The sequence below is a fragment of the Mytilus californianus genome, unplaced genomic scaffold (assembly GCF_021869535.1).
Source record: "Mytilus californianus isolate M0D057914Y unplaced genomic scaffold, xbMytCali1.0.p SCAF_8, whole genome shotgun sequence".
NCBI lineage: Eukaryota > Metazoa > Mollusca > Bivalvia > Mytilida > Mytilidae > Mytilus > Mytilus californianus.
The window spans coordinates 48,420,672-48,492,760 of NW_026262734.1; the positions used below are offsets into that span (position 1 = coordinate 48,420,672).

Consider the following 72,089-nt stretch of genomic DNA (forward strand, 5'->3'; position numbering starts at 1 on the left):
AACAAAAAACGATTATGTATTAAAAAAGATTGCTAATTCAATTAATTCCAAAAAGAAGTGAACATTATATATAGAAAATATGAATTATCAATAGAAATATATAAATACAAATTATCAACCAATGATAAACGTAGATTATATTTATTAAAATGTCCCAAAAATTTTATAACAAATCAACTTTTAAGGATGTATTCTTCTAAAGTTACAGTATCGTTCAAATCTTGTTATGGAATGATTTCCAAAACAGGTGATACAGATGGAAAATATCAGTAAATTTACAAAAATATTATAATCAAACTTCACTCTGTGAAAAAATTGTGTATTTACAAAAAGTAGATTTTGAGTAATTACATTTTCAAATTTCATAACCAATCTAAAGAAAATGGGTGAGGGTACAAAAAATGATTTTACCAGTAACATGTACATCCCATATCATTTTTTTTCTTTCAAATTTCTAAGATATGTATTTGTTTCAATTATTCATAACAAAGAAGTTGAAATAATATGCTTTTTGTTCTAAAAAAAAAAGGAGAAAAATCTCAATTTTACAAAATTGACAGCTTGAAAAATTTAACAAGAAAAAGCAACATAATTTTATATAACTTTCTTATATTAACACCAACTATATTTTTTTAAACTTAACTTTTTTCGGATTGGTCCATTTCATCTTTTGTGAAAGTATGAAAAACAGTTTAATTGTGAAACCGTGATTGTTTTCATGATAACAGTCTAAAAATGGGAAAACATTAATGACAAAAGGGTAAATCTTCAAAATTAGGTACTTTCAAATGGCCGTAGCAAAAATAAGAAGTGCACTACAATATGATTTTCTCATGACCAATTAATTTTTTACAGTCATATAAACCCAAAAATCAGGTTACGAAAAAAGTTTTATTCTAGAAATGTTTGGCTCCTCAGAGGTGTACATCCTTAAATTGATTTTTTCAATGTGTATCTTTAGCTATATGACGTATATTGGATTTCACTTGGAAATATTTTGCATGAGTCTCAAGATTTCTCTTTTCATGCAAAACGTGGAGGACAACATATCTTAATTTTAATCAGATTGACATATTTCTTTTCACTCATGACATAAAATATAACTAACGCCTAAATATAAATTATCAAGAAGTTTTGAAAAATCTTCTTGTAACAAAAATGGTTTGTAAATTTGACAATTGAAGTATTGTATAGGTTGACACGATTAATGATCTTTGAAATTGTAATTTTAGGATATGAACGTCAAGTTTCCTTTATCATCATTAACAGCAGGTGAGTAGAGAAAACACGTAACCATAACAATATTCTTATGTACTGGTGCTACAACTGTAACTGTATTCTCTGACATGTTTGAATTTATATTGTAATGAAATACACGTTATCTACAAGTATTAAACTTCAGAAACAAGTATAATTATTTACAAATGTACTTAAACAATATTATTCATCCTGTGTTAATCAAAACTTTGAAGTATGTGCTGAATTGCTTTTATATTTAAATGTTAAAAACCGAAATAACACATTAACATTTACAAAATGTGGAACATTGAACTAAACGTATAATTTAATTTGAATCTTACAGGATAACTACACTTTCTTTTCAGTTTACACAGTCATAGCAGTGACAACAGTTTTTGGTAATTATTATTGAACAAACAAAGAGAAATCAGCCCAATGGCTTCCACTGGTTAGCAGGACAGCCACGAGTTTTGTACATAACTTTAAGCGCAAAAGATACCAAAGTGAAATTAAAACTCATAATATAAAAAAAAAAAAAATGACAATGCCATGACTCAAATGAAAAAAACCACCAGACAAACAACAGTACACAAAATCCAAAATAGAAATTAAAGACTAAGCTACACGAACCCCACTAAAAACTGAGTATGTTATCGTTCCGCTATATAGATGTTCTCTCACTAAATAATACAAAATTTGGTGACTATGTTGAACGAATCTATCCCATCGAACTAGAGATAAAGGATACTACAGATACAGTTAAGTCTGCCTCATATCTTGACTTACATCTAAAAATTGACAATGAAGGTCGGTTGAAAACAAAACTTTACGACAAGAGAGATGATTTCAGCTTCCCAATTGTGGACTTTCCATTTCTATATAGCAATATTCCAGCAGCGCCTGCATATGGAGAATATATCTCCCAATTGATACGATATTCCCGGGCTTGTGTTTCCTATCATGATTTCCTTGATAGAGGATTGCTGCTCACAAGGAAGCTATTAAACCAAGAGTTCCAAATGGTGAAGTTGAAGTCATCCCTTCGTAAATTTAACGAATAACCGTTTCACAGATGATATCGGATATGTTCCTTATGTCGTAACTACAATGCCCTCCCTTTTCACGAATGTGACTTACCGAATTAGACTATTTACCGGGTTTGTAATAATATAAGCAACACGACGGGTGCCACATGTGGAGCAGGATCTGCTTACCCTTCCGGAGCACCTGAGATCACCCCCAGTTTTTGGTGGGGTTCGTGTTGCTTAGTCTTTGGTTTTCTATGTTGTGTCATCTGTACTATTATTTGTCTGTTTGTCTTTTTATTTTTGGCCATGGCGTTGTCAGTTTGTTTTCGATCTATGAGTTTGACTGTCCCTCTGGTATATTTCGTCCCTCTTTTATCAGGTGCTCCGGAAGGATAATTATATATAACCGGAACCTGCTCCACATGTGGCATACGTCGTGTTGCTCATGTTAGTACACACCCGGTATTAAGTCTAAATCGGTATTGAATTATACGATTCAACTACTTAGCACATAGTTTTATAACGTTTTTAGTATAGATCACCTGCCAAAGTTTCTTGCAGTTTTCATTCACCGTAACAATACATTTGTACATTGACAATGATATAAACTATTGCCATACATGTACCTGATTTTATATAGGAAACGATTATTAAATCTCACAAATGTACATGTAGACATAGAAACTAAGTTATCTATGTGTTGCCATGTCAAACAACGACCTAATAGCGTCATCTGATATTGTTTACACAATAATAGTGTACAACAGAGATACGTTTAATATAAGAGGGCTTTGTAAATTAATCGAACCAAGGATTAACAACGAGATAAATGTACAAATTGTAGACTACATGAGAATGCATTAGTACGAAATTCCATGTTGTTATCCGGAAATACTAATGAACTCAATTCCCATATTGTATTGGTTTTTTCCATGTTACCATTGGCGTTGTAATACGTCTTTTACCTAAGTCTAGTTTATGATTGCAATACAAGCCATTCAGGATCTATGTTTCAGTTTTGTCGAAGATACTTTCACAGACAACAACTTTAAGTGATGAAGAAAAACAAAAGAATATATATGAACTTTTCTCTAAAAATTAATGTGGAAAATATTTTGCTAGAGTTGCTTTTATTGGAAAGGAGGGAGTTGGAAAAACAAGTTTAATGCGTAGATTACTGAGACAGAAAAGGAAAGAAGTGACTTTTGCTCCGGACAGTACGGATGGTATTGAAATTGAGAAATGTAATATCAATGTTAAAACTGGGAAGTGGAGGCCATGTGAAAGTAAGAAACATTGTTCTTCTTTTTAAAATTCATTCATGATAAGTAACACAATTCAACTTAACGTTGATCTCAAACTTATCAAGCTTATCAATAAAATAAATATGTGTCACCACCTTTCTCTTTTCTACAGTTAAAACAGTTGAAAGGTATTATGTTGCAATTTTATCTTGAACAATATTTCATTTCACTTACTGTAGTAAGAATAATTTGCTTTACCAGGAACGTAAAATTAAGCTTACGTCATTCTCAAGTCAAACTATTCAGTCATATAGTTATATATAATAAGAAGATGTGGTATATAGGTCACATTACGGCCTTCAACAATGAGCATAACCAATGCCGTAAAGTCAGCTATGAAAGGCCCAAAAAAAAAACAAATGTAAAACGAATCCAACGAGAAAACGCACGTTTTGGTAAAATAGATCTTCATCTTTTCAAGTATTAATACATCCTTGGCTTACATTTGGTTAAAATTATGTGTAAATTCCGTGTAAATCAAATAATAATGCAGGAAGCATGTTAGAATACCACAGGAAAAGGTACGATTTGGTGACAAATCAACCTTAAATCTAATATGTTTCAAATTATTTTAAGGAATAAATCATGTGTGTACGTTATTAATACAATGTCTTTTACATCAGTTTTAAAGCCATACTGTACTTTGTCTTTTATAAAGTGTTATGTTAATCTTAAGACATATGCATTGAAACATAGTACTCTGAATGAATATCAAATCTTATTTTATTGGAAAGTTTATACATGTTTGTATATGTCTTAGATATTAGTTTTTCAAGTTGTTTTTCAAGTTGTGGTAACGTTTTTATCTATTAAAGATCGACGTCAAATTTATGTTCCGCATTTGTAGGACAAAACTATTCACTGTCAAATCTTTAACTTAAACTATACCTAATCAAATTATTTCTAAATGCAATATTTACTGTAGAAAAGAATAGTAGTTAGAACTTCAGAATGATGTTTAGTCAAGCAGTCTGACGATTTGCTTATAAATCGTTCTATTTTAAGATTTAAAAGTTTTGGTGTCCATTTAACGTAGGAAGATTTTCATCATCCATGCTCCTGTTCATATCAAGCTCATATTTAGTAATGATGGATTTGTATTTTTTCTAATATCACATCTTTTATAAATGCTGTAGGTGTACACATGGTATTCTTGGATATGCCGTAAGTTCAATGTTCTTTGGTCAAGCATTCCGAATAATTGTAGCCCAGATGATTCGTGCATATTTCTAGAATTTATTATAGTGGATTTGATGATAAAAGTATGAAACTTTGCACAATTGTAGATACATATTTGATTATCAATATAAACTATGATTCCGACAATCCAATATGATGGCCATTTTCAAGATGACTTCCAATCATTTCAAGTTTCACATCAAAATCTTTTAAAAGCAAATCAAATGTAATCCAACGTTTCTAGAAAGTCATGTCGTTATATAAGACTTTTAATTTTTTTTTTCAAAATGGCGGTCAATTTCAAGACGGCTGCAAAAAGATGAAAATGAACTTAGCTGAGACAAGGCTTTTCAGACATTTATTTCTGATATCGACTTGCACTACGCAATGCATACGATATTCTAATGATTGCGTTTCCATGATACATGGAAGCTGCTTGGAAAACAATTAATTATAGGTCCCAAAATGGAAACATTCGAACGTATTCAGGACGCCATCAGGATTTGTTTGGCCATTAAATACTATCTAAGGTACAGAAGATTATGTTGCGGCCTATTATCTATTTCTCGCACGGAGATATATTTCTCTTATCACACTACTAAGAGTGTGATACGAAAAAAATATTTAAATTTGATTGGTTTATTCCGCATCAGGAGACATTTCCATTGGCTATTATTTAGGTCATTTATGCATTTTAAAGGTTAAGAAGAAGATAATTTTGCCTATGGCAACGGATTTCTTCAATAACATACAAAACACTCACAATTTTCATCTGAAAATCTTTTCTTTGTCAATTTTTATTACATTCTGAAGCGTGCAAATTTGTTTGAAATGTCTGATTTTTAAGTTTGATGCCGGAACAAAACACATAGCGTCATACTGGTAGACTATTTTCTTCTTGACAAAATTAATGTACGTTTCGGAATAAAGTTTATCGACAGAATGCAGGTATTCCTATGGGCACTAATTGTACATTTAGTAACAGACTTGTTTCTATACTGTTACGAATTACAGTTTATGACCAAACTCAGTAAAGAACCGTCTAAATTCCATTTGATTAATGATATGGAGCAGGATCTGCTTACCTTTCCGTAGAACCTGAGATCACCCCAGTTTTAAGTGAGGTTCAAGTTTGCAAAGTCCATTTTTAAAATTGATAAATTCAACAACACTAACCGTTATGTTGATGATATTTTTTGTTAAATAATCAAGAATTCTCTAGATATAACAGTATTAAAGTATAACATCAGGAAGTATACACAAAAAATACGACAAAAGGGATGGTTTTTCTTTCCTTTTTGATAATTTTCCCCTTTTAGACTGTGATGTTCCTTTGGCACCATCTTACAGTTTTTATATATCCCAACTTGTTCGCTATGCTCGTGTCTGTAGTGACGTTTTGTGTTTCTAATCTATGCATTACTAGTAAATTATAAAGTCAGGGATTTCGTTACCACAAATTACTTAAACCTTTACTGATTTTTTCGATAGATACAAATATTTTGATTTTAAGTTTGGCTGTACCTGTAGAAAACTTATTTCAAACGGATAAGCACATCCTAAATTTTGCGGTTGTTAATCGAGACTAGAAATTTAGATACGATCCGGGTAAACTAATCAATCATTTAAATTAACTTAGTATAACAGAGTACCAATTCAACACTGTCATTAAATCTTTGAATATTGTTTTTATTGGTATAAATATTGGTTTTGCTACAAGTAAATTTAAACCATACTAAATATTACACATTTGTACATTTGCAATACTACAGTCGATACCTATATTTTTGCATTGCATAAGGTCATGTTTTTTCTCGACTGTTTATTTTACAAACACTTCTTAAACATTTTTTTTTAAATCCATTTATCTAGATTTTACCTGTAATTTTATGTTTTAATCCCTGTTGTGCCTTATTATTCTTAATTATTATAATACCTAACAATTTATTACACCGGTTTGTCACTTAAGTGCTTATGACGTCATAAAAGGGCATACTAACTAGTTATTTGCTCCCGACAGGAAAATGACCAGGACAAATTTGCGGTTATTGCATATGCAAAATCCAATATTTTTGTAACAAATTTGAGATAAAACGATTAATATAGTGGAGTTTGTAGCAGTATTGATAAAGTAATAAGAGCGATAATACACCATAAACTGGTATTTTTTATGCAGGAAACACATTAATAATTGAATAAATATTACAGTGTTTATTTTTCTACGTAGAATCATAATATTCCATGCAAAACCATTCAAATATTATTATACAAGAACAGTCAATTCATGCACATTTGGAATTACCTCATAATACAGAGAAGGAACGAGGGAATAAAATGACTCACATTAAACATTATAAACACATGATTCGCATATTTTCTCAAAAAGATTCGTTTTGTTTTGTCTACAGAGATACACGATGATCTTGACAAATTAATCAGCCAAATGTATGCGAGGAAGAATAGGAAAGTAGAAAGCGTAACTGGACAACACATTAGAGAAAATGTCGTTGACGGAGAACATTCCAGCAGTTACACAGAAAAGTCTCAAAATGAATTAGAATTAGATTGTGAACAACAGGAAATAATTCCTTCTATAACTCAAATAGCAGAAGTGAGTAGTCTACCAAGTCATGATGAAAATAATGATATAGATCTTAAAGAAACAATTTATGAGGAAACAAACAACGAAAGTTCTGACTAGGAAGAGAAATCAAAAACTGAAACCACAAATGCAACAGTAAATCCGGCAAATCAAATACAACTAGATAACATTATATTTGAACATCCTAATACATATTCAATTGACTGTGAAATACACAAGATAAATGAAAATGAACATGACCATGGCTCTACAAATGAAGAGAACATAGAAGAAATGACTTCTGCCATAATTCAACCATTTATTTACCAAAAGGAATCTAAAATGCAGGATATGTTGGCCTCTTGCTGGTTATTGGATTTTGCCGGTCAAAAGGAGTTTTATGCTACACATCAAGTGTTTCTCTCAAGTGTTGCAGTTTTTGTACTAGTAACAGATAGTTTAGAGTGTATCACTGGTGAAACAACATGGAAAGGTTTCAAAGAATCAGCCTGTAAGTTTTGGAATAGCACCATTTTCCTCAAACTATGTGTGGCATGTTTGTCTTGCTTCTTTTTTCCTTAATCTATGTATCTTATTGTAAGATGACATCATAGTAATTTTCTATTATGTTGTGTTACATAAACAATGTTTTTGTCTTTATTTTATTGATATCATTTTATATTGAATGAGTTGTGATTAACACCACGTTTAGCACTATTGGATATTACCCGCTGATAAGTTTATTTGAAGGTGGAAGCCTGAGAGAATAACCGACCTGTGGAGGAAAATTGACAATCTAAATGTTTTCTATACCACGTTGGGCATTACAATTAGCTTTTGATTTTCCAACTTATCATCTAACATTCTTTCAGACATATTTTATGAAATAGCTTCACGTTGATCTCGTTTTATATTTGTTCATTATTTTTAACAAAGTGACTATTTGACTTCTAATTGGAAAATAGTGCCTCTATTTTGATGCATTTATTAGATGCTAGTTTTACCTTCGAATATTGTTTTTTTATAGCGTATGTAAGATTCTGGATTGATGTCATTCATTGTTACTGGTCAAGTAGAGAAACAGAAGGCCGATTAGACCCTCCAATTATAGTTGTATGTACAAATACAGATAAATATAAGGTAAACATGCATTCAAGCATATAACAAACTTGAGCAAAAGCATAAGTGGGACTAAAACCATACGATGCGAAATGACAGACACCAACTTTGCAAACACAAAAACGACTACACCCAGAAAAGTAAAAATTGAAACAAAAATTCCAACAAAGTATGATGCTATAAATACAGGTTGCAATTATGTAAATATAGACAATGCAATTTCCCATAGGAACTCCCTTTGCGGTTAAAACTGTGACACTTTTACTATGAAGTTTCGTGAAAAATAATATCCTAGAAAGGAAAGTTTATATGCACTACTATTTTATTCAAAGGTCAAAATATAGGGCTGTGCGGCATATTTTCAACATTTATATGCCCTGAACTTCTAAGAGTTTAAACTTATACTAAAATTCTATACTACCCTTACCTCCATTTTTGGACCTCCTAAGAATTAAAATTTAGGCGCTACCATGTTTTTCTATACTGGTTACATTCCCAAGTGATGTCTCTATGAAATGAAACACAGAGATCATAAATGGGAACCAGTACGTTAACAAATTAACATATCTATGAATATTATATATCTCCCCAAAAGAGGCGTGGTTTGAGAAACAGCTGTATTTACAAAGTGCAACCTATACAAACATTTATTCAAATAGAAAACTCTCTAAAAACACTTTTTCTCAAAACAATACTTATTTATCAGAATTATAGCCTTAAAGAAATCACTGCATATACTCTAAGTTTCCTTTTACAGTACATTTTATACCCCTACCCCTGTTTCAATTTTTTAAAGAATTTGAAAACAAGACTTTAATAATTGCCAGTTTACCCTATGTGCATGTTTTCTGACATTAACTGTCTAAAACCTGTTTGAAACTATTCTGATAACAAATTCAAAGCATTTTAAAATACTATAAATGTAATGTTTAGTAGTTAATCATTCCAACATTCAATATTATACAAAGTATCCAATCCTGCCTGTGTCTCCAGTCCACATCTTACTGTATGCCTATTTGTCAATGAAAGTTCACAATTTCTGCCTCAAATGGTCAGTTTAGAATTCATGTTACAACAGTATCATCCCTAACCATATATCTAACATAAGTTAGTTAATATATGAACTACAAGTGTTTAAACAAAGCCATATTTGCAAACGTTGTATTTATGAAGATATCAGTCTGGTACATAAATTCACTAAAAGTTTGATAGAAATGACTGCTTACATCTGATTTTTGCATAACTTCCTAGCACAGTAATTGTTTTCCTTACAAAAGACCTTTAAAATAATAAAAGCATAGCATTTAGAAGTTAACTTATCTGTTTTATGACCCAGGGGGAGGCATTTTTCTCTGTTTTTTGCCCCTGGGGCCTCACATTTCCTAATTTTTTCCCCTGTTTCTAGCAATGGGAATAATTGGTACATATTAGGATAGAACACACTATTGTAAGTTTTATTGAGGTCTTTTTGTAATTCTAGCTTGTATTTTATGCCGCAGTCACAAAAAAGCACATTTAGGTGTTACGGCTTACTTTTGGGTTATCGACAGGACAAAAACACCCCACCAAAAATATTTAAGAAGGATCAATGAGTTGCAATGACTGCGAAGAGTAAATATAAGCACTTCTAAACAATTTAAATTACAAATAGGCATATATCATGAATTTATTTTTTATTCAGGGCTTTAAGTAAACAATGCATACTGTAAACTGTGAATTTATGCTGACTCATCATAGTAAAGGCCCAGGATTTTTTCAATCTTCATGAAATATTTATAAAACTTCATATTTGAGTTAAATCCTTAAAAATCTCTGAGATAAACAAGATTTTGTGAAATTCTGTATGTTCTAATTTTTAACCCTATATAGGATGCAATTCAGTAAATATAGACAATGCAATTTCCCATAGGAACTCCCTTTGCGGCTAAAACTGTGACACTTTTACTATGAAGTTTCGTGAAAAATAATATCCTAGAAAGGAAAGTTTATATGCACTACTATTTTATTCAAAGGTCGAAATATAGGGCTGTGCGGCATATTTTCAACATTTATGTGCCCTGAACTTCTAAGAGTTTAAACTTATACTAAAATTCTATACTACCCTTACCTCCATTTTTGGACCTCCTAAGAATTAAAACTTAGGCGCTACCATGTTTTTCTATACTGGTTACATTCCCAAGTGATGTCTCAATGAAATGAAACACAGAGATCATAAATGGGAACCAGTACGTTAACAAATTAACATATCTACGAATAGTATATATCTCCCCAAAAGAGGCGTGGTTTGAGAAACAGCTGTATTTACAAAGTGCAACCTACAGGTGTTTCGGAAAAGACAGCAGTTAGTATTCAACTTGTGACAACAAGTGTGCAACGAATTTTTAGTCGAATCTGAAGTGAAGCACTAAAACATATCTCAATGGTAGATGTCTCGTGCTACCTATTTATCTATTCAATTACACACAGAATTAATTGCATGTCTTTAATCTTCATCTTTTGAACCCAATAGCATGAGTGAATACTGAATAAAAATTGTCCCAATGCTATGTATTCCTGTCACGTAGTGCTGTCATTTTAGTGAAATTTTTTAACATTACCACAGCGGGAGGTTTGACTATTTAATAAAACCAGGTTCATACCACCATGTTCTCTTAAAATGTTATAAACCAATTCAAGAACATTACAGCTGTTATAAAAAAATCCGTTTATATGTATGTTGGCGTTTGTTTTTGTTGCAATTCAGCGTTTCTGTTGTGTCGTAGTTTACCTCTTAAAGTTGATGTGTTTCGATCGGTTGTAGTTTGTAACTCGGATGTGTTTTCTCTCAATTGATTGATGACTTTTGAACAGCGGTACACTACTGTTGCCTTTATTTCTGGCAAGTGTAGAAACAGTATGCACAAACAATACCAAAATTAGGAAAAAAACCATATACTGATAGCTTTTATAATGACGTTTATACAAAGTCCTCAGAAATGGTCCTGATTATTTTTATCTGTAATTTGTTCCATGTTTGACTAGAGTACTGATTCTGGATTGTAGATATACTAAAGGTCCATTCATAATCTGTTGTAAAGTTGTACTTAATATTTAAGTGTCTGTTGTTTATACTGTACTTATTTCTCCTTTGGTCAGTGGATGTGTTTTTTGTAATAATGAAAAGTATATAACGTCTGAGTAAACATCCAGAAAAACAGTTACCTCCTTGCAAAAATCTTTTGACCTGACATTTAAAACCTGGCTGAGTAAGTCTAACTTGCTGAAATATGTACCCAATGAACAAAATCCTCAAAGTCACACATAATGAGTTCTTAAGACAATTAATTTAAGGAACATTTCAGTTATCCTGATTTGCTTCAGAACTCTCCTTTTGAACTCTTGATATGTAAAATTAAGCATTTAGTACTCATATAAACAATATAATCAACATAATTCAAAATCCTGCTCTATAAGTTTATAAATAAACTTCTGTGTTAATACATGTATTGCGTAGCAGTGCCAATTATATCCAGGTTTGACTGAAACATAAATCATAAATGAACTATAACTTTTATAATTTTATATTTATCACTTAATTTTGGCCCTTGGGGAATCTACTCATCTAAAATTAAAATGTTTGCTCCATGCCTAAGCAAAGAGCCTATGTGCGTACTGAAAAGTAGCAAAGAAAAGACCCCTGGCTTGACATCACACCATTCCAATTGGAACTATGGTTCCAAATAAATGCGTGAGGCTATCAGGAAGCATATGAGGCTATCAGAAAGCCTATGAGGCTATTTCTGAGGAAGCCTATGAGGCTATGAGGAAGACTATGAGGCTATGAGGAAGCCTATTATGATGCTATGAGGAAGCCTAGTCTGTGGCTATAAGGAAGCCAAGTAGTGTTGATGTTGAATTGGTGTTGGAATGAATTTGTATGAAATTTGACAGTTTATCCCCAGAAATTCTTGGGGGATGAGTGAAATTTTTGAAATAACCAGTGATAAAATTTCATAAATGTCCATAACACAAATGGTAACAGCTGAGTGTCCCCAAGGATTGTGATGTAAGGGAGGGGATACTTTCAATAAAGCCATGAGAAAAAAATTAATTAAAATACACACAAAACATAAAAGAAAAGCTAAGAATAATCACATAATGATAACACATAAAAAATAAACTTTTGTCACAGAACAATACTGAAACTACTTTGAAAACATTCATGCATATTTCTTCTTATTTTTATATATAGGAAGAACTTGAGAAATAACTTTTTCTTAAAGCTACCTAACCTACTTTGAAAATATTTTACAGATACTAGTGTTAATAAATACATCTACTGTAAATATCTGAAGACCAGCTTGATCTTCTATTTGTCTTTCCAGCTCTAGAAGCTGTCCCTATTCTAAAGCTATGATCTGAGTAACATATAAGTAAATATTGTCTTTCTAAAATTTCTTATCAATGGTTAAGAAAAGTGGGTCAGTTGGATGAATAGGAGTAAATTCCTACTTTACTGTATAAATTCTAATGAAATCTTATATGGGCAGATAAGTATTAATTTAATTAAGCCATAATTTATGTACCTGAATGCTTATGCCCTTTCTAAACAGAACAGTTTTTAATATTTTTGTAATTTAAAAACTACTAAGTCGGAGTAAAATGCACCATCTATAATGCATAGATTTACAGCTGGATCAAATGTATATGAGGCCTTGAAAATGTAAACTTGCCATATCTACATAAAAAAAAAAAAAAAAAAAAAAATCCATAAAAGCTACAAAGCATGCAGTTAGTAAACTTGAAAAAATACCTTTTTGCAGACAATACCATTTTCTCTACATCAATTTTTATTGTAATCTGATATCTCTTGATTTTTGCAGTATATTTACAGAATGTAAAACATGTTCAAGCCTATTTACGGTGTATTACTTTCTGACAGCAAAGGATAATTTTTATTACCTTGCAGATACCTTTACCTTATTCTACATAAATACAATTTAATGGTAGAGTATAGTCAACTCAGAATTTAAAGCAATATTATAAAATCCTCAGAAACAGCAGGTAAACTAGTAATTATAATCCATTCAATAACATAAAGGTCTCAAACTTCTGAACCCAGTCTCATAAACATTTCCTGTAGTATTAGCATGTTACTGTTCCAAAGATCACCAACTGCTGATTTAGGACCACATTAAATCTGAGCTGCATGGGCACTTCATTGAAAGTTGTGCTGCACTGGGTCTGGTTTGTGAGATCTGTCTATCCAGAGGTGCATGTTGAAATGAGGAGGCTCTAGTATCTAATGTTTGTATGGTTGAATATGGATAATGTATCCTGTTTAAAACATAGGAACATGAATTCATATGACTAGTTGCTGAACATTATGCATTTACTACAGATGAAGTTGAATCCACAACTATAAGTATTAGTTCCTTTGTTCCAAATTTAGTTAATCTAGTTTAATTAGTCCAGGTTTAAAACATCCCATTAAAAACAGTAAAACATCTAGAGCACTTAGATTTAACATTAAAGTCCCTTGGGTATGTACCATGGAGATCTGAACTGCTTGGTACTGAATTATCTGTCATTATTCAATAGTATTGAACAGTTTATTACATGATATGAATACCATCAATGTTCAAGTGTATAATGTATATATGACTGAGCAGCAATGATAAATATAAAGCTTAACAATTAAGTCGGTGAAGGTGTTGATCCAACTAGCATTAAATAATTTAGTCGAGCTGTTGCCACAGCTATGCAGAAAAAGAAGCATGTCAAACTGGTAGAGTCCAATGCTTGTGATTGTCCATCTGATGTTCTCAATGTGCATACAGGAGGTGCAATGTCTTGTTTCCCTCAGTGTATAAATATGCAAATAAAAGAAATGAAGAAAGGCGCCAGTTTTCACAATATATCAAATGCTGTTATAAAATATAAAATTGTTTGTTATATAAGTATCTATCTGTAAAGCTAGCATAGTAACGATTTAACCCATATCACAGTATTCTAGAATTATTAACATTTAGATAAAATGTTTATACTTATATGTTCCCAAGTTATTTGTTCTTAATTCATTTATCGCCGTGATATCACCTTTATGTGCTGAGGCGGCGTAAAGCAACCACAAATCAATCAATCAATCTAAATACTCCATTTACCAATTGTGTTTACCAAAAAAACACAATTTCGATTGACTTCAATTATGGAGATGCCATATAACTGTAACAACATAATCGTTTCTCTTTGTACATAATGCAAGGAAATATATGGTAAATAGATCATGAAATTAATTTGGCGGTAAGTGGAGTATCTGTTATAAAATATAGATATTATACTAAAGAAATAAATCAAAATTATCACATTCAGATGAAGAAATGAATGGAATATCTGACATATATATGCTATTGTCAATAACCAAGTTAGCTTATTTGAATACCAGTGCATAAATATTCAGTGTCTACTTCACAAATAATACAAGATGGTCTTGAGTTATAGCTTCCATAGGTACTGAAGTTGTGTTTCTTTTAATTACTTTACAGTTTTTCCTTTATCAGTCTTTGTGCTATTATGTTCCTTTGGTTGTATGACTCATGACGTGACTCAGTATTTTTTCATCAGCTATTTAGGTTTTTAGCGGTTCCTGTTGCAGGTGGGTCAAGAGGTGCAATTATGATGCAAAAGGTGTTTAAAGTGTTGTTTTCGCTTGTTACTGTTGTCTTTATATTTTACTTGATGTGTACTTTATTGAGAAAATGCAAACTATATGCTGTATGTACTATCAACTACAAAAACTTTTTGTTGCTGTCTTTGTCAAATTTACTAACAACTACAAAAAAAAGATCTTGTTGGCTACTATGTAGATTTATTTGTATGTAAATATTTGAGTTTTTAGTCAGATTTGTATGTTGGTGATGTATGTTTACACAGTTTTACTGCTGGATCCTAATGATTGTCACATTAACCTATTATGTCTGTTTTGGTTGCTCACCCAATTGTACATGTAGTAAAAAGATACTTGCCTAGAACATTTGTAGGTAAATCCAGTTCATCAACATGGATGGAAATATCTCTGCATGGTCACAACAAACATATGTATCTGATGCTGTTAAAATCGGCTATATCAAATATAATTCACTCTCTAATAAAGTCGCAGTTTATATTGGTCGTCCAAAATTCAGATAACATTAAAAATGTAAAATTATGCACAACACAAAAATCGCCAGCATTAAATACTCAGCTTTGTAGGGGTATTTCATAATCCAAAAGTTAAAAAGTTTAGAAGTAATATATACAAAATATGTTACTGCTTCATAATTATCCTATATAAAATTGCTTTAACACTAGTTTTGACATTTGATAAGATGTCCTAATTCCTTTTTTGTCTTTCAGCTTGTAATATTCCAGTTTAATGGATTACTATAGTCCAATGGTTCTCATAAGGAGAAATCCTTATTACTCCTCCTACACACACCTTTCCATTTGGCAGACATTTTGATATCAGTTGTTCCAAAATAAATGTGTATAGAGTCTGAATCAAAATTAAATAGTTCAAAAATCTGTATAACCTGCTTTGGTAAAGTATTAATCCGAATCACTGAAACATTAAGAAGGTTTAAGCTAAGCCACTTTTTGAGCAAAAATGATTCTTTTATCTGCTTAATCTGCATTGAAAAAACTGGACACTAAAGGCAGCATGTACTGGTTTTCAATATACAACTATTTAATGGGATATTCCTAAATGGGAGGAGCTAAACTACACCCAAGTTTATGTGCAAACAAACAAAGGATAAAGGAAAGCCAGATGCCACAAGTGGTCACTAATTAACAAAACATGTATATTTGTAATGGAACTGATGTAAATAAACCCCCTGCTAAGAACATCTGATAAACTCACATGTAGCTGATTAAGATATGATAATGAATCTGTTTCTTCTCAATAATAAAGAAAACAAAAAATCCTGGGAAAATCCTAAAATAATGACTACTGAGTGTAATGGAAATCAAACTTTGTATAAACATAACTTATATAACATATAAGTAACTATTTAAGAAAAGTCAAAAGTCTAATTCATCTTCACTAACTTACTAGAAGCATTACTTTTTTAATTGTGAAAAATTCCAAGAAGAACCTCATGCAAGTACAGCTAGAATATTCATAGATATAAACAATTTTCAATGGAAAAAAACAAAATAATACTTATTGTTGTGTAAGGTTGTAATGTTAACTGACTAGTAATGTCAGTTGATATATCATGTAAATATTACATGAAAAATATATAGCAGCTTGAATTTTTAGTGAAAAATATTTTGTTAACAATTCAAAATTTTGAGAAATTTTTTTTTTCAAATATAATAATAAATTGTAAAAGCATTCATTGGTAATTCATGTCAACACAGAAGTGCTGTTGGATGGTAATATTCCAATGGCGGAAATATCCAACAGCCGTGGCATCGACCAAATGGTTGTAAAAAAAACCAGCTATGAAACTAAGCTTATAACTTTATACGCCAGACACGCTTCCTTTTTTTTTAAGAACATTAAAGATTTACTCATTTTTCGTAACTCCATTTTCCCTTAACTTTATTAATATGAAGGTTTTCCAAATAATACAAAATGTGAAAATCCCATATTTTATTCAAATTGATAGATCGGTACAGTTAATGATAACAATTTTATCTTGAGGATGAAAACAGGTCAGGTTTATGATTTTTCGTCGGATATTCGGGCTTCCTGGGTCTTTTCTTCTCATAAATTACTTTAAAAGCTCATAAAAAGGTCATTACCGAAATTTAAAACTGCTTCTAAATTTTTTTGTGCGAATTAAGAGCGAAGAAATGCTAATGCTAAAAAAGGTATAATTCTGAGTCACCTTTTTCCTGCAATTTCACCTGGCTACATCCTTTACTCATTTAAAGAGTTGCAATTCTCTTGAATGGTTTTTTAAATTGATTACCACTTATGAAGACGACTTTTTTCTACCTAAAACTGGTGTTCTGCACATAATCCTAACTTATTGTTCCTAATAAATTCATATCGTTACTTATTAAAAAAAGGGCGTATGACATTTGCGCCAATTTTAAATTTTCGATCTTTCATTTGCGCCGATTTGATTTTTTCATTTGCGCCGATTTAGTACAGGTAAACCAAAGATGAATTTTATTTTTATTTATCATTATAAATCTCTTCCGTTCGCCAGTTGTACATATGTTATGAATGGTCAATTATAACACGTATATAACTGCTGTCCCCTGCAAGTAGATTTTTGACGTTTTCATCTGGTTCAGAACTGGTGGAGGGAAATCCAGTCTGTTACGTTAAGCACAGAGTATAGAGACAAACCAAGTGACACTGGCAAATGGTTATCGCAATTTTTCGAGCAACAATTCCTTTCCCAAAATGAAAACGAGGACTGCTTCACGTTTGTCATTATGTCTGACGCTCCTTCTGATTACAAATGTCATGCATTGTTAGACTACGTACTAAGTAAAATGTACTTATATAATAATGCTCAACTTCACGTTATGCACCTCATTTCTGGGCAGCTGCACCCATTGAAAAATAAGAGGACGAATAACGGTCTAGAATCATTACAATGATCAAATTATAACAACTGACCATATATGATACACATGTTCAAACTCTCTATTTATTTTTTAAATAGAGAGTTATATATCATTGTTCATCTTCATACTTGCCCGTTGGAAATTTTAACGTGCACTTTCTTCAAAGTGTTCACCTATGTTTATTTTCTAAAGGATATTGAATGACAATGAGACATTACTTTAATCGCTTAGACTGGCTTGTAAGGTAAGAACGTCCAGTTGGAAGTAAAATGAGCACCGTGAATTATTAAAATACAGTTCTGATTTGCGAGTCGTCATTCCTTCGTGTAGATTATACCTGTTATAATATCGCATTTACTGAAATACAACATTAAACTCAGACAACAATGCACTATATTCATGATATTTGAATTATATTAAAACAGTTTTATAATAAAATGCTCCGATGCATTTCTGGACTGAATTTCTGTCACAGATTGTATCCAAGCGAATAAAGACGTACACTGTCAATTGCTAATCATTCCTTTTCTGTACATTAAAACAATAATAACTGTGTTAACTTAGTTATTAGAATTAGGAATGAATACGGGGAAAGTATTAATGAGACTACTTTAGATAAAAATAGTTCCGTGGCCTATTTTAAAGCAAATATATGAACCTATTCCATTTATCCTCAGTTTTCTGTGGCAGTTCAAATGCCCGACCGGCTTCTATTACAAGACCTACAAAATAACGGTGTGAAACCATTTTCATAGTCTCCCGAAATAAACATTATAAGCTTGACTTATCCCGTAGGAACCCGTTTATCGTTGTATAAGAGTTCAACAAAAAGGAATCTTATATGCAGTAGCCAAGGATAATTAAGTATTACCAAACAGGAGTGAGAATAAACTGACACAACTGTTGATTCGATGACATTAATACATTCCTTCTAATTGTCATGCATGATGTTTATGCAAATCTATGTTTCTCTCAAAATATTCCATATCTCTAGATATAATGCATTTATTGCAGGATAAATCAGAACGACAAAAACAACAGAGACGTTTTATAGAATATTTGTGTGAAGTGCTGTTTAAACAAGACAAGAAAGATCATTTGAGAAAAGTGTATTTTGTTTCTAATACGGATGATGCTGATGATGTTTTTGAAACGATTAGAAAAGACATATCAAGTCAAGCTATAGGTATGCTGCATTGGGGTAGAGACTGTCCGTTGAAATGGCTTTTGTTTCAACAAGTGTTAGGAAAGCTGAAGGATAACGGTGTGCCAATTTCTACAACTGCCAAATTGTTAACAATTTCAATGCACGAGGATATTGGCATAACAACCGAAGAAGAATTCAAATCATGCCTTCAATACTGCCATGACAATGGAACAGTTGTCTACTTTGATGAGAAAACTTTGAATGATCATGTTATTTTGGAACCTAAATGGTTGATCGATGCATTTAGATGTCTAGTATCAGATAAAATGGAATTTGACAGCAGCCTAGCCGATGATTGGCATAAATTAAATGAATATGGAAAATTGACGGATTCACTTATATACCACCTGTTTAAGAAGGAACAAAAAATGAACTTTTTAAAGAACAAAATACATTTACTTGAAGTTATGAAAAAGTTTGATATCATTGTAAACTTAAAAAATTCTTCTGTTTTATACATGCCATGCATGATGAAGTCATGCTCTTTTGAAGACGTCAAGAAACAGTTAGTTGGTGACAGTCAATTTATTCATAAGACTAGCTGGTTATGTTTAGAGTTTGAGTTTCTTCCTCCAGCTTTTTTCAATCACATTCTTGTATGGTATATTAAACAGTTTTCTGTGACTGTTATATTAAAAAAAGAAAGTCGTTACGAAAGGTAAGCATTGTATCGCCAGATAGGTGTCTTTGATTTAGATTCGTCCAGATGTGAACAATTAGTAGTTTGTGAAGGATCAAATGTCATCGCCCTCCAAATATGGAGTTCAAGAATGCCCGATCGAACATATGGAGATTTCGGAATAAACTTACTTCAATTCATTGAAACACTACCTGACCGCTACAGACTGAAAATAGTCTATGAAACGCATTCAAGTGTAACGACGGAGACTTCACAATCCATAGGGTTAGAATGAATTATTTGCTATCTAAAGAATACCGTTGCTTGGAACATAAAATAAATCACACATCACACGAATTAGTAAATCCCTGGGGATTCAGTGTAGAATAACAGTAAGTAGAACTACGCATCTAATGACGTTTAAATTGCAGCTGTTTATGCAATAAATGCAATTAATGCAGAACAAAAACATAATATTTGGTATATTTTGCCTTATTTATAGTTCTGTCAGTTACATATATTTGGTTTTGCTTCCCGTCCTTTATGACAGCACCAGAATTCTTAACATAAATGACGTACGCGAACGATGTTTGATTTGTAAACTTTCAACATAATGAAAGAGTGATTATTTCGGACATTTGTTAATAATGCAAGCGTCTTTTCATTCTACCTGCTTAACGTCTTCCTCGTATTTATACAACGCACAAGTGTTGAACGACCAATTCTATTTTCAATCATAATGTGTTTCAACGCATTCGGAACCTTAATCAAATCGGAAAGTGTACCTGCATATTCTTTTTCACGTTTATCTGTTTACAAGGCTAAATACGACACTCCATTAGTATTTTAGAATGTTCTTCTTCTTCTTATTTATGAATTTATAGTCACGATATTGAAGCATTTGGTTAACAATTTTTGTTTCGAAATGTAGTTTAAAACGTTTAAGTCACAATGCGTATAGGAGCAAGACGGACTCTTTATTATTTAAAACTAGCACAATCCTATTCCCAAACTGTGGGGCAAAAGATCCTGAAGCAGATCATTTCGCTCCAAAGTGTCTCTGGACAGCAGTATGTGTCATATTTGAAAAAAAAAATCTGTGTCATAGACATATATCTTGGGTGTTTATAAGCACCATTATTTTTTTATATAATGTTTCTATAGAATATTTTGGAGCCTTAATGTTACATGGTTACTAAAGCTTGTACACAGATACACAAAGAGGTGAACTTTTGATTTGTTAACGTCCAGTGATGGTTATTACAACTAAGATGGGAAGCTGCACATTCACCTCTGACCTGGTGTGTACTCTCATTTATAAAAATGTTCATGCTATTTAAGTAAAATGTTACAAAAATGAAATATTCTGAATGGATAGAGTCTCATAAACACATTTTATGAGAAAATTGCTTTGAAATAGACAGTACCATGAATATTAATAGACATCCCAAGCCACATTAGGGAGCTTTTTCTGACTTTTTCTCCTTATTTCTTATATTTTGTTATAATAAAAACAAATATAAGTTCCTAAGTAATATTCAAATAAATATACAGTTAAAAGTAAATGAAATCATTTTGAAAGCATTTACAAAAAATTATTGACTATAAGGGAAGCGTTTTATGTCCTTCTGTGAAACGCGGCGTAAATTTATGTTTGACGAAAAGACTTATATAAACCTCCATGGAGCCAGTTAACTTTTATATGAATGGTTCATTCAGCTTGAATACTTCAATTACTCATTTATAATCAAATTGTTTTCATTAATGAGTGAAAGTTACCACAATTTTTCTTAATTATTGGTCTAAAAAATTAAGTAGAAAAAGAATAAAACTAACCTTAGAATAGAATCAATGATGACGCAATGTTAGCGTCTCAGTATGTGAAATGCATAAGTACTAATGAGAGGAATAATGGACCAAAAGTGACCTTATAATGAAGACAAACAGGTCCATTAGTGGTATTTATCATCATAGAGTCATATTTTGTAATATATTCAACAGTTTTTAGGCAGATAAGATGAATATTTGATATTTTATTGGTCCACACTTTATCCTATCATGATGCGGCTTGATTTTGTTTTTTTCGAAGAAATTTTGTTTGAATCGCTGTAGAATGATGTCGTCTTAAATTATTCTAGATTTTTCTCAAAATATTGAACTGATTATAATTCAGTAATTCTTGAAATAACCAATGATTATAACATGATTTGCATGTCTATAAATACTTGAATTGGATTGGTCAATTAGCATTTTTCCCTTGGTTTACACTTCGATAAATTACGTTTCCGAAACTATTTTCGTAATTTTAACTGTGATATATTCACGCACGATACACATGCATGCAGGGATCCCGGGATTTTCTGCAAATTGAGATTAAAAAACAAATATATAACAGTTTTTTTCTATTCTAATTCATGTAAAACAAAAAATAAATAATGTATTACCTCTTCGGATATGTATAAGATTAAATTTTAAATAATAGTCCGCAAAATTTCATGAATGGTTTAGCGAGTTGTTAATTACGTCAAGGCAAAGTATGACGTCATACGAATGAAAATATTTAAGTCCTGGGATATAACAAGAAATCTACCCTTGTTTGTTTTGTGGAAAATGCTTTTCTCCGTATGATTTTCTTAAGTCTTTTTTCCCTGCTTTCCTCTGAAATTCCAATAGTGACGCCACGAAAAAGCCGACCATGCCTGATGACGTCACATTAAAACAACGCATCGTTTTGCAGATCATTCGAAAAGAATGATTATGATTGTCTGCATATCGTCTAAAAATCATTAGAGAAACAGATTTCACCACAAAATTTCCTGCATAACGATATTTATCCACTCTCGACAGTAATAACAATAACGATATGTCAATTGATTGAATAAAAAGAAGAAAAGATGAGATCCTAATGTAAACAAAAAAGACTAAGCAAAAATGCAACAATTAAAAACAAATTATGTTGTCCTAAAAAAAGTAATATTTCCACTGCTATTCTATTTTTTTTTTCAAGTAGATAAAAGGTTTGTTCTATGTGTGGTTTCTCTATAATTATAAAAAAAACCTAAAGACGGTTATCGCCCTTTTATCATTAATTTATATAAGTGTTTGCCTCTGAGAGTCAATGATTGAACTGACAATTAGTTAAGTCATTCATTTAGGTGTGACATTCGGTTAAAGTTGTATATTCTTTTTAATATTCTTTAATGATAACATTTATATATTTTTGAATTTCTAAATCAGCTGTACATAAATCATGTATATGTACACAGATCTCAATATTTTTACCCAGCTTTATTTTTATTCAGGTTTCATAGTTTTTTTGTTTTTTTTTATAACTTATAGTGATTCTGCTTAAGACAAATAATCAGGGACACATTTATGCTATATTTCAATGATACGATTCAGTATTCAAGAGGGAATTATTTCTCCACAAAGCAGTATATATTTTAATCTTAAATTGATTATTAATAATAAAGATTAACAAACTAGCATAGTTTTGGCACTTTACAAAAACACATTATACATGAGATTAAAAAAGCAATAACAGTTGAAATAAAAGCTAATCAACAGCAAAAAAAAAAACCAAAATATTTACGTATGTTAGAGCAATGAATAGCGTTTCAAAAATCCTGTTAAAATTTTACATTCTAACAGTATGTTTTAACATGTAGATGGAGAAACATGGTTGGTACTTACAGGGTTTCAAGTATTATAAAATGTTTATTTTGTGAACAAGCTTTCAGAAAAAAAAGGAAAAAACAAAAAAGACTTCTGATTAAATTATTTTGTCCCTTGAGTTGGCAGACCACCAATTCAACAACTACGATTTAGAACGTACATGTAAGTAAAAGAATATTTAAATATATTGTTAGGTTTTGGTTATTTAAAGGCCGTACGATGATTTATAGTTGTTCTCTTCTAGGTAAGTTGGTCCTTGATGTATAAATATCACATTAGCAAGCATACCACATTTTCGCTGTTTTATAATGATATCATATATATAGTACGCACTCTCTTTAAGGTTCAGCATAATTTGATTGGACGTGCATAATGGATGTGTGGCAACACACATAATTATGTTTTATAACTATGAAACTCAACTCTTGTGTTTTTTTTTTGTCATTTATATATGAATCCACGTATATTTGTACAGCCAGGGATAAATGAATTAAGTGTAGATACCTTTAAAAAAGGCATTACCTACAAAGTGAAAAAATAAGATTTTGTTTGTTTAATACATTGTACATAAAAGCCTAATTATGAAATTAGATTTCGCTATTTGAAGTCAGTTTTGGTTTAATTTTGTCAAAATAAGCTTAAATACATCCATGATCTTTTATTGTTTATATAATCAATAATTCAAATAATTTGAATCTGTATTCAAACGAACTTTAATTGCAACCTTAATGGGGATGGGCTAAGCATGTCAAGAATGTCAACAGTGAAAAAATGCAGCCACAAGGACGACATTTGTTTTGACTGATTTTGTAATAAAACAAATTTCTTAAAACCGATAATTATTCAAATCTATAATATGAAATCAAACATACCTAAAAAATCGTGATTATATAATTGTACGTCATATATCAAAGAAATATTAACTTTATCTCATCTATTTATTATTTTTAACATGTCTGTTTTTAGTAACATGTGTAACTTCTATAATGAATCATACTGTAAATCAAGATATCATATTATATAATTTATTAATCGTGAAATATCATTTTTGTGATTAAACGCCGAAAAGAGATGAAAAATGAGTAGTGATTATTAACTTTAGACTTTTTTTGATGACATTAATAATGATTATGTAATTGACTTTAATAAACACCAATCGTGTCTGTAATACAAAACCAGTCAAATTTTCCACACATTACACTCCTCCAAACTTAGTTAACACGACTTTTCAATAATATATTGATAGAGCTATCTTTGTAATCTTCAATCCTAGAAAATATTGTTAAATTTAATCTAAATGAATATTGTGCAATTGAAATATATGATTTGTTTAAAGTAACGCAACTTTTCTATCAGCTTTACGCCCTTCCATTCGCATACACCAGCCTGCCTAGTCGCTACATAATTCATTGATGCTTTTAGACGGTATTATATGCAACAGTGATATCATTATGTCTGTGGAGAAATTATCAGTGACACCACACTGTCTGCGAAGACGTTATCGCACTTGCTTTCTCTACAAAGCAGTTTATATTTAAATCTAAACCTGATTAGTAAAAACAACATGTGGTGTCAAATATCTATCATTTTTCTTTTTATGATATAAGGTTTTTCTGTGTGTGTTGCATTGTCGTTAGGTTTTTTGTTGCACTTCAGTGTTTCTGTTGTTTCGTTGTTTTCCTCTTATAGTAGATGTGTTTCCCTCAGTATTAACTTGTAACCCGGATTTGTTTTCTTTCAATTCTCTCAATCGATTTATGACTAACGAACAGCTATATACAGTCCGTGTAACGTAAAAGTTAACAAAACGAACGATGCCCGAATCATGTACGGACGATGCCCGAACGATGTACGTACGCTACCCGAACGTTGTACGAATGCAAACGAAACGCTGACCGAACGTTGCACGGACGCTGAACGAATGATGTACGAACGAAACCATGTACCATAAACCATACCCTAAACGATAACATAAGCGCCCTTTTATCGTACATCGTATGGTTTAGCGTACATCGTATGGTTTAGCGTACTTCGTTTCGTTTAGCGTATACCGTATCGTTTAGCGTACATCGTTTCGTTTAGCGTATATCGTATGGTTAAGCGTACATCGTTTCTTAGCGTGCATAGTTTCGTTTAGCGTACATATTTTTTTTAAGTATAAAACTAGAATTGTGTTCTGTTAAATATTTTTATATAGGTGATAATAGGCTTAAAAATTTAGATTGGATGCATAATTCAGTTTTTAATCATTCATTAAATAAATTATAATTTATTCTGTCTCGATGTTGATCCAAAACTATTTACATAAAAAATTTGAAAAATAAACACTGAAATAGATTTAAACAAACTAAAAGATACGATTATGAATTTTGTTAGCCGTGGAAAAGGTGAATGTGCAAGTAAACTGCAGTCTGCAGGGTGTTTAGTCAACAGTTTTTAGATTATATATATATTTGTAATCATCTATCAAATCAGTCGAAAAAAACAAATATTCAAGAAATTTCAAATAGAAACAATATTCTGTTATGTGCCTCATCAACCCCAAACATAAATTACTACCAATGTACAAACGATTGTGTATTATTTTTACTACTAATGCACTTGACTTTTAACAATCATCAAAAAAGAGCGTGTCCGGCAAATGAAAAATATAAGAACTGTAAGTGAAATTATAATTTAGCGTTTTCATTTTTTTATTTTGTAACAACAACAAAAATCTAGACCATTTCCCTCTTTTCTTTAATAATCTAAGACCATTTTCCTCTATTCTTCATTTTGCCCGTTATACTCTATTCTTATTTTATATTTTTTTCTTTATTTTCCTGTATCTATATACCTCCTTTATTCGGAGTAACCCCACCCTAAATATACATATGCTACACAGGGTCTATATGTCATCGCTTGTGCCATGATACACATGTTTGCATAACAAAGGATGTCCTTGTTTATATTCATGACATTTTAAATGTCCTCCTAATAATACATCTAATAGTTGCCACTGGACGTTAAACAGCTAACTATAAATGCATCCGTCATATTCTTAGTTTTGTTATAATGTGTAAATCAAACAATATGATGAAACAATTGCAGATTTTCACTGCCGACATAATGGGAAATAATTGTAAACAAAACCACTCAGGCCCTATTTTCCAATTTCTATTGTAATGTGGTTTAATGCAAAAAAGGTAACTCCTGAATACTGATCTGTACCCATCAAGCATTTAGGATTAATAACAAATCTATGGTAGTCTCTTTTTCTTTACTCGCAAATTATTCGACTAAATCATGTTTTATTTATGAAAATAGCTTATTGCTGGCAATTGTTAAATATTGATCCCTAGATTTTCAATTGTTTAGTTGTTGGGTTACTGTCTGATCTAGCAAACTTGACATTTTATGGTCAGTATTGTTTGCATCTAATTGCACCAATTTATCAAAAAGATAATAATGCGACACCGTACGAGAGTCGTTACTTTACATAAACTACTAGGTTGTTTTCTATAACGAAATACAAAACCACTTCTCGTAATTCGCCTTGGAGTAATTGTGCTTCTCATTTGACAAAATATGGCCTTGTCTTAAAAACAAAAAAAAATACAATATAATACAGAGTAATATATAAAATTGGACTAGAGTGAAGAGTTTAAAAGTAGGAATTCTGAATTTTAATGGAATGTTCTAAATCTTTGTGTATTTTTTATATAAGATTGTACAGACTCAACAATTTCTTTGTTTTTGCTGTGCTGAAATGAAAGGTCACCAGCCAATAGTAGCAAAAAGGATATAGTTGATCTTTCAAATTTTGAAAATTATATTTCTCTTGCTTCAATGTGAAACGGGCACCAAAAAAAAAAATAGGTGAATACTATCCTCAACAGGATGGCCAAAGCTGCATGGGGGATTGTGTTTCATATTAACAAGGTTTAAATATGCATTTGAAGAACTTCACATATTTCTCAAACGTGTATCAATGATATTAAGATTTCTATCACCACAACTAAAATAGGAAGTGCGTACTGTGAATAAATACTCAGTTTAGTATTGTTTACAGCAATTTATCACATATAATACCATGTTAACAGTTAAGGTGACGGTATTTGACAGTCTGAAGGAGACAGCATCGAGGATTTAATAAGGCAAAGCTTCTGTTGTACTCAATCTTACTAAAGTTTTCTTTATTATATTAAATAGATATGTATTCGAGATACGATAATGTAGTTTCCTTTTTTATATTACACCTGATCATCTATGATGGGATAATGTCAAATGAGAGAATTTAACCATAGACTGAATAACGTAGAAATGACCAATTAAAGGTCACTGTACGGCCTTCAACAATGAGCAAACTCCATACAGCATGGTAAGATATACAAGGATCCGAAAGGACAAATGTAAATTACACTCAGCGTCTTCTCAGCGATTGCAAAGTACTTTTCCTAAATTAATTAAGTTTTGAATCAGGTTACACAGTCACAATAGTATACAGTAAATAGCCTTTCATGTTAAAATACATTGTCATACAACAAATGGAAGTTTTTAACGACCTTGACTGGCTATACAGCCCTTGCACGGTCACTACAAAGTCATAATACTATGACAATGTCATTTACACTGTTCAAACATCACCGCACGTCGTCAAACTTTGTACAACAGAAAAAAAGCTGATTGGACATTCGTGAAAATGTGTCACGCCCTCATCAATTGGCGTACATCCTATCAAGTACCATCAGAAAGCTTCAATTAAAATAATTTTACATACAAGTAATTGTGTATTTTATTTTCTAAACAAAACAAAATGTGCAATGAAGCCACGGATTCGTAATCTTCAAAAATAGTTCACAAACGGTTGATAAAATGTGGAAAGTCTAAATAGAAATATAACAATTATGTCCAGTGTGCGTTTATAAAACCGGCTCTGTTTGGACATTTTGAGATACTATAAGTACTAGTCTAATGTGTATAGAATTTTAGACGTCAATACGACTTTTGATCAGTTGGATTTTCAATTTCAATATAAAAAAAATATGTTTTGGGTTTTCTTCTTTTCTTTAAATTTATATCATGATTCTTTGGATATTTCCCATTATCTTCTGATTTTTTTTAAGATAAAAAATTTAAATTTTGTATACCAAACATTTAAAATTTTACTCTGCATTTATAAATAGCATTGAAAGTACAACATCTTATAAACGATAAACATTGATAGATGTAAATGAGCCACTCTTTCTCGTGTTGAGATGGAATATGTTCGTTATTTGATTTGATGAGTTTAACAATCGAAACCCCTGAAATATCGTCTCATGACAAACACCAAAAATGGCAAAACTGAACTTACAGCAGCGGGCGATGATTTCTAAGTATACAATATTCTTGCAATGGATTTTTTAAATGCATTGTATAACTTATCAATTTAGACATTTCTTATTCCGAATTACTTCTTTGTTAAAACTATAATGCATTATTTCATGGTCAACTAACCCAAGAAGTCAAATGAAATATCATAATCGTGGTAATTGTTTCATGGTATGTTTTAGCTATCATTTGTGACTTTCAGCAAGTGACATTTCCTGTTGACCATATTAAACAGTGCACAATAATAAATAAACATATACGTTTATACATGAGGTTAAGAATGATCGAATGGACTAATTTTTTTCTACGGTTTCCCTTTATCAATCGATGGGTATTCCATTCCCTTTTGAAATTACTTAATCGAATATAAAGTCTCATGCACGAAGAAGTTTGTCTGACGTGAAAATACGTAGTCCCATATCTCGAGGCTACATAGAGACACAAAGAGTAAAATAAAAAGGCAGGACTACATTTACATTAAGATTATATACATTTAAAGAAAAATGCAGGACAAAATTTTTCATCATAGTCCCCCCCCCCCCCCCCCCCCCCCTCGTAAAAATCTAACGGTAGCTTCCTAGTTGATTTCGACCACGAGCTTTGTAACCGCAGAGAAAAAGTCAAGTATAAGTCGGTGTGACTATACCCACCAGCAACATATGTCCACAAGCTTCGGGTACGTGAGGAGACTTTCTTGCTACGTATAAGACGGTTGATATTTTCTTCATTATGAGCTAGAACTATTTTCGACCTTCGCATCTTTTTTTTTTTTATTACGTCATTGATGATGTGATCACTACAACGTTTTTACAAAATATTCGTTGCCGTGAAAATTAAGATTGGTTTAACTTAAACATTGTTAAACATTTCATCAAGGTCTCTTCTTAGGATATAAGCCCTCTGTCTGGCTGGCTTTCAAGTCGACAAGATAACAGGTCAATGTATTCAAGTGAATTTAAGATTTGTTTCAATTCTAAAGTACAATGGGTAAATCAATCTTATCTTCGATTTGCCACATGGGCATCTCTATAAAGTAATACAGTCCATGCGTGACCTATAACATTAGAAAATTTTATGCATTTAATTGGATATTTTCTATTACAATCCAGGCCACCTACAGTAACCTATATTAATTTACTTGTCTGAACGCGAATTTGTATAAAACACTTTGTTTGATTTTAATTTCTGAAAATTAAACTAAACTCTAGAACAGACCTTTCACGAACGTCGGGCTGGGACTTTGTTATTTGTGTGAATTCGGGATTTGCAAGTATTAAACTCTGGAATATATGATTAACTTTTCGGGATTCGGAGGAAAAATTGCTTCAGTAAACACTGTTGAGGAAAAAAAATATTCTATATCATAATTCTTAATTGTTAAATATTTGCAAACTCTTAAAAAATTTCAAAACCAGCTGATTTTTTTTTTTTTTTTGCATTTCTTGTTGAATAACTTTGAATTTTATATCAAATTCGAATACTGGGAGCTATCTGCAGTCGGTTCATAGGACCTCAGTTTTAATATAGGCGTGGCAATCCATCACTTTTATCCAATCAACTGTCCTTTAACTTCAACTTCGTACTTTTTTTTGCCTTTTAAACATTTGTTTTGATTCGAGCGTCACTGATGAGTCTTTTGTAGACGAAACGCGCGTCTGGCGTAAATATAAAATTGTAATCCTGGTATCTATGATGAGTTTATTTATAACAAAGATTGGCGTGCAATCATGTATCTGAATCCAATAGTATCAATTTAGATAAATATATTTATATTTCTGGACGTACATATGTCGGGGTTTAGACTATTTCATTCGATAGTTATATCTATCTATAACTGCATGCTGAGTATCACATAATTATTACTGTTTCGCAAATTATAATAATTTAGATATTTGACCAAAAAGAGTCAAAATCGTAGAGGCAGTCCCATTATGTGAAGAATAAAACATATTGAGCTTTCTGGACTTTCTTCTGTCCACTAGCAAATGTCACCCTGTGTCTCTGAAAATATATAACTTCCCGACTAGCAAACACGGGCGACCCAGTGACTTATCACTCTGCTTCAAACTTAACGTCATGTTCTAAATTCATGACAGCAATTCCCTAATCACATGTTGTTTAAATTGCTATAAGAACACAGAGGTTTAATTTGTTTATTTAATTTGTTTATCTAAATTCACATTTCGCCTTAGTTCAATTCCCATCTCGTCTTAGAATGTAGGACAGAAAGTCACAGGACAAAACGTCACAGACAAAAAGTCACGGACAAAAAGTCACAGGACAAAAAGTCACAATTCAGTTTTGAGACTAATTTTTCTTTAAACAAGAAAATACTAATTTAAAAAACATTTTTTTTGTTTTTCTTGAACTATTATATATGAAGCAACTTTGTAATTAAAATTTATTCAAGAAATATCAATAATGATCAAATAATTGTTATGAAAACAAAATGTCAAAATGGCTTGGTACTTAAATGGCTTCATTGTGCCAAGAAATATATCCTTTGCATGATTCAAATTTAATAAATTTTCATTTATCAAGGCTTAATGAACAATTTCCTAAACTTAAAAATTAATATATGTAATAAAAAGAAAATATTTCAAGATCTTTCTCTTATATATTCAAACAATTGTCAACAAATTATTTGTGACTTTTTGTCCTGTGACTTTTTGTCCTATCAAATGTGTGACTTTATGTCCTGTGACTTTCTGTCCGTTTACCTCGCCTTAGTACCATATTTGTTACCTTTTTTACCTGGAATTCACAGCTAAGGCAAAATGAGAACACACCAGTAAGATTATCTAGTCAGTACATATTTCATTTTTTTTTTAAATTTAATGTTGTGCCTGCACAACTTAAAACGTATTCTATATGTGTATAAAAATTACCATTGGGATCAAAAGTAATCCCAAAGTGTTAATGACAGAAGACAATTCTACTACTTGATTTCTAATGTCATCTGGGGAAAAATTAAAGGAGAATAGCATATCTTGCATTTGTCTTGTTAGGATTAAAATCAATAAGCCAATCTTTAGACTATTTATTCTATATCGCTATTTAAGACATCCTTTATTGTGTAAGGACTATTACTTAAATTAGAAAGGGATGTTTAATCAGTACTCAATCGAGGTAGACTGATCAAATTACCAGCTATGTAATATACATAAATAATAGGGGACCTAATACAGAGCCTTGCGGAACTCCTGCATTAGTATTCCCAAAAGGCGAATATGAACTTGAAACAAAAACGCTTTCTTGTCTATTTGAAATATAACTAAATAAGTGATTAAATACATTTTTAAATACACTTTTTTCAAATACTTTGCTCACTGCTGATAATAATGAGATTGGTCTATAATTGGAAATCAGTGATTTGTCTCCAGTTTTAAATACATATATATATATGCTCAAAGTCAACACATTTTAAAGATTTTGTTAAAATACGATGGTTATATGCATTTTTTTTTTTACATAAAGCACAAATTACTTTACATAGAGTGTCAGCTCAAAATATCTTAAATACCCCAGTCCAGAGATACCGTGTATATTCGACTGGAATATACCATATCGATAATTTTACATTCGTACTTGTTACGTAATAAAATAAGTGTCAATGTAAAAAGAACCAGCAGGTGGTATATATTCTAAAGTGTTTATCGCCTTCCATTATACATCTGACGATGACATTTAGCTTTAGGGCCAGCTTGTTTTCGCGAAGATTTTTTCTAAAAATTTTTTATATTTATAACATTCAAATCTGTTAAAAAAAATCATGTTAAAGGTAAACTGAGCATAACGTCCTCGCAATTTCTTGTTCAGATCCAGGGACACAGATGTCGGAATGAATAAGAATACACTAAATTCTTACACGATATATTGTAAAATGGACACCAAGCACATTTTGATAGTGTACTTTAGTCTAATAGATTTTCTGGTGTATTTTCTATGTTCTGGAAACTTCATCATTCCATCAAAAATAAATTAAATTATATTAATTTTTAATATTATTTGCGAGGCTGCATGCACATTGCACCAATTGTTTTATGTTTCTTTTCCGCCATGCATAAGTTTAATGTTTACTGTGACTTCTTTATATTATAATGTGTTTCATCGATTTAAAAACTTTATGCTAAAAATAATTGACCGATACGGAGAGATAGCACGGATATTGGAAAATGCTTCTGAAAGAGGATTGTTTGCAATTCATTTTGAAAAAAAACCTGTGAATTATTTTGATATCCTTATGATAATGTTTCTTTTTGGCAGCATTATATTTTGTTGATTATTCAATATATTTATATGGTATTTGGCATTTATGTACATGTACATGCATAATAATAATCCCTTGGATATATTTTAGTTGTTTGATTGTTGGTTGTTTAATGTCCAGTGTAAACTATTTCATACATTTCTATGAAGAAAGAGTTCTCATTCCAAGGAAGATTTGAGGTGTTTTTTGTGCAAAATGCAATTTAAAGAATTAAATCCGTGTTTCAAAGTCAAACAAGATATAATAATTATCATTTTTCTTCATATTTCTTTAAAAAAAATTGAATATCCATATAATTCAAATCAGGTTTGGGTTTGTTTTGTGCTCAATGGAATTTACTACGACAAATTCAATTTTATTGACAATTTTGGGATCAAATGTGATGAGGTTTATATGTAGGTATGTGCCAAACAGGGTAACACTAAACTGGTAAGTTGGAGACCATTCATACTTCGTTTAGATGAGACACATCTTCAAAATCAATACAGTTTAAAATTTTGGGAAGTTAAAAATTGAAAAAAAATAATTTGTTTTTAATGTTTTAAATTACTTTGCACAAAGAATTTATATATAAACCTCTTCAATTTATTACTCTTCATCTGAGCAAAATTATTTCAAATATGAATTGTTTTAAACTGATTTAAACAGTAGAGAACACCTTGGGTAACGACAATAAGACAGCAATCAAACAACAAAAAACACATAAGGACATCTAGTGATAGCAAGTTATACTAAATGTTCATGACTTACGAGTATTTTTCTCATTAGATTTCTAAGACCCTTGTGAAATTGATCGATGAGCAGCTTTTTACAAATACCGAAAAAAAAAAAGATATGGCGTAAACGTCAATGGACAAGCAACCCAACGAGGAAAAATTTAAGAGGCAATTATAACTAGTTTTGAGTTGGAAAATCATTCAATGCCATGTGATTGTTTGTCGGTCTAAAATTTGTGCGTGTTTTTGATTTATGAAGAAGTCCATTAGAAAAAATTAAGTAATTGAAGACCAAAAAAGAAGTCATCTGTAAATCTCCTTGCAAAGCACGATTTAACAGCGCGCATTATATTTCTCCATTTTCTCTATATTCTTTGACAAACCGGTAATTTCGTCGCCCTGGGATATGAATTTGACATTTATCTTCCTTCAGTAACTTTACAATACGCAGCCGTGTCATTTCCGTATATTGTAGATAGTACGTGTGATATTTACAGTAGAAATACTCATTCAAGTGAATTTTATCGGGTAACATTTAATATAAATAAAAATAAAATTACACTAAAAAAAATGATATTTATAAGCTCAAGTGTTGCTTTATTAAATGCACATAGGTACGTATTTGTAAACTTATTGACTTTTTAATCAGCGCGTGTCACTGGTACAAATCCAGGATAGTTTAAGAAAGTTTTTAAAATTTTAAAAACTTTAACCACAGGGTGTATGTAATGTTAACTGGCAGAAAAATCTAAGTCTATTTATAGATAAAGTACGGATAAATAGAATTCTAAGCTTCTGTCCAAGTTTGGTAGAAATCCGGGATATTTCAAGAAAGTAATTAAAATTTTTAAAACTTTAACGACAGAGTGAATGTAATGTTAACTGACAGAAAAAACTAAGCCCATTTATAAGTAAAATACGGATAAACATAATTTTTTTTTACAAAATTTCCTCCTGGATACTATCTTATGATCATAAACAAGCTTCTGTCCAAGTTTGGTAGAAATCCAGGATAGTTTACGAAAGGAATTAAAATATCAAAAACTTTAATTTTACAGTGAATATTTGTGGATGTCGCTAGCCGACGGTGACGCCGATGACGGAATGTAGGATCGCTATGTCTCACTTTTGCGACAAAAGTCGCAGGCTCGACAAAAATGTAATAAACTTTTATACTTTGAACATGTGTATCTCATGTGCTGGTAAATAAGAATATATATATACATTCTAAAATATTTTTATAAAAAAATACTAGAGAACTATAAAAGAGTAAGCTTAACAAACAAGCAAAAGAAAAGGAACACAAATAAAAAAAATAGTAGAAAATACACTATTACATAGAACTAAGAAATATAACAGACAGAAAAACAAAATAAATACGGCAGTAATAAACAAACGAAAAAGATCAGAAAAAATTGAAATACCATAAATATGTTTAATCAGTATACAAGTGGATCCAAAACGGGTCAAGGTTGAACAAAAACGAATTTCTATCGATTACACAAGTGACAATCAACGGAGGGTGGTGCGTGTCGATAAAACATTAAATCAATTTATAATTACTAAAGATATGATTTTCAAATTTGAAATTATGTACTTTTAGAAAGTCTCCTTCTATATGCCATGTTCTTTGAGTCAATACTATCATTGATTTCAAAATAAGTGCAAAACTTTGTTCTTCGTGCACTAATCGGTCCTTTGCGGTATTTCTACATTTTACATTTTTTGGCGCAAATGAATGCTGCAAAAGAAGAATTAGCGTAATTAAGTTGTGGCAAATTATTTTTTTTCAGCGCAAATGGATATCGGTCTTCAAAACACCGTTTGTACAAAGGTGCATTCATCTTTTACGCTGTCTAGACTGAGAATAAAAGTTTTGGCAATTTGTGTAGGATTTTAATTTCAGAATTTAATAAACAATTAAGAAGATCGGTAAAAACATTAAGTGAATCGGAAAATGAGCTATGCACGATAAAAGGAAATAGTTTGGTGCGCCAATGTGAGAGTTCACAGAGGAATGTAATATTTGTAAAATTTGCATTAAGTCTTTAAATAACAACCAGTTGTAGAACTGATTGTTTCGATCCTTCAAATATGTGTGAAAGAATTAATATTTATATTATTTAGTCTCTTTCATATATACAATTGCAGTATGTTTATAAATACTGTAGATTTGTAATTGATCATTGATTGCATGCATAACGTCCAGTGACAAATATTTCATTGATTCGTATGTAAAGAACTAATCAATAACTTTTAATATACAATTGATTGGTTATTTAAGGTGATTCGATCTAAATGATTTGCGTTAAAACTTATGAAACTTGGACAGAAGCTTACCTCTAAAATAAATAAAAGTATGAAAAAAAGGTAAAGTTATTTTTTTCATTCTGTATTTTACTCATAAATGGACTTAAACACTTTGTACAGTCAAAATAACAGTTTTAACACCAACAGCAGCAACTTCAAGCGACGCTGGTTTTAAAAGAAGTCTTCACGATTTTTTTTATATATCCCTGGCAATCTCCGATTTAAATTAGACTCTGACATTGAGGGGAACAAATACCATTGATAACTTGTCTTTTTTTAATACATTTAGATATAGTACGTGTATCTCATATAAAGCCTCATTTATAGAAAGTTATACATAGTTTATTGTGTCAAGGAAATATTTGGATTAAAGAAATATTTGGTGGAAGAGGAGGAGAGAGAGAGACTAATATATTTCGCCGTATTTGTCTCATGTTACAACAAATGTACTACTGTCAAAATCTGATTGAAGGAAATGTTTCCCCTTCGTTTAATACAGCAGGCTATTCCATAGTGTAATGATATTAGTTGCAATTTTTTTTCTATCGGTAAGAAATGGTATACTGTTCGAAATCTACATTAAGTTATTATACATTTAAAGTAAGTTTATTGCATTGCTAAACGTTTCTCAATCAAGATAAAACGTTACAACCAATACTATTTTTTACGACTACATAAGTTTTATGTAAAATAGATAGATATAGGAAGCTGTTGTATGAGTGACAATGAGACAACTCTCCATCCAAATAACAATTTATAAAAGTAAACCATTATAGGCCAAGGTACGGCCTTCAACACGGAGCCTTTGCTATAAAGCTATAAAGATAATTCACGTTCCATTGAACTAGTTAAGGGTATTGTTTAGGTAAGTTTTTTTTTAACATTTTATAAGATCAAATTTGAAATGTTATTAATTACGCAATTAGTATTAAATAAAAAATATACTAATTAATATAACTTGCTTTAATTAACAAGTGAAATGTTTCCAATCCAATCTTTCCAATCTAATATAGTACAAAGGGTGACAAGGTGATAGAAATATAGTCACTACAGGTCGTCTTTCGGCTGACAGTAAAAAAGAAATTCCCAAAGTGGGATATCCGTTTGGTTGTTACTTCCGATGTACAAGTACGCAACCAACTATTAATCAATCCAATCTTGTATTTTTTTTATCTCGCTTTTTTTTTTATTAAATTATTTCAACTCAAAATAATAAACGAAATAATTTTCTGAAATAAAACCCTAAAAACGATATACCATACGATAGATGAAACGCTAAACCATACGATAAACGAAACGCTAAACCATACGATAAACGAAACGTTAAACGCTAAACCATACCATGTTACATACGACAAATAAAACGCTTTACGATACCATGAATCACACGATATACAAAACCCTAAACGATGGCATTTACCATACGATGAACGAACGATGAACGTACGCTGACCGAACGTTGTACGAACGCTATACGAATGATGTACGAACGATGACCGAACGCTATACGAACGAGTCCCGAACGCTGTACGTACGATTCCCGAACGAAAAAAGTGTTAACTTTTACGTTACAGGGACTGTACTACTGCTGCCTTTATTTCCTATATGTCACAATGAATGATGATGAATATACTTTTTGTTTTGGCCAAAACTAAAGAAAAATAATGATAAAATAATTAAACTAAAAACAAACGTGCAGTCTATAGGATTGCAACTACATCAAAAGCATTAAAAAAAAAAACAAAGCACAAGCAAACAAAAAATATAAAATAAAATTAACAAAAGCAGTATACTTACTGACAAGCAAGTTCTAAAAAAGATTGAACATTTTTATATATTCAAGTTGTATAATAAGTGTTTCAGGCATAGCAAAAAAACCGAATGATATCATCTCAGCCTGTATTTACAATTTGTGTCACCGTTAGATATGCACTTGTATCATCGGACACAATTAAATATTTTGCGCATATTCCACACATCATTTGAGTAACAGCTTGTTTCTAGGACCAGGACTATGCCCATTACTTTTATCCTGGTTTGTAATTTCTCATCAGTTCTCAATGTTCTCATATGCAATTTTTGCTAGATCATTTCGTGCCTCTTTCATTATAACTAGTTCAACAACTACTCTTCTTTTTTTATTCGCAATTTAATAAAACGTTCATTTTCCATAACTGATTGTTTATCAGAATAATTCTTAAATCTCACAATTATACATCTGGCCTTTTTGGGCAAAAACTTGGGCTCTTGAGGGAATCTTATGAGCATTTGCAATGGTGAAACTGTCTGCTTAAAACTTTCCTCCCCCAGCTCCTTTACACAAAAATTGTCTAAGACTTCCCTTATGACCTCACATTCTTTTTGTTTTATACCGTAAATGAGAATTTTGTATTTACGCTCATATTTCACTATATAAGAGTCTTTCCATGCAAATAGTTTATCGACGATGCTTTTTTTCAGAGATTTTAATTTTGTCCATTCCTAGAGTATTACGTTGTGACTCTATATGCCCTATACCTCTCTCAAGCTCGACATGATCTTGTCTAAGTTTTTCCACCTCAGTTTAAGTAGTGTTTAGATTTGCCTTTACTTGCACAACTTCTGACTTGAAACCAGTAATTAGATGCATTATTTTTTTTTATTTCAATAGAGTCTATCCTTGATGTAAAAATATATTAATGAGTATATACCCAACAAGTCTCAATTCACATTCACAATGTTTACATCCCACGTTAATTATGTAATCATAGCATTATCTTTATTTACACAAAATTCTGAATTAAAATAGAAGTCATTTTTAAGTTGTGAACTATTTACATTATTTTTTCCCGACAAATTACTTTTTCAATGTGGACATACTACTTTTTTCTTTATTTAATAATGACAGGAGAAGATGACCTCTGAAATTGATCTTGATATTAAAAGTTTACGGTTTTGAAGACAGACATTTAAGTCAAGCATTTTCTTTTAAAGTCATTTATTCCATTCAGTTTGAATTGAGCTTGGAATTTTGCTTATATAAGTTGCTTCGATGAGAAATGATTTAATTTACAACACAGTGATTAAAGTTTAAGAAAAAATGCACAACAAAAGACTCTGATTAAATTGTTTGGCCATTGAGGTGCCAGACTAATTACTAACCCACTTCAAATTAGAACGTATGCAAAAGTATGTTTTACTATATGGTTAGGGTTTTGTTCAATTCTAAAAGCCCGAACGGTGATTTATAGTTACCACTTCAAGTTCAGTTGGTCCCTGGTGTATAAATATATCATTTACAAGCAAGCCACATCTTCACTGTTTTATAATGATATCATATATCAAGTATGTACTCTCTTTAAAGTTTAGCATATTTTGATTGGACGTGCATGAAGGATGTGTGGCAAAACATATGATTATGCTTTATAACTATGAAACTCAACTCTTCTATTTCCTTATTATTTATATAGGAATCCACCTGATATCAAACAAATAGGGATAACTGAGTTGCTGTTCGATGTGAGCCAAGGCTCCGTGTTGAAAACCATAATTTGACCTATAATGGTTTACTTTTACAAATTGTGATTTGGATGGAGAGTTGTCTCATTGACACTCATACCACATCTTATTGTATCTAGATATCTTTAAAACGGTATTTTTGTACATTAAGTATGCCGTTAGTTTTCTCGTTTGAATTATTTTACATTTTTGATTTCAGGTTCTTTTATAGCTGACTATGCGATATTGGCTTTGCTCATTGTTGAAAGCGGTACGGTGACTTTAAGCTGTTAATTTCTGTGTCATTTGTTCTTTTTCATGGAAGCCATAGATTTGTTGGAAATTTACACATGACATGGCCGTGATATTCGAATTTTATCCTGAGCGTTAGCGAGGGATAAAATTAACGAATATCACAGCCCAGGCCATGTGTAAATTTAACACAAATATATGGCTTTCATGAATTACTTCGATTATAATAGGACACATACGATCATTAAAAAACTGAAGCAAGGTTGGGTAATGCCCTGTGTGTGGCTGTTCTATTTTACCTCCTGTTAGTAAAAGCTAAAAATCTCCAATAAATCTATAGCGTGCACGAATTATTTCGTAAATAACCGTTAGAAATATGTTTTAACTCTTTTAAATCTCAACCCCAACGTTTGACATTTTTAATTTACATTTTTTATCTGGTAAGCTACCGTCAAATTCACAGTTGACATTTCGTTACTAAGGAGCTGCCATTTTGACATGCTTAAATCAGTTAATGTGCGAATAATGCAACAGAGTAGAAAGTAAAACAACACCAACCTTAAAACTCCATTTCAATGCAATATTATCCGAATTTTGAGGGTTGACGTAACGGAAAAAACTTCAGGCTTTGGCGTTTTCATTCGTATGACGTCATGTTTTAAAATGACTCTCATGCACCAAAAAACCGTGATAAATAGACTTTCGCGAAATTTTATTTGATTTTGATTTTGTACTTTTTACGAGCCGAGCTCTAATGCATAAATTCTTTTTTTTTTATGCCTTAGAATAAGAATAAAGGTCCCGTAGTTTTTTTTTTCAATTGCAATTTTTAACACAGCGAAATCGGCATAGTGTTTGCACATAGGTTACGATACATGTGGATTTACGGGGAAGGTAAATTATAACAGCCATTATTATGTACATCTCTGAGTCAGCGCTAAGCATAGATATATCGAGAATTTTATCACGATATGGTTCACAAAGCGAAAGAAGCACGTCATATTAAAATATACAATTGCACGTGATATATCATAGAAGGATGAACTAAATCTCATCTATTTATAATTCTTAACATCATTAGAGTTATAATATTCAGGGAATAACATGTCTGTAATTAGTAGCATGTTAACGTGTAAATCATATTATGAATCATACTGTAAATCAAGAAAACATATATGATTTATTAATCGTTGAATATTCTTTTTATGACTTTCAGGGAGATCACACTTAGACATGTTAGAAAGTGAGTAGTGATATATAAACTTTAAGCTTTATTTGATGACATTGATTATGATTCTGTTATTGACTTCAATATAAAACAAAAGCGTCTGAGATACAAAAAAAAAACAGATCAAGTTTTCAAAAATTACACTCCTAAAAACTTTTAAGTTCAACATGATTTGAATGAACGTCCATAAAGGATATGTGACAAAACGTATAATTCTGCTTTATAACTATGAAACTCAACTCGTGTGTTACTTTTATTATTTATGTAGGAAAATTCAAATCTGAAAGTCCCTCACCGAATGCCAGCATCAAAAGCCTAAACTCATCAAACGAATGGAAAACAACTGTCATATTCCTGACTTGAAATACACATGATATCGAACAACCAGGGATAACTGAATTTAGTGTAGATATCTTTTAAAAGGCATTAACTTCGAAATTGAAAAAAAGAAAAATTAAAATATGATTTTGTTTGTTTCAAACATATATAAATGCCGAATTATGAAATACAATTGCGTTATGAGCAGTCAATTTTGTCAAAACAAAGCTTTAAACCAACAATGATTTATCATTGATTTGCAGTCAATAATTCATCTCATTTGAATCTGTATTCATGAGAACTTCAAATGAAACCTTAACGGGGATAAGCTGAGTATCTTTTGTAATTGAAAAGAACAGAATGTCAACAGTAAAAAAGGCAGCTCCTGGGAAAACCTTTGTGTTGATTGATTTTGTCATCAACAAACCTCTAAATACAGACAGAACGATGGTTAACATACCTTATTAACTCAATGACATGAAATAAAACAGACCTATAAAAATCGTTAATACACTATGTTTTTCTTATCCACCAACATCGTGACAAAGAGCACAAAAAGAGTGCCTTACACATATTTGGATTGACACAATTTACTTATTGTATATGGTTTCATAATAATGTAAGAAATAACGTTGAATAACGGGAATCACACTTATGTACACGTGTATAATGAGTAAAGTATTAATATTGTAATGTCTTTTTAGAAATTTCAAGAGACAGTAATTAGTGAATTAATTATGGGATTGATCAAATAGATAGTCGTTTAGTTTTTTGAATCTCATATCTGAACATATTAATGTAATATAAGGCACAATTTTGTACATAGCTATATGTTAAGATATATTAACTTATTTTATGAAGACTATTATTATATCAACATGATCAAAAAAGCATTATTAATCGTTTAAAATGTTTTAGATGGTAGGAGAAAATAGTTATATAATCATAATAATAATTCTGTCATTGAGTTTAGATCTGTAACTTTAGACAAAACATGTCTAAAAATAGAATTAAAAAGAAGTTAGAGCTGCAGTGCTGATAATACTGCTTTCAATGCAGTATTTTTAATCATTATAATGCATGTATCAACTAACAACTTCAACTGTCTCGATTTGTCAGACACTGTTTTATTTTAATTATTGAAACGTTAATCAAGTGCTTCATGTTTTCGATTGACAAGCCTTTCACTTTTTCGATTGACAAGTCTTTCACTTTTTCGATTGACAAGTATTTTTTACTTACAAGAGATGATTCATACTTGACAAATTTGATGTAAATGTTTTATCTTGCATCTTAATTCGTTTTACCAACCTTTTCAAATAAATGTTGTGACGTAATGAGTTATTATTTCACACCTTGGCAATACATTATATAGGGTTTTAATTTCTTAGTTTGTATGAATAGTATTTTTCGATATACGCTGAAATGAAAGATCACCCACTTATAATATTCAAAGTTTTGAACCATAGTTATTTTAAAATTAAATATTGCTTTGCAAATGTATTGAAAACACTTAAACATTGAAAAACATTTCGAAAACAAGTCTTAAAGTTATCAGACAAGAATGTCAGCAGTGAAAAAAGGCAGCCAGAAGGAAGACCTTTTTTGACTGATTTTGTCATAAAATAAATCTCTTAATACAGAGAGAACGATTGTTTACATTTTTTAATCTATGAAATGAAATAAAACATACCTAGAAAATGCGTTATTTAAGAAATAATTCATGGAAGCCATAGATTTGTTGGAAATTTACACATGACATGGGCCGTGATATTCGAATTTTATCCTGAGCGTTAGCGAGGGATAAAACTAACGAATATCACATCCCAGGCCATGTGTAAATTTAACACAAATATATGGCTTTCATGAATTATTTCGATTATAATAGGACAAATACGATCATTAAAAAACTGAAGCAAGGTTGGATAATGCCCTGTGTGTGTCTGTTCTATTTTACCTCATGTAAGTAAAAGCTAAAAATCTCCAATAAATCTATAGCGTGCATGAATTTTTCGTAAATAACCGTTAGAAAAATGTGTAAACTCTTTTAAATCTCAACCCCAACGTTTGACATTTTTAATTTACATTTTGTTTCTGGTAAGCTACCGTCAAATCCACAGTTGACATTTCGTTACTAAGGAGCCGCCATTTTGTCTTGCTTAAATCAGTTAATGTGCGAATAATGCAACAGAGTAGAAAGTAAAACAACACCAACCTTAAAACTCCATTTCAATGCAATATTATCCGAATTTTGAGGGTTGACGTAACGGAAAAAACTTCAGGCTTTGGCGTTTTCATTCGTATGACGTCATTTTTTAAAATGACTCTAATGCACCAAAAAAACCGTGATTAATGACTTTCGCGGAATTTTATTTTATTTTGATTTTGTACTTTTTACGAGCCGAGCTCTAATGCATTAATTCTTTTTGTTATGCCTTAGAATAAGAATAAAGGTCCCGTAGTTTTTTATTTCAATTGCAATTTTTAACACAGCGAAATCGGCATAGCTTAAACAGTAGTCGATGCGGATAGAAATAAAAATATTCGCTAGTAATTGATAGCTTCACGACAACCAAAACAGAATTAAAATGGAGCTCTGCTATTTCCCGATTCACAAATAGTGCGGCAAGTCAAACTATGCCCTGTGAAAAGAATATAGTTAACAATACTTCAATACAAAATATGTTAGTCAAACAGCCTAAATATCGTGAGTCTTAAACATTCAATTGAAAAAATTGAAATAAAACTTATGAAGAAAATGTGATTGGAGAATTTGTCCCGCAAAGTGTTTAACGTGAACAGGAACATGCAGATAATCTTTCTGAATCGGACAAGGCTTTGATGTTTTTGATAGAAAAAAACATTACAACAAGTTAATAAATTAGTATACGTTGATAGTTTTATTAATATGAGGGAGATATAATACATTAGTTTCTCTGGAAAATTAAAAGTTTCGTTTTAAAGATGTTGTGATATCAATACTATTTTTAATTTTTTTTGTTTATTATCTTGAAAGCGCGTATCCCTTTGATATCAATTTAAATAATTCAACGGATACAATTATAGCTTTCTAATATCTGAACTTACATCTTCTAGATGACAATGCTGGTCGGTTTATATCTAATCTGTAAGAAATAGAGAAATTATCAGCTTTCCAAGTGCGAGTTCTTTCTATTCAGTGTTAATGTTTCACGGATGTCATTATAGTCGTAGAACCGAGATCACCCTCAAGTTAAGTGGGGTAGGTGTTGTTTGTTCTTTAGTTTGCTATGTTCTGCTTAGTATCATGTACAATTTTTCTTCTTTTTTTAATTTTTAGGTAATCGCTTTGTTATTTGTTTTTTTAACATGCATTTTGATATATAGTTTGATTGGTATGTCTTGCATGTTTTCTTCGACATGTCAATTTAACAATAATGTAAGTAATCTTTAGAATTCTACATTTTAAACACTTATAGAATATGGTGAAAGTGGTTGACTACACATTGGAACATACAATGTACATGCTTTGGCTGTCTTACTGTTGAATTTTATATGGACGACATGCGCGTTTATCATAATGAAATATGTGTCGTAAATCTTTGAGAAATTTGACGTTTTGTCCTGTCAAGGAATTTTATAGCTTATAGTATTGTTTAATTTTAGTTCATTACTGAAGGCTGTACGATGATATATGTTTACTCAAATCTAAGACATATGGTACCTAATGAATAATTGCCTCATTTAGCAAAATGTCACATGCTTAATTTTAGATTCGGTTACCTTTGTTTTAGTATTTTTCTTACATTTAAATCGGCATTAATTGATTGAAAGTTTATAAAAGAAATGGCAAACCATCTCCTAATGGTTATATCTGCTAAAGTAAACTCGTGTTTTCCAATTATTATTCACATCATATCGAAAAAGTAGATCAAGAATTTTGTGTTGAGGTGTAATACCACAAATCATAGTACGTCACTTCCGGTTGCATACAAAAATAGGTCGAAACAAATATTCCCTTGAATTTGACAGTTTTAGGTAATTAATCCTACATTTCATATCAGTAAAACATTTCTAAGTCATAAACATATATCTTGGGTATTTCAAAGCACCATTATTTTTTTTATTTGAGGTTTCTATATACTATTTTGTAAACCTGAGGTTACGTCATTTGAACATGGTTACTAAAACTCGCACACAGGTAAAAAAAGAGGGGCGAAAGATACCAGAGGGACAGTCAAACTCATAGATCGAAAATAAACTGTGACAACGCCATGGCTAAAAACGAGAAAGACAAACAGACAAATAATAGTGCACATGACACAACATAGAAAACTAAAGACTAAGCAACAGGAACCCCACCAAAAACTGGGGGTGATATGAGGTGCTCCGGAAGGGTAAGCAGATCCTGCTCCACATGTGGCACCCGTCGTGTTGCTCATGTTATTACAAACCCGGTAAATAGTCTTATTCGGTAAGTCATATTCATGAAAAGGGAAATGAGATGAACATTTGATTGGTAAACTTCCAGTGATGGTTATTTTCTTATATGCAATGGAATGTTATGTGAAAGTGTTTTTTTCTGTAGTACTGAACAGGATGAAACTTTAGTCATGCCAAGTATTTCTTTAGTTGAAACAAAGATAAATTCTGCACAATTTTTTGAAAAGTGCAAATTTAACAAAGACTGATAGGGGAATTCAATGGTGGTATTACACCTTGATATATCCAACGAATTACATCACATAGATAGTTACTATAACAAATCATAATTAACTCAGTTTATTTTTTTTCGTCTACCGTCACATCATCATATCCAAGCAAATATTTGTTTGATGATGTCAGGTTATGAGATTGGAGGAGTAAGTGGTTATACAACTATACAATTTTTTGCCCGTCTTTGATCGTTTTCCTGCACCTGATAGGTTGACCTTCCCTTCGTAACAACTTGATATATATATTTATATCTAAAGAACCGTTATGGTTTCAAAGTTTATACTTGACATATATATTAACCAACACCAGAGGGTGTGTCATGATGTATGTACAACTTCCTAGGTCAAAGTTCAGGGTCAAAAACGTTGGATTCAATTGACAACCCCATGTCTTATTGTAAAGATACAAATTTTTTACCACACGTTATTCACAGCGGGACACACAGAAATTGCTCCCGTCTCAACGATGTCTAGTTCATCATTATAACAAATAACAATTACGTCTGACTCGATTGATCAAAATAAATATAAGACAGTTTAATAAATCTGTCGATGTACATGATTATGTTACCGAAGGAATACGTTTGGACATATTTGACGTAAACTTTTCATTGATATATTACTGAGAAAAAAAAACAATACGTTAAAAATTCCATGAGTTCGAAAGGCTTTCCTAGATTTACCCTCTTCAGGAACGGTCAAAGCCGAATATTGGAAAGCCAACGAAGTATGAGAACATATATTACCAAAAAGAACATAAAAAATAGTCAACTCCATCTAAAGTCAAATTTGCCTGATGGAGTACAAACCTGAAGGACGATTCACACTAAATATACATTTGGATATACTCTTGGATATAACATGTTTTACCTCGCCGTATTTTTGCGCCTGTCCCAAGTCAGTAGCCTCTTAGTCTTGTATGATTTTTAATCTTAGTTTCTTGTGTATATTTCGGAGTTTGGTATGGCGTCCGTTGTCACTGGACTAGTATACATTTTTGTTTGGGGGCCAGGTGAAGTACGCCTCCGGGAGCGGGAGTTTCTCGCTGCATTGAAGAGCCATTGGTGGTCTTCGGATATTGTCTGTTCTTCGGTCGGGTTGTTGTTTTTTTGACACATTCCTGATTTCCATTCTCAATTTTATTTGGACATGTTTGACGTAAACTTTTCATTGATATAGATGCAAATCATTTCCATCTTTAGACTCAACAAGGCTTGCATTTTTACCCATTTTTTTAAAATTTATGTGTTGATCAAGAAAGTTATCATTTCACACCTTAGCAAATAAGAGGTATCGGCTTCTTCAACTTTAATTTGCAAGCCTAGTATCTTTTTGATATATAAGATAATGAAAGATTCAAATTTAAGCGTTTTCAAAATTTTGCAATCAAATTGTCATGAAAAATGAATTACCCATTGCATTTACTACATGTTAACAAGTCAGATAATATACAGGTTTTGTTAAGAAAGAATACATAGTCAAGGATATCATGAGAACCTAAAAGCCATGATTGACGATTGACAGTCTGAGATACAAAAGATAATCATCTATAATTAATTCATAGTGTTGTTATTGTATTGAACGCCAACATGGATTGGAAATAATATTTTAGGAATTGATTTAGTTTATATAATTACGTCAAAGAAATCACACTTCTGTACATAGTTATAGGTAATCATGTAACTCATTTAATGAATAGTAGTGATATAATAATAGGATTCATTTGCTGTCATTGATTATAGACCTATAATTCAATTCAATATATAACAATATTGGCAACAAAACTACAAGGAGATGAGTGACTGTTTGAAATCATTACGTTCCTTCAACCTTAGTCTAAATCGCAATTTTGAAATTTCAAAAAAATATATTAGGGTTATAATCTGAATATTACAATATATAACTTGCTTTAATTATTTATCTAACTCGATTTATACTTTTCCTGACCTGTTGATTATTTTTATTTAATCAACGTGTGGTTCGATTGATCGCAGTTTGCCATTGGTCAACATTCGATTATGTCGTCTTATTTTCTTGCTTTCCTCTGAAATTCCAATAGTGACGCCATGAAAAAGGCGACCATGCCTGATGACGTCACATAAAAACAACGCATCGTTTTGCAGATCATTCAAAAAGAATGATTATGATTGTCTGCATATCGTCTAAAAATCATTAGAGAAACAGATTTCACCATAAAATTTCGTGCATTACGATATGTATCTACTCTTGACAGTTAAAACAATAACGATATTGAAAATGTTATATATTTTTTTTTATTATTTCAGTGGATCCACACGGTAAGTATTGATATAAAAGTACGATTCATTTGGTTTCATTGATTAAGGACCTATAATTCAATACAAACTAATTTTGGCAACACAATTACAGAGAAAGAAGTATCTGTTTTAGATAATTACGTTCCTTCAACCTTAGTTTAGATTGCAGTAATTGAATATTATATATTATATTTGCTATAATATTGTGATAATGAAATCCATAAATATTTAATATCTATGTATCACTACTGTAGTTAAATTAACAGTGCATGCTAATGATATTTCTGTCAATATATCATTTATATTACAACAATATCCAATTACAACTTTTGATTGATCATACATAACTGGAACATTTAATATCTTATATACCACTTTCGATGTACATGGTTATTATATTGAAAATGAGATTATTCAAACTTGATATAATTTTATGAATTATGTTACGTAAAAGTGCAATTGATGAAAACCAAATTATATGCGTCTTTATACGAGGCTATGCAGGTTGCAACTTAAATATTTTCACCAAAAATTGCATCAAAGTTATTATGACCAATAATACTGCAATGTTTTGAAAACAAATAATTATGGCAAAGCATTTAGACAATCTATTATAAATATATCATTACTAGTGATACTGTTCTACATATTTATATTATCGTATTGCGTTGAACGTTTAGTTTTATTGAGAATTTTAGATATTTGTCAAAAATACAGTTTGTGAAAGCTATATGTAAATAGTTATCAAAGGTACATGTACCAGTCTTATAATTTGATACGCCAGACGCGCGTTTCGTCTACATAAGACTCATCAGTTACGCTCAGATCACAATAATTAGAAAGCCAAAACAAGTACGAAGTTGAAGACCTTTGATGACCCTAAATTGCAAAAAGTTGTGCCAAAAACGGCTGAGGTTATCTATGCCTTGGATAAGACAATCCTTCGTATTTCGAATAATCCATACTTTTGCAAACAGTAAAATTATAAAAATGACCATATAATTGATATTCATGTCGACACCGAAGTGCTGACTATTGGTCTGGCGATACCCTCGGGTGAATATGTCCTTTTTTCTCATTATATCAACATCCGACCAATGTTAACACTCGGTGTCTACCTTGGACTTATATTGGAGTCTCAAGTCCGTAATAGAATTTATTTTTTTTTATGATAATGTGCCTGCATCACTTGATGTAATTTTAAAAGAAAGGCGTAAGTACCAAACTCAGAAGTCGAAAAAAAACCCTGTCAATGAGAGTTTTGACATGTTACTGATAAGCTATAAAAAAATCAATAAAAATACCGAACTCCGAGGAAAATTCAAAACGGAAAGTTCCTAATCTAAACGTCCTGAAAAATGTAAAAATGATTTATTTACACAAGTTCACCAAACAACCTAAAACAGTGAGGTTTATTCAGAAATTGAAAGAAAATTAACACTATATAAGATATAAATCGGAACAGTCAACCTGGTCAATGATACGATTCATTTACTGTCCTTGGTTATGCATCTGTAACTCAATTTATGTATGGACCAATCTTCTCTTAAAAATTACAATAAAAAAAAAACACTTTTTGGAACACATTAACAGAGAATTTATTCCAAAATTACCTTCCTGCAATTATATCCTGCAACCCTAGTTTAAATTATAATACTAGGATTTATAATCATAGGATATCTTTATTATATTCAATTTAAGAGAATATAATTTACTATAATATTCGTATGACGAAATAGACAATTCATATAGAATACCTCTTTCTTAGTATCTATGTATCACTGATACAGTTAAAGCAGCAGTGCATATAATAATGTATAATACAATCGTCAATAAATTATGTTTATTTATCAATATAACACACTATAAAATCTCGATGGATCATACATCACTGAAATATTTAATCATATATTTATTATTACACTTAAGACAAATGAGAATATTCAAAGTGTATACAAGTTTTGATTTTGTTTTTGCGTCAATGTATTATTGATCAAACACATTCACACACCTTATAAAATGTGGGTGTTGATCTTGTAAGTTTTTATTTTGCAACTTATCAAACGAACGATTTTGAGTTTTTGTATGTTTGTATGTAAAGAGTATTTCGATATTTGAGGAAATAAAGGTTGCAACTTTGATATTTTAACAGATTTTGATCTAAGTTATTACAGCCATGAAATGATAAATATTGCAATGTTTTGAAAACAAATAAATATGTCAAATAATATAGAAAATCTATCATTGAGTTTTCATTCCTGGTACTAATGTCATACATATTTATATCATCGTATTGCCTTGAAAGGTTAGTTTTATTGAGAATTTTAGACATTTGTCAAAGATATAGTTTGTGAAAGCTATATGTTAACATGTTTTTTGTATCAAATTGAATCATCCTACGACCAATTTTAAAACACAGTTTCTGCCTTGGACTCACGTGGGAGTTTCAGGAGGATACATGTGCCAGGTCTGTAATGGAATTTTCAGATTTTATGATAATGTGGCGGAATGAGTTCAATATAATTTTAAAAGAAGGCCTAAGTACCAAATGGACATCCAAACTCATCAGTCGAAAATAAACTGAGAATAAGAATATTTACTTACAACTGATAATCAGAATGTAGTACGTTTATGGGACTGTGGTGGTTCTCCATTCAAATATAGTCCGGTATGTCATGATGTAACGTGTGACCTGAACGATATCGTCACAAAATTAGCTAGCCAAACAACATAATTTTTAGATAGATAACATTATTAATCTGATTATATTGTTTTGATGATTTCAGGCCGTTTTCGTAAGTATTGATATATTTATCAAATTTGTCTTCTTACATTGATTAAAAGTCTTTGAATTTACTAATGATAACCCTTATCTAAACCCTTACAAAGACATACGTTATTATTTTTTAATTGACAAAGAAGAGTTTATATTCACAAATATTATGTTTGTTCACCCTTATTTAAATAGCCATATGGGAATTTATAGTGAGCACTTTTTGTTATCTTACATCAAGAGAATATTGTAAAATATATTTTGCTATAATATTGCCCTATTGAAAACGTACGTTATCTTTAATAACATAATGTTTTATCTATTAATCACTATTACTCATGTAGTTATAGCAACAGTGCTCACAATACTTCCGAATATACACTTTTTCTATTCACCACATGATAAAAAAAAACGACGTTGTCCTTCTTAATTTATGAAATTGACCATTCTTTTTTTATTGCTTGAAAAACACTGTCGATGAATATTTCACTGAACAAAAGAAATGTACTCTTGAGATAGGATTTTAAACAAAAGATGTAAAACTGTAACTAATAGATACACTAATTATTTGCATCTTTATTCGGAAAAAGGCTTGTCGTTTCACCCAAGTTTTCAAATGCAATTGCTGCTCTAGTGACTTGTTGTTTCTCACCTCAGAAAATGCGCGATGGTGGTTGTTCGTATATACATTTGTATGATACTTTATTCCAATAATTGAGGGAAAGAAATGTGAAATGTATACTTTTAAATATTTAGTATACTTTTAAATATCTAGTATACCTTTTAAATACTTAGTATATTTTTAAACATTAAGCAACTTATATAACTAAATGTGTCGAACAAATGTTTATATCGCATATTGGAACGTTCCGGGGTTTTCTTGTAAGGATAACCGTCGTTACTTATGTGGTGAAGGAAGTATTAATAAAAATCATATCGGAGTTCGTGATTTGTAGTAATACTTTTATTTCTGTTTAAGCAATACAACAAATACAGTGGTTTATAAAACACATGAATAGAGATATCATAATATAAATACTGGTACATTTGTCCCTAAACGCTAAATAATTGTTCCTATTGGTACTTGGTGCAAGGAAATCTAGTTGGTGCACAGCAAATAATTTAAGACCCTGCTTGGTACAGATTATATATATTTGACCTTAGAATTTCATAAGGATAAATAAAAGACTAATAATTAAATATTTACAAGCTTTCTATCAAAATAAAAATACTTTTTCACCAAGTAATTTCACTTGGTGCTAGCTAAAATGTATACACCGACTTCGCAGCTTGGTGCAATACGGCAGACGACGGAGTTTTTAGTGTAGTCTCTGATAAATGAATTAAAATCTGTTGATAAAGTTTTGGAATAGACATTTACCTATTTCTGTCCGAAGCTAATATGATTTTGTGTCATATATCAGCAGAAACAATATTTTGCTTGGTGCAATATTATTATGTTTTACAATTTAAAACCAGCAAACGTTCGGCATTGAGGTGAAAAGCCTTCTCGGTGCACACAAACTTGCTATTTATACTTTTGGATTCGCCCACACATGACGTAGTACGCAAGAAAAACAAAACATAAAAATGGCGCCGAAAAGTGAAAGTTACGATGAACAGAGACAAATTTGGACAAATGCACCTGTAAATGAAGATGATACATCGATTAAATAGCATCATTTAATAGATTTAAGTTTAGGTTAACCACTCCTTTCATGAAAATACCGTACGAGCCGTAATCGGGGACACCTGCATGGAACGGAGGCCACAACTAGAAAATGAAAAATACATGTACACATTTTAAGTTTATGACATGTAGCCAATGGCCAGAGCGTAGCAATATGGGTTAGAAAAAAACAATTTCACTGTAACTACCGATTAAAATATTCTTAGCCTTTTCTAAGAAAATAACATTCGATTGCATTTGACTGTTACATTTACTTTTTCCGATATTAAATTTGAGAGTCGATTTTAGTATGAATAGTTGTTTCCTCGGGCAACGTGAACGATCAATAATGGCAAAAGTTGTACATAGTTAATCTATTGAAAATGAGGATATTCAAACTTGATATAATCTTATGAATTATGTTACGTAAATGTGTAATTGATGGATTTCAAATTATGTACTTTATTCCTAACAAGGTTAGCAGATTTACCTAACTTACACATTTTAGATGTTGATCTAATAAGTCATTTTTCTGCATCTTAGCAAATGACGATTTTGAGCTTTTGTATTTAGGATTGCATGCATAGAGTATTACGGTATATGAGAAAATGGCGGATGCAAATTTAATATTTTCACAAATACTGCATCTTAGTTATCATGACCATAAATATTGCAATGTTTTGAAAACATATAAATATGGCAAAGAAATTAGAAAATCTCTCATTTAGATATCATTTCTGGTACTAATGTCCTACATATTTATATTATCTTATTGCCATTGAAATTTTGTTTTAATGGGAATTTTAGACATTTGTCAAAACCATAGTTTGTGAAAACCTTATGTTAACATGTCCTTTTGTATCTCATGATATCATCCTCTGACATATGCTAAAACTCGGTTTCTGTCTTGGACTCACGTGGGAGTTTCGCGATGATACCAGGTCCGTAATAGATTTTTAAATGTCACGAAAATGTGCTAGCATGAGTTAATGTTATGACAATAGAAAGGCTTAAGTACCAAATTGACATTCAAACTCACATGTCGAAAATAACCGGAAAATGAAAATATTTACTAATAATAAAAATCTTAACGTTTACGTAACGGTGTGTGAATGGAATCGTGGTACTTTCCCAATTCATATATAGTCCAGCATGTCATGGTGTTATGTTTGTCCTGTAAACAAAAAACAAGACTTCTTAACACAATGTGTTCATCAAACAATATATAACAGTGAGATTAATTCATGAATGGGAAGAAAATAAACACTATCAGTATATGAAACATAAATTGGAACAGTCAAAAAGTCGTGTTATTATATTAAATAACATTTGTAGGTCATAATATTCTAGGATGATTTAAGTGTATCTAATAACATGTTGGTATCACCAACAAAGTAATTACATTCAGGCAATTACACTTATGTTTATAGTTATATATAAAATGTAACTCATTCAACAATGTTCAGTGTATAGTATTGTTATATGCAAATAACGTTATAAATAATGTTTTATCCCTTTTTATGATTCCAGGGATGATTTTTTTAATGTAAGTAGTAATACATGTATAATTAAACGACTCATTTACTGTCATTAGTTATGAACATATGCTTTAATTCAATATAGACCAATCTTGGCAACAAAATTACTAAGTTTAGATTGTAATACTTGCTTTAAAAAAAAATGATATCTTCCTTATCCTCAATATAAAAAACTCATCATAGATACCACGATTGAAATTTTGTATTTACGTCAGACGCGCGTTTCGTCTACAAAAGACTCAACAGTGACACTCAAATCAAAAAATGTTAAAAGGCCAAATAAAGTACGAAGTTGAAGAGCATTGAGGACCAAAAATTCCTAAATGTTTTGCAAAATACAGCTAAGATAATCTATTCCTGAGGTAGAAAAGCCTTAATATTTCAAAAATGCAAAGCTTTTATCATGTTTATTACAGTTAATTTATAATTATGAACATATCAATGATAACTCAGGTCAACACAGAAGTGCTGACTAATGGTCTGGTGATACCCTCGGGGTATTAAAACTCCACCAGCAGTGGCAACGACCCAGTGGTTGTAAATAAACTCATCATAGATACCAGGATTGAAATTTTATATTGCTAGACGCGCGTTTCGTCTACAAAAGACTCATCAGTGACGCTCGAATAAAAAAATATTAAAAAAGCCAAATAAATTACGAAGTTGAAGAGCATTGAGGGCCAAAAATTCCTAAAAGTTTTGCCAAATACAGCTAAGGTAGTCTATTCCTGAGGTTGAGACTCTTAGTATTTCAAAAATTCAAAGTTTTGTTAATAGTTAATTTATAACTATGAACATATCAATGATACATTTGTAACTCAAGTCAACACAGAAGTGCTGACGACTAGGCTAGTGATACCCTCGGTGAATTAAAACTCCACCAGTAGTGGCATTGATCCAGTGGTTGTAAATAAACTCATCATAGATAACATTTAACAGTTAATTTATAGTAAAGAACATATCTATGATAACTCAAGTCAACAAAGAAGTACTGACTTCTGGGCTAGTGATACCCTTGGTGAATTAAAACTCCACAAGCAGTGGCATCGACACAGTGGTTGTCAATAAACACATCATAGATACCAGGATTGAAATTTTATATTTACGCCAGACGCCCGTTTCGTCTACAAAAGACTCATCAGTGACGCTCGAATCTAAAAAAGTTAAAAAGGCCAAATAAAATACGAAGTTGAAGAGAATTGAGGACCAAAAGTTCCTAAAAGAATGTTGTGATGTATAATTTGCTATCATATTGGAATAATGAAATCTATACATCCTGTAGAGTAACGCATGTTTAATATCTATGTATCACTAAATTAATGTAGCTTTATCAACAGTGCTAATAATATTTCCGCCAATATATTATTTATATTACAACATATTCAACAACAATATTTCGATTGAACATACATTACTGGAACACTAAATTTCTTAAAAATCACTTTTGTTGTACATGGTTATTCTTGAAATAATTATTTGAATTATGTTACGTAGATGTGGAGTAAATGAAACTCAAATTAATTGCATCTTTATTCCTCACGAGGCTAGCAGCCTTACATGTCTCACACATTGTAGGTTTTAATCTAATAAATTATTTGTCTGCATCTTACGTATGACCTGAACATTATCGTCAAAAAATTTGATAACCAAACAACGTAACTTTGAGATTGATAAGAGTATCAATCTAATTATACCGTTTTAGATATCTGAGTTCACATCGACCACCGTAACTATTGATATATTTATCAGACTTGTCTTCTGTCATTGAAGAAATATATGTGAATTGACTATAGACTAATCCGTTTCTACCCTTACAAAGGGGGACGTTATTATTCTCTAATTTAAAAAGAACAATTTATGTTTTCAAATATTAATATCTTTCTGAATGGCCATACGCGAATTTATAAGAAAACTTTTTTTTTATCTCCCATTAAGAGTATATTGTTAAATATAATGTGCTATAATATTGTACTATTGAAAAAACATAAATAATCTTCAATAACATAATTTGTAATGCCTGTGTGACTATATCTAATGCAGTTATAGCACCAGTGCTTAAAATACTTTCTTTTGATTGCTTAAAAATGTTTCGATGATTATTTCTCTCAACAAAGGAAGATCACATTTAATATAGGTTTTTTAAACTAGATGTGTAAAATCGTAACAAAAAAAAAACGCTAACTTTTTCTATCTTTATTCAGGACATGATTTGTCGTTTTACGTACCTTTTCAAATGTTTTTTTCTGCTCAATCAACTTGTTGTGTCACACTTTAGCAAATGCGCGATGTTGGCATTTCACATATACGTTAGTATACATACTTTATTTCAATATTTCAGGAAAAAGTAATGTAACATTTATACTTTTAAAAATAAGCAAAATATATGACTACAAAAAGGATATTGGATTACATTAACACATGTAAATATCACATATGAGTTTGAAAAGAAATAATTTGACTTTAATTCCCGGTGATAATGATCTAAACATTTATCATAAAAAATATAACTCGATTATGTTCGAACGTTAGATTTACTGTTCTTGATATTTTAAATTGAAAGTAAATTTTGTATGAATAGTTGTTTTCTAAAACAAAGGAAAAGGATAATGAAAGAAAAAGTTAGCTTGACACAGTTTCTTTTTTGGTAAACGTATTAAAAGTAATAAATTCGTAAAGGATAATCACCAAGCGTCTTATACATTTCCCAACTCAACGCATTTCCGGTCAAATGACAGTGTATTCAGATCTACCAAGGACATTTATTGTGTGTCTTTCTTACACTGTATGCTCGGAGTTGAGTGTATCCACAAGGGTCACATCTATATTCAAGTATCTGACAGTATCAAATTCAAATTTAATTACGGAATGTACTATTCTTGCGAAAGTAACAAAAAAAGCTAGAAATAAATTTGGCAGGGAAAAATAATAATGATTACCAAAGAAAGTAATTAAGGCAATAATTTATAATAATGAATGAGTAAAATCAAACTGCAGTTTTCTAAGTTATGTTAAAGGGCACTGGCTGTCAAATTCATGTTGACTCAAGTTCCAACATTTGATTTATTACCATGTAAAACATTTATCCAAATTATAAAAAGTCTGAAATAAACAATTTACACGGCATGGGCTCGATAATATGTAGGTTCGTTTCGTGTGTATTTTATTCTTGGCCTCCGAAGACCTTCGATGGTCACATAAGCTATATTAACGTAAATACAGATATAGATAGAGAGCCAACTCGAGATTTTGGATTTTTATGTATCTGTTTAATTTGATATTTTAAATTAAAAATATATGTTTATCATAGTTTTTACCTGTATAAGAATGATTATTTTATGGATCAAAATAAACAATCAAATGATTTACCTTTGCCTCACTTTCAATGTTGACTTTCTTTTCCCTTTAATAACCGAACAAGCACAATGCATGCGGTTTCCATCTCTAGCTAATGGGTTAAATTGAAGTTCACATGCATACGGAATCAATGAGGTCAAATTATTCACTTGCAAGTGAATAATTCATTATCAATGATTCTTAGCGTTAACTGAACCATACTGGTTGTTGAAAGCGAATTATTATTTTACTATTTCATGTTCATTAATGATTAAACCAAAAAAAAAAGAATACTTTAGATATTTTATGTATCTCGTAGCTAGTGCCCCTTTAAAGTCTATTCGTATTCTGTTAATTGAGTGCGAACATGGTAAACAGTGTGGTCATCAATTGAATACATATTGCTTAACGTTAACGTCTAATTATTATTATGAAAAAAAATGATGATTTCAATTTGTCCTAAGTATTGAAAAAATCTATTGTCTAGATATATATGCCTTATGTCTATAAACAGATAAGAAAACAATTAGATAAGGAAAAATCAGTGCATAAAAGAATCAAAGAGGTCAAGTCATTACTTTTAATTTGTGTTTTTTAAACAACAGCCAACGTCAAATAGACATAACTTTACGTTAGCAAAACCATATAAACATAACGTTCCTTTAACCTTAGTTTAAATTTTTTAACATCATATCTTGATAATCTTCAATATAAAAGAATACTACAATTTATAATTTGCACTAATATTGTTATGATGAAATACATGATTCAAATATAATACAGAATGGTGCGGTCCTAACCTGTAGAAAAGTTAACTTGGAGCAGACTTGTTGACTGCTTTCCCTAGTTAACTTGAGAAATTTTAAGCAGACAAGCAAATTCACTTCGTCGTTGGTAGATCAGACATACGGTCTGCTTCTTTATGACTGCTGCAGACTTATTGACAGGTCAGCTCCAGACCAGACCTGTGGACAAGTCTGCTTTTGACCAGTCCTGGGGACAGGTCTGCTACTGACCAGACCTGTGGACAAGTCTGCTTTTGATCAGACCTGAGGACAGGTCTGCTAATGACAGATTACCGTGTTTTACACTTGATCAGTCCTGAGCTTTTAATATGTATACAAATAATCGCACTGTTCTTTGTTCCCATTATAGCAAATTTCTGTACTCGTTACACTCTATAGATATTATTACATTAAAAAACTTTGTTTTTCATTTCATATTCTTATATACATTAAACAATATTTTTATATCATGGGATATCAACTTCATTGTCGACGTTGCTTCGTTCCCCATTTTTGTAGTCTCTTCCTAAATTTAACTTTATGCATTACATGGATATTGCATCGTTATTCGCCTTGTTTGCCTTGGATTTACGACTCTGTTTTCGACAAAATATTCTAACGAAAGATTGTGCAGAGTCCGGATACATAAGGTGTTGTATAATTATGAACAATCTCGTCAATTTCGTCGGATTTGTCTTTACCGATTATAAATGATATATGGGACGTCCGAAAAATATACTCTTGTAAACATCAATCGAATAGTTGTTACCTGACGTTTAGCTACAAACAAAATCAATCAACCGACATAACATACTAACAGTATACTATTTCCAGAAGAGAACTTATTATACTTTTCATTATAAAGTACACATAAAATCAGACATGTCAGTGTTGTTGGTGCGTTCAAATAGTTTTGTAACTACTAACTTTAGTGACAGTTCAATATTATGAATACAGAGATGAAATGCTGACAATCTAAATAGATGCTGAAAAGATTTTTGCATTCATTGTGTTCCAAGAATGCTTTCATTTGTATTATACAATCCATCCTGACATGAAAAAAAAACCTTCTGATTTAGAATGCAGCCATATAGATTTACATACCAAAGTGCAAATATGGTTAGTGTTGGTTGATACGGTCAAATAATTGTGCTATACCAGTCAGCCTGAGGTATGAAAACTATTGCAATTATGTTACGTATCAATATATCATGTATTTTAAACATAAAGAAGACATGCTGACACTCTAAATTTATGCAGACAGTAGTTAGTGTGTTCCAATATTGCTGTCATTTGTATTATTCATGCAGTAAAATAATTTTGTTATAGGAGTCAGCATAAATTGAACATAAGGAGGACATGCTGGCACTCTAAATTGATGCGGACAAAATTGTGTTCCAATATTGATGTCATTTGTATTGTTCAATCAATCCTGACAAAGATATTGCTGAATTACTATGCAGCTATATAGAACAATGTGCAAATATGGTCAGTTTTGGTTGATGCGGTCAAATCATTTTGTTATAGGAGTAAACCTGAGTTATCAAAAGTACTAAAATTTTGTTACGTATCAATATATTGAGCATGAGGAGGACGTGCTGGCATTCTAAATATGTGCAGACAAAATTGTGTAGTCAGTATGTTCCAATATTGCTGTCATTTGTATTATACATTCTATCCTGACATAAAAATATTGCTGATTTACTATGCACCTATATAGATTTACATAATCAAGTGAAAATATGGTCAGTTCAGGTTGATGCTGTTAAATAATGTTGTTGTACAAGTCAGTATGATGTATGAACATGATGAAAACTATTGACATTTTGTTATGTTTTAGTATATTGAATAAAAGGAGGACATGCTGGCACTATAAATTTAAGCAGACAAACTTTTGTAGTCATTGTGTTCCAATATTGCTATCATTTGCATTTTACTAAACATCCTGACATAAAAATATTACACAATTATTATGCGTCTATATAGATTACATATCAAAGCGCAAATGTGGTCAGTTTTGGCTAATACAGTCCAATAATTTTGCTATACAAGTCAGCCTGAGGTACCAAAACCACTAAAATATTGTTTCGTATCAATATATTGAATAATAGGAGGACATGCTGGCACTCTAAAATTATGCGAACAAAATTTTGTAGTTATTGTGTTCCAATATTGCTGTTATTTGTATTATACATTAAATCCTGACATAAACATATTGCTTGATTTACTATGTGGCTCATAGATTTACAAAATGAAGTGCAAATATGGTCAGTTTTGGTTGATGCGGTCTAATAATTTTGTTATAAGAGTCAGCCTGAGGTATCAAAACTACTGAAATTTTGTTGCGAGACAAATTTTGAATAAAAAGAGGACATGCTGGCACTCTGAATTTATAAGAACAAAAGTTTGTAGTCATTGTGTTTCAATATTCCTGTCATTTGCATTTTATACAATACATCCTGACATAAAATATTACTGAATTATTATGCCGATATATAGATTTACATGCAAAAAAGCAAATAATGACAGTTTTTTATGATGCGGTCAGATAATTGTATTGTACGAATCTGCCTCAGGTCTAAAAACTACAGAAATTTTGTTGTCAGACAATATATTGAATAAAAAAGGGCATGCTGGCAATCTTAATTGGTGAGAACAACATTTTGTAGTCATTGTGTTCCAATATTGCTGTTAGTTGTGTTATACAATGCATTCTGATATAAAAATATTATTGAATTATTATGCATCTATATAGATTTACATAATAAAGTACAAATATGGTCAGTTTTGGTTAATACGGTCACATAATTCTGCTATAGGAGTATGCCTGAGGTATCAAAACTACTGACATTTTGTTATGTATCAATACATCATGTATATTGAACAAAAGGAGGACATGCTGGCATTTTTAATTTATGTGGACAAAAATTTGTAGTTATTATGTTCCAATATTGCTGTCATTTGTAATATACGGTCAATCCTGACATAAAAATATTGCTGATTTACTATGCGGCTATATAAATTACAAGTACAGTGCAAATATTATCAGTTTTGGTTGATGAAGTCAAATAATTTTGTTATAGGAGTCGGCCTGAGGTATCAATACTACTGAAATTTTATTGCGAGACAATATTTTGAATAAAAAGGACATGGTGGCAATCTAAATTGATGCAGACAAAATTTTGTATTCACATTGTGACCCAATATTGCTGTCATTTGTAATAACAACAGGGAATCGCACTTATGTACATACATGTAGTTATATGTAATCATGTACTTTATTTAATGAACAGTATAGTTATAAAAATAACGATATTGAACCAGGAAAAACCAGGTTCAATCCACCATTTTCTACATAAGAAAATGCCTGTACCAAGTCAGGAATATGACAGTTGTTGTCCATTCGTTTGATGTGTTTGTGCTTTTGATTTTGCCATTTGATTGGGAACTTTCCGTTTTGAATTTTCCTCGGAGTTCAGTATTTTTGTGATTTAACTTTTTGATAATGTTATATATTTTTTTCTGATTTCAGGGAGAAGAAACCGTAAGTAGTGATATAATAATACGATACATTTGCTGTCATTGTTTATGGACCTATAATTTAATCAAATTATCAAATCTCGGCAACAAAACTATAAAGAAATAAGTGGATGTTTTCAATCATTACGTTCCTTCAAACTAAGTTTAGATTGCAATACCGAAATTTTTAAAAGTGAAATCTTTATAATCTTAAAAAAAAGAGAGTATTATGATATATAATTTGATATTGTAACAGAGAAATGCATAATTCCTATAGAATAACGCATATTTATTACTTATGTATCACCGATGTAGATAAATCAAATTGGTAATAAAACATCCGTCAATAAATTATCTGTATTATAATAATATCCAACAACAACTTCTCGCTTGAACATCCATTTCTCTAATTCTTACTCGATGTATCCTTTTCCTGACATGTTGATTAGTTTATTAAATCAACGTGTGGTTCGTTAAAAATCTCAGGTTGCCATTGGTCAAAATTCGATTATGACGTCAAATTTCCTTGCTTTCTTTTTAAATTCTTCTTTTGACGTCATACAAAAAGGCGACCATGCGTGCGACGTATTATAAAAATAACACATCATTTTGCAGATCATTGGAAAAGAAGGATTATGATTGTCTGCAATTCGTTTGAAAATCATTCGAGAAACAGATTTTACCACCAAATATTGTGCAATACGATATTTATACACTCTCGACTGTTAAATTTTAAATATTTTAAACGCTCGGCGAGCACAGGTTTTAAATTTGAAAATTTAACTGTCTGGAGTGGATAAATATCGTATCACACTCGGTGCTGTAGTAGAATCTGTATTACCAGAACAATTAATTGCTTATATAACACTTTCGATTACATGGTTATTCTATTTCAAATGAGAATATTAAAACTTGATATGATTTGATGAATTATACTGACAGAGTTTAGATACGCAACACTAGATTGTTCGTTTTGATTCCCTTTTTCAAATACGCACTTTTTGTTAAACAAATGTATGAATATAGATTTCATTCATTGCTTCATTGTCTTACACCAATTTAAAGTTCGAAAGTTGAATCGATTAAATCATTTTTAATCTTCAAATCATGAGGTATGCATTGAAACCCTGATTTCCACTTATCAATGGATATGTCACCGTCGAATGCAACGACAGCCTGTAACCAACCCCAATTCTGTTGGACATGTTTTGAGTTCTGTTTTGCACCTTCTGATTTTTCCTTTGTCTCACTAATTACAGTGTGTTTTGGCGATTATGTGGTTGAAACTTTAGGGCTTTTAATATTTTTCCTTAGTCGATTCCTTGCCATTTCAGTTCATAGGAAACATGTATGGAATGAATCTGTGTGCCATGGCATTTGACAATTTGATAAGCAATTGAAGTTGCGGCTGAAAAAATTTCTCGTTAATGACGTTGCATAATCAAATTTTATTGACGTTGCGAGGTCTCTACATATTGCTCTGGTAATTGATAGTCATTAACAAATCCTGTCTGCCAGTATCGTTATTGGAAGGATAGTAATACCAGTTTCTGACGTCAAATTGTCTTGTTTCGGCATGTTCACGTTTTCTTGTCTGCAATATTTTTATGGGCTGCTTCAGTTTTTCATTGCTCAGTCTTAGCAATTTGGAGATGTAACATTTTTTAACTAATATAAGTGTATGTATGAATTGAGAGAATTGTTTTACGAAGAAAAACACTTTAAAAAAAATCATTTATTGGTTTCAAATTTCGATTGAGAAAATTTGTGCGACCTCCATTATCCGGTATGTTCAATAACCACAGGTAAGTCAGATGTTGATTTAAATAGAAAGAAGCAAAGTAAGCATGAATAGTTGTTGTATGCAGACCAATCGTGATTTGGTTAAAAAAATCAATAAAATGAGTGTTCCGTTTTTAAAGTCCGTCAGTATATAATACGTAAATATAGAATTGACGAAACTCAAATGTTGTGCATCTTTATTCATAACAAGGCTAGCAGAATTACCTACATATTTTACAATTGACATTGCATTGTTGTGAAAGCAAATAAATACCGCAAAAAAATTAAGAAAAACAATTATTAAGTTATCATTCGTGGTACTAATGTACTACATATTTTTATGTTACGGGCCAGGAATTCTCCCGAACCTCCCATATGAGTAAACGACAGAAACCGAGTTGTAACATTGGTCGAAAGATGTTGTAATGCGATGCAAAAGGACATGTGAGAATATAGCTTTCACAAACTATAGTTTGGACAAATGTCTAAAATTCTCAATAAAACTAAACTTTCAATGGCAATACGATGATATAGATATATAGGCAATAAGTATTAGGAATGATATCTTAATGATAGATTTTCTATATTATTTGACATGTTTACTTGTTTTTAAAACATTGCAATATTTATCATGTTACATGTATGTCTATGATAGCTTAGATCCAAAATTTGATAAATAATCAAAGTTACAACCTTCATTTCATCATATATCGAAATTCTTGTTAAATAAAGAAATTATATAAAAAAGGCGTAAGTACCAAATAGACATTAAAACTCATAAATCGAAAACTGATAATGACACAACCGACACAAGATGAAAGGTTTTTTGAGCTAGTTCGCTGCACTCACTCGACAAAAAGCTTCATATTGTGACTCGCATCTGATATTTTACAATATCAACATGCAAACAACCTGATAATCGGTACCAATCTATTTATATATTTTTGATGATTTCAGCTTGTATCAAAATTTGTAAGTAGTGATATATTTATCAGACTTGTCTTCTGTCATTGATGAAATATCGGCGAAATTTACTATAGATAATCGGTTTCTAAACCCTTACAAAGGCAGACGTTATTATTTTCTAATTATGAAAGAAATGTTCTCTAATATTACGTTTGTTAGCCCTTAGCTAAATGACCATACAGGAATTTATAGTAAAAACGTTTTCATTGTCAATCAAGAGAACATTGTAAAATACAATTTGCTATAATATTGCATTATTGAAAAATGATTATTTATCTTCAATAACACAATTCTGTATCTATTTATCACTATCACTGAGAGTATTCATATGGGTTATATGCTACAATTTTTTACTCAGTATTTCAATACATCCATTATCTTAATAACCTTAAGCATATCAATACATAAATAAATAACACACAATTAAAAAAGATAAAGAAGGATGCTAAAGAAATACTAAGGCCTCTATGTAATTACCATTAATCTTCAAATAATCATTTGCGTCCCAAAACCATTTAAACAAATCTTGCAATGACGAATTAGATACTTTTTTGTTTTCTAACGGAGCTGCACAAAATTTCTGCAAGTTTTTTTAAATAACATGTTAGCATGTTAAAATTATGATAAACCAACCTATCTGTTCTTATAGGTTTAGCGATACGGATGTGCTTGAAGACAACATGGTGTTTACAGAACGAACCAAAAGAAAAGATCACTCCTGAATTTTTATTTGGAAAAATATTTACGTTAAATTAAATTGTGATCACATAAATCAGGCCGTTCGTGTTCTTGTCTCTTGTTTTACATGTTTCATTTCGGGGCATCTTATATCTGATTATGCCGCAATGGTTTTACTTATTGCTGAAGATCATACCGTGACCTATATTTGTTTATTCCTATATCATTTGATCGTTTGTGTCTCATTGGCATTGAGCCACATCTAAGGCTTTTTATATGATGAATGAATCTAACGTTCTCGGCTGAAAAAAACCATGGTGCACTCAAAATTACTAGACATTATGTCATTTCCGGGCATTACCAGGCTGAAATAATGTCAACATATTTATTTTCGAATCCATGTAGACAATTATATTATTAATGTACAGTATCCGATCATATACTGAAATTAAAATCGGCAGTTTTCACAGCTTCAAAGCCATGGATTGAAAGCTGGTTTGGTTTGGCATATATAAATAAAGATAACAGTTGTATAACGCTGATTGAAACTCATAAATCCATAAATAGAAAACTAATCAAGACTACAAACTAAAACCGAGGGAAACACATCAACTATAAGAAGAAAACAACGGAACAATAGAAACACTGAACTGAAACAAAAACAAACGCTAACATACATAGAAACAGATTACTTGATAACAACTGCCATCTTCCTGACTTGGTACATGACATTTTAAGAAAAAAATGGTGGACTGAACCTTGTTTTACGGTTAGCCAAACCTCACGCTTGTATGGCAATGTTAAAAAATATATCGCTAAAATGACAATACTTTGTGACAGGAAAACATTACAAAAATTCACAAGAACACTCAGGACAAAGACATACATAAAGAAATAGGCAAACGCGAAAAGGTTAATGCTGTATTCTCATAATACATAAAAAGATTCTCAAATTTCAAGATTTACACTCGAAACAATGGAATAAATCAACTTCTTTGATACTACGAGTTACATTCAGACCGGAGCCATGATAACTGATTTCAAAACGAAAAAAAACAGACAAACATCAATGTATCTCACCAGAAAGTTGCCATCCGATACACTGTTCCGTGGTAACCATCTCAGTTAGAAATTTTTAATCAAGTGAAAATGCAGAACTGAAAATAGGCAACATGCTAGATTTGGACAACTACGTAAACATCTAGTTGCTTGAGGATACATTTATTTTCAACGTCCTGAACGTGGGCAAATCAGTTGATCATCAAACAGTCATATCATAGTAAAACATGGTAATCATTATCAACTTTCTGAACCTATAGAAAAATCGGGTGATCATCAAACAGTCATACCATAATCAAACATGGTTATCATTATCAACGTTCTGAACCTAGAAAACTCGGTTGATCCTATTATAGTCACGCCATGTATTCATTATCAACGTCCTGAGTCTAAAAACTGACGATCATCAAAAGGTAAAACTATAGTTAGAAAAATTAACAGTCATATGCTAGTCATATAAGGCATTCATCCTCATCGCCTTGAGCGTGAAAAAATATATTGATCATCAAAGTCATACAAGTTCTGCATTATCGTCATCAGCGGACAACTTAATTCATTAAAAAACTAGAGGCTCTAAGGAGCCTGTTTTGCTCACCTGATATTTTTGTTTACATTGATGCATGACATAATGCAATCCTTATACTTTTGCGTTAGGTTCAGAGATTTGTGCCATAAAGTGCATTTTACACTTTACGACACAAGAGAGAATTTCAGTTTGCAAATTGTGAACTTTCAATTTCTATGTAGCAACATTCCAGCAGCGCCTGCATACGGAGTATATATCTCCCAATTGATACGATAATCCCGGGCTTGTATTTCCTATCATGATTTCCTTGATAGAGGGTTGCTGCTCACAAGGAAGCTATTAAACCAAGGGTTCCAAATAGTGAAGTTGAAATCATCCCTTCGTAAATTTTACGGACGCCATCACGAGTTGGTTGACCGTTATGGAATAACCGTTTCACAGATGATATCGGATATGTTCCTTATGTTTTAACAACAATCCCCTTCCCTTTTCCCGAATGTGACCTACCGAATTAGACTCTTGACCGGATTTGTAATAACATGAGCAACACGACGGGTGCCACATGTGCAGCAGGATCTGCTTACCCTTCCGGAGCACCTGAGATCAATCCCAGTTTTTGTGGGGTTCGTGTTGTTGTTGTACCCCTATTTGTGACACTTTCTTCACGCATCGATGTCAATATAATGGAATTTGATGCGACTGTCGTACAAGTGAGAGGTTAAGCGCTAAAAAACCAGATTCAATCCACCATTTTCTACATTTGAAAATGCCTATACCAAGTCAGGAATATGACAGATGTTGTCCATTCGTTTGATCATTTGATTTTGCCATTTGATTGGGGATTTTCCGTTTTGAATTTTCCTCAGAGTTCAGTATTTTTGTGATTTTACCTTTGTCTTATGTACTATTATTTGTCTGTTTGTCTTTTTCTTTTTTAGTCATTGCGTTGTCAGTTTATTTTCGATCTATGGGTTTGACTGTCCCTTTGGTATCTTTTGCCCATCTTTTACCCCTATGTTTATCCATGTCGGCCATGTGTGTTGGCAGGCTTGGTCATCGGACAAAGTTTTTAAACTGGATACCCTTATGAAGATTGTAGATTTTTAGTAGTTTCAGGGGAGAAGATTTTTGTAAATGATTACAAAAATTTACGAAAAATGGTAAAATATTAATTATTAAGGGCAAAAACTTCTTAAGGAATCAATTGACAATTTTGGTCTTGTTGGCTGATTTGTAGATCTTACTTTGCTGAACAAGATTGCTGCTTACAGTTATCTCTATCTGTAATAAAATTCAAGATATTAACCAAAAACTGCCAAATTTCCTTCAAATTACCAATTCAAGGGTAGCAACCCAACAACGGGTTGTTTTATTTGTCTGAAAATTTCTGCACAGATAGGTTTTGTACATTTTTACACATTGTCAGATTTGCTCTTAGTGCTTTAGTTTCAGAGATATTAGCCAAACACCGAATTTTACACCTACATGTATGTTCTATTTTAAGCCATGTTCGCATTGCTGTTGGCTGACAGGCGGGATCATCAGACATGTTTTTAAGCTAATTCATCAGCAAGAATATCAAGCGACTCCGCTTAGTTGAAATGGTAAATTGTTCAGCAGCTTGTGTCAAATCCCTAATGGTCGGAAAATTGTCTTGAGAGTTGAACAGTGTACAGCACTGAAAATTGTCCAACGTATATGCACATTAACACGTCTAATAAAAAAATTTAAAAAAAGACCGATACACATCTATAAACTTAGGTCCAAATTCAAAAGATGTAAACAACAATATGGCTAGTATCGAAATATTATATAAACTTGATTGTAGTATTATAGTGAATGTTTGCGCGTAAAATTACCAATCGTAGGATAAAATATAGCAGTTGTTTTACCTTTTCATGCTTGTTTGGTAAGTTATTAAGAACTAAACACATGAAAAAAGGACAATCATTTGTTTCTGAAGTGGGAGCGTTACTGGTGGGGTCGATGTCTAGTAGATTTTTAAAATAAATATTCTGGTCCCCATAAGGCTAAAAATAATAATTATTTTCTTATCACATGGGAAAATATTGATGCAAACAGGTACATGCATCACTTTTATTTAATGCATTTGTTTCTATTAAAACATCTTATTTGCAAATTTCAAAACAAAGTTATTTAGTGGACCTATGTGTCATTTTTTGATGTATTTGTTTTTGGAAAATGTCAGGATGTTTTCTTTCCGGCATGATTCTGCTGAAGAATACAAAATAAATAAAGTATAGAACGCCTTTGTTGTATTATGATGTTTGTTTTGTTTGTCAATGTGAAGAATAATACATTATATATGTTAGTTACAAAACATGCAAAAAGTAAAATCACAAAAATACTGAACTCCGAGGAAAATTCAAAAAGGAAAGTCCCTTATCAGAAAGCAAAATCAAAAACTCAAACACATCAAACGAATGGATAACAACTGTCATATTCCTAACTTGGTGAAGGCATTTTCTTATGTAGAAAATGGTGGATTGAACCTCGTTTTAAAGCTAGCTAAACCTCTCACTTGTATGACAGTCGCATCAAATTCCATTATATTGACAACAATGTGTGAACAAAACAAACAAAAACAATAGGTAAAAATGTCACAAATAGGGGTAAATAGTCTAATTCGGTAGCGTCACATTCGTGAAAAGGGAACGGGATTGTAGTTACGACATACAGAACATATCCGATATCATCTATGAAACGGATATTCCATAACGGTCAACCAACTCGTGATGGCGTCCGTAAAATTGACAAAGTGATGATTTCAACTTCACCATTTGGAACTCTTGGTGTACAATTGGGAAGCTGAAATAATCTCTTTTGTCGTAAAGTTTTGTTTTCAACCGACCCTCATAGTCAATTTCTAGATATAAGTCATAATCAAATGACAAAATCAAAAGCTCAAACACATCACATGCAAAAAGTAAAATCACAAAAATACTGAACTCCGAGGAAAATTCAAAAAGGAAAGTCCCTCATCAGAAAGCAAAATCAAAAACTGAAACACATCAAACGAATGGATAACAACTGTCATATTCCTAACTTGGTGAAGGCATTTTCTTATGTAGAAAATGGTAGATTGAACCAGGTTTTAAAGCTAGCTAAACCTCTCACTTGTATGATAGTCGCATCAAATTCCATTATATTGACAACGATGCGTGAACTAAACAAACAGACACAATAGGTAAAAATGTCAACTATGTGTTATCATCTTAATCACTATAAAAACAAACAAATGTAACGAAGAAGCACAAAAAGACATACATCAAATTTAACATCCTCATTTTGCTTTTTTATTACACGATTTTATTTATCTATGTAAATTCCACCCATAAAGGATGGAAGGTTTTAAGTACTGGCGTAAAATCCCGCGTTTGAAATTCGCACAGGTAGACATAAAATAATTGTGTCGTTCAAAGTATGACGGGGTAGAGCTTTTGAAATATTTCATGTTTTCAATATGTTTTAGATTTTGACCCCCAGAATGACTGGATAGCTATTAATTGTTGTCAGACGCATTGATATTTAATTTGCAATTTATTTTACAATATAGATATTTAAGATATGCAAAAAGAAGGTATCCGTCCATCTTCATTTTATCCGCTCTGGTCTCGATAATTTTGCATTGATTTTTTGGCGTGACAACTGAAAAAATGGGTCCATTGTGTAAATTGTAAATCAGCATTTCTAAAACGTTTAATGCGATCTTGCTCTATATATATACTCTTTATTGTAGTCGGCTCTCTGTTAGAAGAACATTTAAAAATACCAAAGGGTAATCAAAACTAAAAAAAAAGTCAAAAAAAATAAAAACTAGCAACGCCATTGCAAAAAAAAGAAGAAAAAAAAATCAAATGGACAAAAACAGAATAAATCATAACATAGAAAACTAAAGTCTGAGAAACAGGATCCGGAGTCGATCCCAGGTGCTCCGGAAATTACAGATCTGCACAATTGACACCCGTCGTATTACTCCTATACGACACGCTGCGTAGTTATATTAAGTAAGTACACATAACTCAATAGCTGATTGGTAAAAGACTCTTTCCTAACCCTGACACATCACAAAATTCTCATTTATCAGTCATGTAAAATGATTTTTCGATACCAAAATGTGTTGTTAATTTGATGAAAACATATGCTTAAATGTCCAATAGTTTCACAGCTAGAACAGATTTTTACCAATTGCGTCATTTGTGACGTCGTTGTGTAGGTGAATTTAAAAAAAATGGTTTTCGTGTGCAGAATTCCGCAAAATTAGCAGTGTTGCCGTGCCACCCTCCGCACAAAATCATTTTTGTTGAAATATTCCTGATATACGATATTATTTACTTCTCAAAAAAAAAAATCGATGGGGAAGAGGAGGCGCCGCATATACGATCATGAAATAAGGATGAAAAAGTTGAAATTGCCAAGAAAATGGATGAAAGTGAAATATTTTTATTATTTAGGCATTATCTATACAAATATGAAGTAGATACACAACTTTTTCTTAATATACTTTCAAATATCATACATTGAGTAATACTTACACATTATATTTACTTTCATAATAACGTTTTAAAAAAAAGCAACTTTACATTGCCGTTTGACTTTCCAATGTTCATATCAGTCTGGTATATCCTTTATATTGAACAAAGTCTCAAGATCAAAATTTCACGTTCGGTTAAAGAAGTAGAGCCCTGAACCCCAATATATGGCAATGCAAAGGTGTTTTTTAAAAGTTTTATTATCAAAGTAAATATAATGAACCACGACTACTTAAACTACATCCGGATTTAGAATACGTTCATCATTACGGAAAACAAATATTCGATATGTTCATGCTTCATATAAGAAATAACATTACGGTGCAAACCAAAATAAATTGTATAATGACATGTGATTCATTATGAATTATTCAACATCATTTTGTCGACTTCAAATTATAACCTTTTTTGAACTAACAATGTCAGCTGTTTGAATTCTCAACTGAACTATATAAGATATAATAAATTAAGATGAGTTTTATTAAACATCACAAACATATATGATGTTATTGTCA

The 72,089-nt window shown here is 31.2% G+C and overlaps 1 protein-coding gene across 1 annotated transcript; it reads left to right on the top strand.

Annotated features, from left to right (window-relative positions):
- Positions 1–7,164: 7,164 nt before the first annotated feature.
- On the top strand, positions 7,165–19,261 carry LOC127712061 (probable serine/threonine-protein kinase pats1). Its single transcript, XM_052218253.1, has 4 exons — positions 7,165–7,842; positions 8,359–8,471; positions 19,014–19,185; positions 19,257–19,261. Exons 1-4 carry the CDS (start codon positions 7,626–7,628, stop codon positions 19,259–19,261), a joined length of 507 nt encoding a protein of 168 aa, XP_052074213.1. The 5' UTR covers positions 7,165–7,625.
- The last annotated feature ends 52,828 nt before the right edge of the window (positions 19,262–72,089 follow it).

Excerpts from the sequence above, each read along its gene's own strand:
- LOC127712061 (XM_052218253.1), top strand. The coding sequence starts at position 7,626 with ATGACTTCTGCCATAATTCAACCATTTATTTACCAAAAGGAATCTAAA. Across the intron at positions 7,843-8,358 it reads AGGTTTCAAAGAATCAGCCT|CGTATGTAAGATTCTGGATT; the intron begins GTAAGTTTTGGA and ends GTTTTTTTATAG. Across the intron at positions 8,472-19,013 it reads CAAATACAGATAAATATAAG|GATAAATCAGAACGACAAAA; the intron begins GTAAACATGCAT and ends CATTTATTGCAG.